Source organism: Coenobita brevimanus, chromosome 8, assembly GCF_032717465.1.
Source record: "Coenobita brevimanus isolate Jiangsu-jjx chromosome 8, ASM3271746v2, whole genome shotgun sequence".
In the NCBI taxonomy this organism is placed as follows: Eukaryota; Metazoa; Arthropoda; class Malacostraca; order Decapoda; family Coenobitidae; genus Coenobita; species Coenobita brevimanus.
Genome location: NC_136961.1, coordinates 23,838,084 through 23,910,172, shown reverse-complemented (window position 1 = coordinate 23,910,172; position 72,089 = coordinate 23,838,084). Strand labels below are relative to the sequence as shown.

The following is a 72,089-nucleotide window of genomic DNA, read 5'->3' as shown; positions in this document are numbered from 1 at the left end:
TGTCCTTACATTGTGTGTATATATATATATATATATATATATATATATATATATATATATATATATATATATATATATATATATATATATATATATATATATATATATATATATATATACACCAGGTGGATAGATATAGCTGGCTTGTGTTAGGCTGTGGTGAACATTATTCACTCATTCAATATAGTGCTGCCTGCTCCTTCCTTCATAATTATGATTCGACTTCTGTGTCTGCCATCCTCTTTTCCTACTTTTCCATATCTCTCCTCTCATTTTTTTTTTTTTTACTCATCTTTTAACTTCATGTGGCTCTACACTGAATGGCAGGTCTGAAATTTTCCTGAAATGCAGGAAACCACTTGCAACGCTGGGTGGTAACCACATAGCCAGATCACGGGGTGAAATAGTGTCTATTATGGTGACCCTGACAGCTTGGTGGAGACGCAGATGCGGTATTTACTCAGGAACTAAATCTCCACTCTTGTGCCCATGCTTCATCAACAGCGAGGTGCTGTCACCCCATTCACTGCACAGAATGACTCTGCAGAGGCAGTTGCCTGCCTGTGCTTGATATGTCTGCTTGGCCAGACGAGCTAGGAGTGATTAACAGCACAAGCAACCAGTACTGTACACTGAATAGCCATATGGGCATTACACTTTCTGACTCGAGCACACAACTTATTCAGCGCCCACCTATCCCTGCACAAGCTTCACGACCACCATAAAACGTTTTTAGAAGCATTATCATGACCCGTAAATGTTATACTTACCTTGGAGTTCTTTTCACAAGCTTTCACCACCGTCTGTATCATTACAAACGTTCTATTCACATATCCCGTACCATTCCTAAAGCCACTGTGTTCTCATTAAATATTCCGATGCCCTCCTTACCTTCTCAAGGATTGTTCTTCCCTATGTCTTTCCTGCAACTCCCTGCAGCCTTACAGTGTGATACCGTCTCCACTGACTTTGATCACCTTTGTTTCTCTGCCAAACATAATCAGCCTTCTTCCACCCTCCTGGTACAAAAACATTCATCCAATCTTTCATCAATATTTCCAGATAACACATCACTGCACTATCTTTACACTTAATCATCTGTCTTTACATATACATGCTCAGCACATGATGCCTTCCCGTTTATCAGTCGCTACACAGTATTCCTTCTTTCAGTGTCACATTTTCGGCAGCAAATAAAATAACTAGTTTAATATAATTGAACTGACTGAGAATTATTGATTGCTTTATGTTTTCAATACTGTAATACTTTATGAATAAGACTATTTTTTTTTTTTTTCTAGAGTGCATTCACCTTCTAATATTTTAATTGAGTAAAATTTTGTAAATGAAATAATACTTTAATTTAAGTAGCGAAGTTGAGCATTTTTAACCATAGGCAATGAAGCTGGTGCTCAGCCCTTTTTAATTGAGTAATTTCAATAGCAAGGTGTTCATTTAGTCATTTCTTTTTATTGTTTTTTAATTGTCGCTGGAGCAAGAGCAGCAAGCGGAGATGTTCATGTACTTTTTTGGTCTGTTTTCTACTGTACATATATATATATATATATATATATATATATATATATATATATATATATATATATATATATATATATATATAAAATGTAGCAGCCGTGGCTCAGTGGGTTAGAGCGCTCCGCTCTGACCGAAGGGTCGGAGGATCGAATCCACCCAAGGGTCATTGGTAGACATCAGGATGGGCATCCGGTCATAAAATGCTACACGCTCCAGTCCAAAAGTCCTCTACCCAGGGGCATCGCCTTAGCCCTTCGGGGATACATGGCGTTAAAAAATATATATATATATATATATATATATATATATATATATATATATATATATATATATATATATATATATATATATATATATATATATATCACTTTATTTGTTCACTGTTTCGTATGAGCTAATTATTCAGTAACGAAGCTGCAAATTATTTAAAAATCATTGGTAAAAGTCAGATAAAAGCATTTTTTATGGACAAATTTTGCTCAAATTTTAACTGGAGATTCCTCTGAGCTTGGCACATATTGGGCCACTTGGTGGCGCGATATGCATATCTATTTTGAAAATTGGCAAAAATTCCTACAAAAATCACCAACAGACTGGGAAAAGTCCTTCCTGGTCACCGGAGTGAGAGAAGAGAGCGAAGGTGGCCACTTTCTTTTTTGCTCTGTATTCTACTATACATCAACTGAAGGCGTCAGTGCAGCGGAAGGCTGGTCACCTGGGCGTGGTGGCCACCATCTTAACAACTTCAGCTCATATAATATTCAAGACAAGATGGTGGTCACTTGGCTTCAGTGACCAACGTTCCACTCCTTGGATGCCTTTACTTGATGTTTTCATATACATTTTAATGATTGTCTCTTTGGTTACTCTCTTTACCATTTGGCACCAGACACATTTTCATTAATCTCAAAACCAGATTGATACTATTGTAATATTTTCAAAGCAGCAGTGTTTCAAAAATAATAACCAAAACTCAGCCTCCACCCTCATTGATAAATCCTTTCCCTGCCCTTGCTTTTACCAACTCTGATAGTCGAGTAGTTATTGTAATCAGAAATTTTACAGTTGGTGGGAAACTGACAACTACTCGAGTGGGACTCACTTCCTATCATTGCCTGAGTGAGGTACCAGTTTTATTAAGTCCTAAACTGAGCGTGGTGTGTTGCATTTGATATATTTAATCTTGCCTTCTCTTCCTATAGCCACTGTCGGACTTGCTAACGTCATGGTAAATGAATCAGAAAGTGCATGGATCTTGTTCACAGAAGCCACTGTTCCTTTGTTTTGGGGCTTAGCCGTGGGGGTGGGAATGGGATAATATATGGCCTAATATCCTGTAATTATTAAGGTGACGTAACGCCGTTTTCACTAGAAGCTTTGCGGTGCATTATTTAAACTTTTGCTCATATGAGGTAAGCAGCAGCACCCAGAGCTGACTCATATGAGGCAAGTCACACACCACAGTTTAAATGATATTACGTTTATAAGATTCTTATAAGTCTCCGAGAGAAATGAAGTCAGTGAATGTACAGTGAGGTTGGGTGATGAGAAAATTGAAAGTGTGAGTATGTTTAAATACGTGGGTAGTGTGCTGAGTAAGGATGGAAGTTGGGAGGGTGAAATGTTTGAAAGAGTACAACAAGGAAGAAAGGTTGCTGGTTTCTTGAAAGCAGTGATATGAAACAGGGAAGTGAGCATGGAAATGAAAAAGTTACTACATGACAGTATTGTGATACCAGCTCTAACATATGGAAGTGAAGCTTGGACGTTGTTGGAGGGACACAAGTCAAGAGTGAGAGCAGTGGAAATGAGTTATTTGAGAGGATCCTGTGGAGTGACATGGAGAGACAAACTGACAAATGGGGATATAAAGGAGCCTTGTGGTGTGGATGTGGATTTGATAGGAAGCGTTAGGAGAAACACACTGAGGTGATTTGGCCATGTAGAGAGGATGGAGAGTGAGAGACTGATGAGGAGAGTGTATGTGAGAGAGGTGGAGGGGGGAAGAGGGAGGGGGAGGCCGAGGATGAGATGGAGGGATGGAATGGAGAGGGTATATGAGAGGGGGGGGGAGTTGGGAGCAGGGCAGTGAAATGGCTGGGGACAGGGCGACGTGGAGGCGATTTGTTTGTGGCCACCCCGTATGGGATTGCGGTGTCTAGCAATAGATAGATAGATAAATAATTATATTCGTGTGTGTGTGTGTGTGTGTGTGTGTGTGTGTGTGTGTGTGTGTGTGTGTGTGTGTGTGTGTGTGTGTGTGTGTGTGTGTGTGTGTGTGTGTACTTAAAACAATAGGCTGATACAGAGAATGGAACTGATCCAGGTACTGACCCTCATCAGGAGCAGTAAAAAGAGCACCTGAGGTGGGCAATGTAGTAGACTGTAGCACCAGTCGAACAGGGAAGTACTCCCAAGGTAGATGGAAAGCTGATGACAGGGAGAGCTGGAGCTTCCATATCATCAGCCCTCAGGACTAGCTTCTGACCATCGCCCTTTGCTGAACTTTTTCAGTATTTCACTAACAGAGTGTAGGCCAGCATGCTCTCCAATACAATTTCTTTCAACTATCAACACCAGACCACATACAAAAATTACACGCCGCACTTTACTTACTAATTTTTTTTATATAAATGGCATCTCAACACGCAGCCTCATAGTCGGCAGAGGGGGAGGGGGGTGGACCATAAAACCCCCCACCATCTGCCCCTCTCCCTGTGACTGCCAAGAGAGATGCTTGGAACCACTGTCTTGACATTTCATTATGCAACATTCATGGCCTTTCCTCAATTTTTTTCTCTGTTGAACGCCATCCGTTTTCCTTTAAACCTCATTTTCTCCTCCTTACTATGACCCATCTATCTGAGGCGACTGATAGTAAGCCCATCTCTGTATCCTCCTACTTTCTCTATACTCAGATCAAAGCAGAAGTGGCTTCTGTGTTTATGTACGCAACAACGTAACTTGCTTTCATGTTCTTAACATTAATTTTCTGAATTCTCTATTCTCTGGCTTAGGCCATGAATAAATATATCACTGCTGTGCACTTATCCCCAAATTCTGTGACTATGAAAAATTCTTTGACTACCTTACTTCCAAGATGGAACACATCCTATCAATTTCTCCTTTCTCTGAAATCTCCATTCTAGGTGATTGCAATGTTCACCACCACCTTTGGATCTTCTCTCCATTCACTGGTCCACCAGGTGAAGAAGCCTATATCTTTTCTATCCTTAGTGACCTAGAGCAGCTTGTACAGCATCCGACCTGTATCCCTGACCGTCTTGGAGAGAATGCCAGCATACTTGACCTCTTCCTTACAACTAGTCCTTCTGTTCATGCTGTTAATCTTTATTCTTCATTGGGCTCCTCTAATCATAACCTTATCACCCTAACCTGTCTTAACTCTCCAGTAAGGCCTGTAGACCCTCCCACGAAGTGATGGCATCGAGACTTTGGAGCTACTGATAATTAACCCGTCGCGTCCCGAGGTTTTCCACACCTATGACATCCCCCAGTCCCGAGCCTTTTTGGAAAAATTTATTTTTTGCTAAAACTTCCGCTTAGGTCGAGAAACGAAGGAAAATCACAAAGAGAGTGGTTCCCGCGGTCTATAAGTGGTCCGTACAGGTGCGGTTCCCCCCCGCAGGTACGGTGTTCTCTAATGGGCTGGATATGCGTTTATGTTTTCTATGGTAAGGAATAATGGGAGAAACAACACACAACACCTCTATATTTATTGAATTTGAACTAATAAACAATAACAGTAACAATATAATGGATTTCAGACACATATACATGAAAAATAAGCATTGTACCATCGCGCGAGCATAGCGAGTTTGGTCCGAGTCGTAACATGCTATATGCTAAGTTTCAGGTATGAGTCAACCTATCATTTTTTCTACTTGTATACTTCTGTTTCAATGACATTTTACCAATTACAAGTGTTTGTAAGTGTTTTCAGATGTTTTCATTCATTATGATGACATGCAGCATAAGTATAGCGCACATCAGCTTAGTAAGCGCACTCGCTATGACTCGTATTTCAACATACCAAATTGTTTTATCACTTTCCAATTATTTTCCCCTTTACATAGAACCTTTCCTCCACCACTGTAAAGGTTTTCAATTATTTTCATTCATTACGAGGGCATTTAGCGATATGCTAGCGCATATTCACGTAGCAACCACGATCTCAAACACTCGTGTTTCATCATCTACTTTATTTATTCACTCCAATTATAATTTCCCACTTACATTACACACGTTTACACCCCCATAATGCACTGTACATACTTACTGCCATTATTTATTCAAGTGAGCGTGAGAATATCGCCTGAAAATACCCTCGCAAGGAATGTTTCGACAAACATAATACTCACACACTTATATACTAATTCACTCACACACTTATATACTAATTATTCACTTTATCATTTGCTGACTTTTATTTTGACTAATACGTGCCTTATTCATTCAACTGAGCGTCAGGAAATCTTATCTTTATACACACGCTATGAATATTTGACTTAGAATATATATCATCACATACAATAATTTGAACTTATATCATACCCGTAAGAATGTCCCATAATAATAATTATATAATTACGGGCCGTATTTATTGCACTGAGCGACAGAATATCGCATCATACAACCCTCTCTATGTAAGTTTCAACTTAGGGCAGATTTATATACTTACACACAATGTTTTCACTTATGTTCTACCCGTATGCACTTTATACTAATATTTGGAGATCAACTTGACTGATAATTTCACTGAGCGTCTGTCTGTCGTATTTACCTCATAATTTCAGCGTCCTTTCGCATTCACACCATACTAAAATTGCATCAACGTGTGATATTCACTAAAACATGGGTGAATACAGAGACCCACGTCACACTGCACGCACTCATAGCGGGTGTCCTTCCTCTGTGTCGTGAGTCTCACCTGGGAATTACTGCACACGTGACACCTCCGTTGGGGCCTAGGTCTGTTTGGCTGGGGAGGGATAGGAGTGGGGAAATGGCGGCCGGATATTCTCTGGGGAGTTTGGGCAATAGGGGCAGTGCGGGTGCGATGTTGGGGCCTTTCAAAAGCATACTTTGCAAAGATTTCTCTTGTGAGCTCCCTCACAAACCCTTCAAATGTTTCCTGAACTCCTGTGGTCATGGCGTGAAGGTGGGGGCAATTCAGAGCAGTGATATCTAGTAAGTGAAAGAACAGTTTTTTATACCACTTCATCGTTGTCCTGGCACACTCTACCGTCGATATCATGGAGTCTGACTGGTCCACGAGGCGCATGTTTATATTGTAATCCATAACACACTCAGGTTTCCAAACACGATGCCTGCTCTCGCTACGGTAATCTAATGAATCAGTACGGTGCATCAAGGGACGGTGAACCGTGGACAAGAGGCTTACTTCTCTGTTGTGGTTCCACATTGTGGCAAGGATGTTGTTGGCTTTGAAGAAGACAACCTCACTCCTTGCAAGTTTCCGCCCTACCTTGGCCATGTGACGCCGGTTCACCTTTACGGTTCCACAGACTCCCGTTTCATGTGTGTGAAGATAACGAGCGAGAAGAGGGCTAGTGTACCAATTGTCGAGGTAGAGAACGTGACCGCGATGAAGGTAATCTTGTATCATCGTCTTTACCACTGCTCCCGACAGTCCAATACTTCGATCTTCTATTATGTCTGTCTGTGCACCGGTGTACAAGACTATGTCTTCCACGTATCCAGTCCTACAGTCACACATAACAAAGATCTTGAACCCAAAACGGTGCCTTTTGCTGGGTATATACTGTCTGAATGAAATATTGCCTCTCCACAACACGAGACTCTCGTCTATGACGAGATCTCTATAGGGATAGAATGAGGAACGAAAGGTTTGCCTGAGGTGATCAAAGACCAACCGAATTCGCCTCATTTTGTCAGTGTTGTTTGCATTTGCAGGGTCATGAGCATCATAAAAATGGAGGCGACTTAGAACTTGTTGAAACCGATTATGGCTCATCACTTGACCAAATATGGGGGTAAACATAACTGGGTCCAGTAAGCAGGAATTCTATTCTTACTTATAATACCCATCAAAAGGACCAGGGCAAAAAATAAGAACATTTCTGGAAGGGAGACAGGGTAATCATAGATCATAGAATGCCTACTCCTTGTTCCCAATCTTTCACTCTCTAGGCGCTGGGCGCTTGCAAACAGGTTTGTTTGGTGTATAATCTGCTCAACAAATGCCTCACTGAAAAACAGGTGGAAAAAATCCAACCTGGTGGAATTACTGTGAATTCCTGGTGCAATGCAGCCAGATCGCCCTTGCTCAGTGAAGGGGTGAATGAGGGGAGAAAAATCACTCCCATCCTCCTAATCCCACGACACAAATCCCTCGTCCCCATCAGCCCCATCACCGCCTTCGTCTGGGTGGGGAGGAGATCCTGGTTGGGGAGGTGGGGGAGAAGGAGTACGGAGGGCTTCCCCACTGTCACTCCTCTTCCCTCTACCTTTACCCTTTCCCTTTCCCTTACCCTTACGGCCTTGAGGAACATTAGGGGGCTGTGGGGATGAAATAGGAGAATATTGGGGAGCAGAAGACGTGCTGGGGAGTGGTTCCTCCCCACCTTCCCCCACCATTACCACACCACGTGCTCTCTCACGCAACCTAGCTCGACCACGTGTTAGGGGATATTGGGGAGCATAAGACGTGCTTTGGAGTGGTTCCTCCCCACCTTCCCCCTCCCTCACAACCCCACGTGATAAGGAACGCACCCGCACTGGCCCACGTGATCCACTATGCCGCCTCACACTACGTAGGGAGAGCAATGACTCACTCACGTCACTCTCACTTTCCCTAATCCCTGGACTTTCCCTTTCACTCCCCACTCCCTCCACTTGACTTCCTAGCTCCCCAAACAGAATGCTAGGCCCATACCTGCTCATACGACATGGTGTGCGCTCTGGGCCACAATGTGTAATGACCTCCCGTCCATACCACGTGGCAGCACGTCCCACGGCTCCGTCCTCGTCCTCGTCCTCGAATTCTGGTTCCAAATCACGCTGGGGATAGGGATAGGATATACCACGTGCCTTCTTTGCCTCCTGCCCCTCTCTAGCAGCACGGTAAGTCACGTACTGCCGCTTCCTGGGTGACGGAACTTCCTCATCACTGCTGGTGGTTTCTTCCTCCTCTGGCTGCACATAATCTTTGTCCATCTCCTCGTCGTCCAGTGGGGAATCACTGTCACCGGTAAAGGTGTCCAGGGCGACTTGAATTTCGCTGTCTGAGAGACCTCTCTTAGCCATGTCTGAGCAGGACCGTGGCTACCAGGTGAGTGGACGAGTGGTGGGCTAGCGCGGGTCGCGCGGGGTCACCGAATGTCCCTGCCTGGTGGCAGGTAGGGGAAGGTCAGGCAAGGGTACGTACCGCAAATCAAGCGCGAAATTTGAAAATTGTCGAAATTATGCACATTGCAATTGCACGACGTACTGGTACGTCGCCGGGACTGGCAAATGCAAATCGTTGCAACGTACCCATACGTCGACGGGACGGGGCAGGTTAAACCCTAAAGCAGTACTTCTTTGTTTTTCCCTGGAATGATTGTTGCTTCCATGGCTGAGAGCTATGTGTGTGTGCCTCGCGCAATCTGGAGATTATTGTCTCAGGCATGGAAGCTTACATTCTTTCTCTCATCTTGTGACTAATGCAAAAGGAAAAAGAAAAAAACTTGGTTTTATCACGCTTGTTCTTAAGCTGTGCACAGCAACAGAAAGGCCTACAAAAGGCCAACCCACCCCTGAACCTCAACTCTCTTATGTTTCTGTCTGAAATAATGCTAAGTCTGTCCTTCGCTCATTAAAAATACATTCATTCTTACTAAATTAATGATCTCTCCGACTCATATTCTTCCGGCTTCTTCTACCATCTTGCCAAAAGCCTTCCTAACAACTTTACTTCACCATCCTTCCCTCCTCTTTTTCATTCTGATGACTCTGTAGATGTTTCTTCTACTGATAAAACAGAACTTTTCACTCAAACTTTCTCCTCCAATTCCACTTTAGACTATTTCGGTTCTGTTTCTCCATCATTTCCCCCTCTGACTTCCTCATGGCTGAAAATATATATATTTTTTTTTGAGTTGTATTTTCTGCCATCACTAGCATCAATACTAACAAGGCATATTGGCCTGATGGGGTTCCTCCTGTTGTCCTCAAGAACTGTGCTTCTGTGCTTACACCCTGCCTGGGTAAACTCTTTTGTCTTTCTCTCTCGACTTGTACCTTTCCTTCTTGCTGGAAGTTTGCTCTCATTCAGCCTGTCCTAAAGAAGGATGGTCATTCCCAACCCTCTGTCTATGACCCAATTGCATTAACATCCTCCATTTCTAAAGTTTTTGAATCTATTCTTTAACCCGTCACGTCCCGAGGTTTTCCGCACCCATGACATCCCCCAGTCCCGAGCCTTTTTGGAAAAATTTTTTTTTGCTAAAACTTCTGCTTAGGTCGAGAAACGAAGGAAAATCATAAAGAAAGTGGTTCCTGCGGTCTATAAGTGGTCCGTACAGGTGCGGTTCCCCCCTGCAGGTATCGTTTTCTGTAATGGGCTGGATATGCGTTTACGTTTTCTATGGTAAGGAATAATGGGAGAAACAACACACAACACCTCTACATTTATTGAATTTGATCTAATAAACAATAACAGTAACAATATAATGGATTTCAGACACATATATATGAAAAATAAGCATTGTACCATCCCGCGAGCATAGCGAGTTTGGTCTGAGTCGTAGCATGCTATATGCTAAGTTTCTGGTATGAGTCAACCTATCATTTTTTCTACTTGTATACTTCTGTTTCAATGACAGTTTACCAATTACAACTGTTTGTAAGTGTTTTCAGATGTTTTCATTCATTATGATGACATGCAGCATAAGTATAGCGCACATCAACTTAGTAAGCGCACTCGCTATGACTCGTATTTCAACATACCAAATTGTTTTATCACTTTCCAATTATTTTCCCCTTTACATAGAACCTTTCCTCCACCACTGCAAAGGTTTTCAATTATTTTCATTCATTACGAGGGCATTTAGCGATATGCCCTCGTATATATTTACGTGGCAACCACGATCTCAAACACTCGTGTTTCATCATCTACTTTATTTATTCACTCCAATTATAATTTCCCACTTACATTACACACGTTTACACCCCCATGATGCACTGTACATACTTACTGCCATTATTTATTCAAGTGAGCGTGAGAATATCGCCTGAAAATACCCTCGCAAGGAATGTCTCGTCATACATAATACTCACACACTTATATACTAATTCACTCACACACTAATATACTAATTATTCACTTTATCACTTGCTGACTTTTATTTTGACTAATACATGCCTTATTCATTCAACTGAGCGTCAGGAAATCTTATCTTTATACACACGCTATGAATATTTGACTTAGAATATATATCATCACATACAATAATTTGAACTTATATTATACCCGTAAGAATGTCCCATAATAATAATTATATAATTACGGGCCGTATTTATTGCACTGAGCGACAGAATATTGCATCATACAACCCTCTCTATGTAAGTTTCAACTTAGGGCAGATTTATATACTTACACACAATGTTTTCACTTATGTTCTACCCGTAGGCACTTTATACTAATATTTGGAGATCCACATGACTGATAATTTCACTGAGCGTCTGTCTGTCGCATTTACCTCATAATTTCAGCGTCCTTTCGCATTCACACCATGCTAAAATTGCATCAACGTGTGATATTCACTAAAACATGGGTGAATACAGAGACCCACGTCACACTGCACGCACTCATAGCGGGTGTCCTTCCTCTGTGTCGTGAGTCTCACCTGGGAATTACTGCACACGTGACACCTGCGCTGGGGCCTAGGTCTGTTGGGCTGGGGAGGGATAGGAGTGGGGAAATGGCGGCCGGATATTCTCTGGGGAGTTTGGGCAATAGGGGCAGTGCGGGTGCGATGTTGGGGCCTTTCAACAGCATACTTTGCAAAGATTTCTCTTGTGGGCTCCCTCACAAACCCTTCAAATGTTTCCTGAACTCCTGTGGTCATGGCGTGAAGGTGGTGGCAATTCAGAGCAGTGATATCTAGTAAGTGAAAGAACAGTTTTTTATACCACTTCATCGTTGTCCTGGCACACTCTACCGTCGATATCATGGAGTCTGACTGGTCCACGAGGCGCATGTTTATATTGTAATCCATAACACACTCAGGTTTCCAAACACGACGCCTGCTCTCGCTACGGTAATCTACAGAATCAGTACGGTGCATCAAGGGACGGTGAACCGTGGACAAGAGGCTTACTTCTCTGTTGTGGTTCCACATTGTTGCAAGGATGTTGTTGGCTTTGAAGAAGACAACCTCACTCCTTGCAAGTTTCCGCCCTACCTTGGCCATGTGACGCCGGTTCACCTTTACGGTTCCACAGACTCCCGTTTCATGTGTGTGAAGATAATGAGCGAGAAGAGGGCTAGTGTACCAGTTGTCGAGGTAGAGAACGTGACCACGATGAAGGTAGTCTTGTATCATCGTCTTTACCACTGCTCCCGACAGTCCAATACTTCGATCTTCTATTATGTCTGTCTGTGCACCGGTGTACAAGACTATGTCTTGCACATATCCAGTCCTACAGTCACACATAACAAAGATCTTGAACCCAAAACGGTGCCTTTTGCTGGGTATATACTGTCTGAATGAAATATTGCCTCTCCACAACACGAGACTCTCGTCTATGACGAGATCTCTATAGGGATAGAATGAGGAACGAAAGGTTTGCCTGAGGTGATCAAAGACCAACCGAATTCGCCTCATTTTGTCAGTGTTGTTTGCATTTGCAGGGTCATGAGCATCATAAAAATGGAGGCGACTTAGAATTTGTTGAAACCGATTACGGCTCATCACTTGACCAAATATGGGGGTAAACATAACAGGGTCCCTAGTCCAGTAAGCAGGAATTCTATTCTTTCTTATAATACCCATCAGAAGGATCAGGGCAAAAAATAAGAACATTTCTGGAAAGGAGACAGGGTAATCATAGATCATAGAATGCCTACTCCTTGTTCCCAATCTTTCACTTTCTAGGCACTGGGCGCTTGCAAACAGGTTTGTTTGATAAACGATCTGATCCACGAATGCCTCACTGAAAAACAGGTGGAAAAAATCCAACCTGGTGGAATTACTGTGAATACCTGGTGCAATGCAGCCAGATCGCCCTTGCTCAGTGAAGGGGTGAATGAGGGGAGAAAAATCACTCCCATCCTCCCAATCCCACGACACAAATCCCTCGTCCCCATCAGCCCCATCACCGCCTTCGTCTGGGTGGGGAGGAGATCCTGGTTGGGTAGGTGGGGCAGAAGGAGTACGGAGGACTTCCCCACTGTCACTCCTCTTCCCCCTGCCTTTACCCTTTCCCTTTCCCTTACCCTTACGGCCTTGAGGAACATTAGGGGGCTGTGGGGATGAAATAGTAGAATATTGGGGAGCAGAAGACGTGCTGGGGAGTGGTTCCTCCCCACCTTCCCCCTCCATTACCACACCACGTGCTCTCTCAAGCAACCTAGCTCGACCACGTGTTAGGGGATATTGGGGAGCATAAGACGTGCTTTGGAGTGGTTCCTCCCCACCTTCCCCCTCCCTCACAACCCCACGTGATAAGGAACGCACCCGCACTGGCCTACGTGATCCACTATGCCGCCTCACACTACGTAGGGAGAGCAATGACTCACTCACGTCACTCTCACTTTCCCTAATCCCAGGACTTTCCATTTCACTCCCCACTCCCTCCACTTGACTTCCTAGCTCCCCAAAAAGAATGCTAGGCCCATACCTGCTCATACGACGTGGTGTGCGCTCTGGGCCACGATGTGTAATGACCTCCCGTCCATACCACGTGGCAGCACGTCCCACGGCTCCGTCCTCGTCCTCGTCCTCGACCTCGAATTCTCCTTCCAAATCACGCTGGGGATAGGGATAGGGTATACCACGTGCCTTCTTTGCCTCCTGCCCCTCTCTAGCAGCACGGTAAGTCACGTACTGCCGCTTCCTGGGTGACGGAACTTCCTCATCACTGCTGGTGGTTTCTTCCTCCTCTGGCTGCACATAATCTTTGTCCATCTCCTCGTCGTCCAGTGGGGAATCACTGTCGCCGGTAAAGGTGTCCAGGGCGACTTGAATCTCGCTGTCTGAGAGACCTCTTGTTCTGGTGTCAACATCTTTTTCCATATGAAGTTGTAGTATCACACATTTTACATAATAATTTTTAAAGCTGTTTAGTCATAATTAACAGTGTGTAATGAAGTGTGAATGATGAACAACCAAATATCATTCGCTGTTAGCTGTGGTATAGGAAGAAGGTGGATGGCAGACCACAAGGGCCACCCTGTTTCAATTATAAAAAGAAGATTAGGAGAAGTGAAAAGATATCTGAATAGTGCGTAAGTGTAAAGTCCTGGGGAACCATTTATTGTGTTGGTATATGTGAATGTACTTAATACCATTTTATAGAGGTGTATAATGTGCTAGTAGAGCTGTCATTTATTTCTACTTTTTGCATAAGCCCAGAGTATATGTAATGCTCGGCACCTCACTTTTTAGCTGACCTCAGCACCGCGCCCTTGTCCGCTCGGTGACTGTACAGCGTCAGAGGCCGTTTTACAGTTATAAAGGGAGGTGGTGTCACTCCTACATATCTCTCGGGTCGCAGTTATATTATTCTGTACCCAATAAAGAGAGATTTAATCTGCTCATTTCTGTCACCTTACACTACCACTTAATAACAGACCAGCTTCCACCTTCTCGTGGCAGAGGACCTTTGGTGGGAAGTGTCGGGCAGTGACGGCGAGTAGCTGACGTGTACTACAGACAGTGTCGTCGATCCAACACGGTGGTCTAGTTATACTATACAGCAGAACACATTTATTGGTGCTAGCCGTGTACCGATACATTAAATTGGTGCTCAGTTCTGGGATACGATACGTACTAAAGGGCTTTATGGTGTGGACCAGTAACCCTTGCAATCGCTCGTTCCTGAAGGTGAAACAGAAAATCTTACTCTACTGTTGTAAGGGGACTAATTACTCGTGAGTTAAGTGGAGCAGATAAACTGGAGTGGTGCATATTAATTCCTCCCATTATTCTGCCAGTGCGAGATTCCTATCTCAAGCACAAACTGGCAGTTATCTCGCCCTGTGGTGTGCGAGATATCTCCATCTTCAAACGCAAACTGGCAAGAATCTCGCGCTCGTGTGTGAGAGGCGAGATAAGGGGAGTTCAAGCCAGTGCGGTGAGGAGTGGGTCAACTAGCGACTTCTAGCAACTCCACAGACGCGGACGGCCGAAGCGAGCTGAGAGGGGGAAAGCCGAGAGCGGCCGAGAGGTGCCACGATTGTGTGTGGTGCATTGTGGCATCTGCCTGGCGTGGTGTAGGGCGACCAGTCGCTTGCTAACTCCCACAGCGAGCGTGTGCTGCATGGTTCGAGGAGTCTGGTGGAGTGTGGAACGTGGAATGTGGAACATCATCCTGGAGTTTCATATCTAGGTAGCGTCCATGCATAGTAATCCACACACACACCCACTTGAATCAACACACGTTAGTTAGTTGATGAGTGGAAAGGTTTCTCAGAATTCCCTTGAAATAAATATACTTTCTGTAATTTAAATGTGTCCCATTCTCTGTCACTTACCATAACTATCCTTTTTATGTCGGTTTATCTTCTTGTAACTGGGAGGGGATTACTGACAAGGTTGGATGGATACAGTGAAAAAGTGGGGACGTAGAATTAGGGGAAACAGAGACCAGGAAATCCCACTAGACTCAGAATTTTATGAGTGGGTTAAAACATCAAATAAAAGTGCTCAGACATATAGAAGGAGTGAAGGACATATTGAGGATCAAGGTGATGAGGATATTTCTGAAGGACAGGATGAGGATTTGAACGTTTTGCATTTGCGTTCTGGTCATACTTATTCAACAGTCCCAGAGCAATCAGTTAGATCCAAAATGGCCACTAGTCTTGCTAATGAGGGTAATCCTAGTGAGGAGACTGTGAAAGCTGAGACTACAACAGTACCTTTGGTCACTCAGGATATGCAAAATCCAGTCATTAGTGATAGTACTACAACCACTCACATACCTGTGTATACTTCAGATGTTTTTAGTACACCACAAGGTTTTCGACAGAATTTATTTTCTGTTCCTTATTCAAATACATGGGGTATAAACACAGATGGTATTGGCATGCAAACCCAGAATCCTAATCAATGGGGCATGAATACTAATATTGGCATGCAAATCCAGGGCCCTTGTCCAAATACCTGGGGCATGACTAACAATATGGGCGTGCAAAGTCAGACTAACCCTCCTCCTATGTGGCAGATACCTGTACCTAATCTGGCTACTGATATAGTACAGCAGCATCCTAACTGTACTGAAAGTCAGGCTTTGGCGAAGGCAGGCATATGCTATGCAGAAGCTAGCAAAGCCTTGCAAACTTCAGGCTGGAGAGACACAGTTACTAGTTCTCCACAGCAAAGGACCAAGGCTGTTAAGCCAGAGGTGAAAAGATGGTATGTCATACATGGGCATTGTCCTCATGAAACTGACTGTTGCCCCTTTGTCATTGAAAAGAGGAAGAAACTAGGGAACCCAGCTAGTTCGGGGGAAGCTCAGGGCCGCGCGCAAACGTAATTAAAATAGTACAATCCACCGATGCGTGTGTGGCAGCTATTACTAAGGTGGACTTATTATCTATTCCTTGGATCATAGGGAAAGGTCAAGTGTCCCTGATCGTAGATACAGGGGCATGTACAAACATTATTTCTAGTAAAGCATTGGAAAGACTTAAAAGTGAAATGCCTCTAACAAACTGGACATTATCACCACCTGATGTAATGTTGACAGGTGTGACAGGGAGTAGAATGAAACCCAGGTGCTGTTGACATTGAGGGCAGATAAACGATCTCCTGTGTTACGTGCTACGTTTTATGTGGTTGAGGATTTTCCTCTGCCAGCTGATGGGCTGTTAGGCTTTGAAACCATGGAGGAGTATGATATAGTAATACACCCTCAAAGACATTCCATTTCCTTTAACGGGAAAGAGTTTGTAGGCCTTAATCCCTCAGCAACACGAACTGGAACTGGCATCCAATCAGGAGCTGTCCAACCAGTTGTGACCCCGACAAGTGAAGCGTCAAGGGAGTCCCCGGATGCACACGAAGCGGAGGGTATGGACTGGAAGAAAGTCAGGGCTATAGTGAGTGGTAATCACCACTTACCCAGTCAGACTGTCTGTAAAATTCCTGTCCAAGTACCTGACGTGTCGGTGGGAACTGATGTAGCATGCTTAACTGAGACTGTAAAACATAAGGCATTGTCGCTGGAATCGACTCTGACTAGCGTTGGCCAAGACCAGAAGACGCCCCTCTTCATCGCAAATATGAGTGGTGGCGAGGTTAAGCTCAGAGATGGTTGTTATATAGGCGACTTGATGTGCTATGGTGCCCCCATAAAGGAAGTCGATGACGTGCCGGTGATCTCTCCTGTAGTTACATCTCAAGCAAGGACTCAGTCGGAACCCGTACGTCTGGCTAAGGAAACAGCTGGAGCAATACGTGAAGGTCACGGATAATGTAGACCATAAAACACGACTCCTAGCCCTCCTTAGAGAATTTTCCGACGTAGTAGCACTTCCAGGAGAAGCGCTGGGTAGGACGGATAGGGTGAAGCATCATATTGGTTTGTGCCCCGGTACAAATCCAGTTTATGTGCCTGCATCCCGTCTACCGCACAGCCAAAGGGAAGCAGTGGAATGCACCACTCTTTCTAGTGCCTAAGAAGGACGGTGGTGTGAGACCTGTTGTGGATTTTCGGCAAGTGAACAAGGTAACAGTACCGGATCGTTACCCGATTCCGCATCTGCGAGACTTACTTCAATCTATTAGGTAAGGGAAATACTGTGTTTACTTGTCTGGATCTAGCGTCAGGGTTTGGCAGGTGGAGCTGACCGAAGAGTCGCGTCCCATTACTGCTTTTAGCACTCACCGTGGGCACTTTGAATTTCTCCGGATGCCTTTTGGACTGAGTAATGCTCCTTTAACATTTCAGCGGATGATAAACCAATTGTTTGGCGAGATGTTAGGGCAAGACGTCTTGGTGTATCTAGATGACCTAATAAATTTTCCTACACCACAGAACAAGGATCAGATAAGATTGTTCCTAGGCCTCACTGGCTTTTATAGGAGTTTTGTCCACAGGTATGCCATCATAGCATCACCTTTAACGACGCTACTTAAGAAGGACGCTGCATGGAAATGGGGACCCTCAGAAGAGAAAAGCTTCAACGAGCTCAAACAAGCCATGTCAGAAACACCCGTATTAGCGTTTCCTGATTATACTCAACCTTTCTATCTGTGCACGGACGCCTCAGGTCTGGGTCTGGGAGTGGTGTTACAGCAGAAGGATGAGCAAGGAAAGACACATACCATAGCGTATGCTAGTAGGGCATTAAGACCCCCAGAGAAGAACTATTCGATGACACATTTGGAGACATTAGCAGTCGTGTGGGCGCTAGGACATTTCCGGGATATTATCTTTGGCTACCGGATAATTGTTTTAACTGACCATGCACCCATACACGACTTGTTTAAAGGGAAAAAACTTGCACGGTAAGGTTGCGTGTTGGTTTGGCAAGGTAATGGAGTTTGATCCAGAGGTAAGATATTTACCAGGCCGTCAATGTAGCCGACGCGTTGAGTAGAAACATTGCTGCTACCAGCCGAGGATATTGCTCTTGCTGAGTATTCCTCAGACACGGTAAAAGCGGAACAACGTAATGATGCGATGTGGTCTCACAGGGTCTTTGTATAAGCAACCCCCAGGGAAGGACACTGCATATCAGTTGGTTGTTCCTGCTACCTTACAGCAAGCCGTGCTACCGTTAGTTCATGACGTACCTCAAGCGGGTCATCCCGGTCGCGATAGATGCATACGTGAGGCGAGAAAGAAATACTATTGGCCGACCATGAGGAAGGACATAGAAGCCCACGTCAGTCAATGTGTCAAATGCGCGGAAATACGAGGAACGACGGGACTTCCGACTCCCATCTTAGAGTATCCTCTACCGGAAAAACCCTGGGATACAGTCTCCATTGATCTCTTAGCGTTGCCAAGAAGTCGTCAATGTTCAAGTTATGTACGGGTGTCAGTGGACCATTTCTCACGATTCACTGTTTTAGCACCTTTACAGACGAAAACTTCAGAGGAGGTGGCGCACGCTTTTGTGACTTCAGTGATTTGTCCATACTCTACACCTAAGGCACTGCTCAGCATAATGGCAGTATTTCGTAACCAGGTGTTACAAGAAATCTGTCGTATGTATGGAGTAAAGCAAGTTTTTGTAATGCCTTACAGTCCTAAGAGCAATGGCCTGGTGGAGAGAACAAACAGGAAGATACTGGAAGTCTTGAGACCAGTAATAACCTCAAATCAAGAGGATAACTGGGAAGACTGGTTACCACATGTAGCGGCGACCATCAACTCCTCAGAAAATTCATCAACTGGGAAGTCTCCTCATTATATCCTTTATGGAGAAGAGAAAGTGTTACCCTACGATTTGTTGGCTGGACCTCCTACTCCAGTAGACAACGAAGAAGACTATGCAAAGGTACAGTTGTTGAAATTCCAATTTATACACAGTGAAGTATGGAAAAGATTAAAAGCCTTAAGAGCGGAGATGATGGCGAAACAACACAAAGGTAGTCAAGAAAACACGTTACAGGCAGGCCAGAAGATCATAATCCACAACCCTGAGAGAATTTCCAAGCTCAGACCTAAGTTCCGCGGACCATATACCGTTGTGGAACGAGTACATGGAAATACTTATAGAATAAAGGATGAAGCTAATGGAACTCAGGAGGCAGTACATACTGATAGGATCAAACTAGTAAGTCAAGAGCTAGGCCTATCGTCTGATGTGTTGTGCCCTCTGTCTTCATCGCAGTCTATGTCGTCATCCGTACCTGTCCCTAAACAAGAGTATCGCAGCAAGTTACGATCCCACAACAAGAGTGATTAAGGGAGTATCTACTCTTGCAGAAAAAAATGTGGCTGTGGCTCATACTCCTCGTGCGTTGCTTGGGGTGGACCTATGGAACGACATCGGACATGGACACGACTGCGTTAATGCCAGGAGCACTGAAGAGCCCACTTGGAGAAGTCGTGGTAGTGGAAGATGCAGTATGCGTCTACTATCCAATGGAAGGCTATCTCCAAATGCCAGATATTGTCAAGGAGGTCTCCAAAGGCTTGTCGAATCTCAGACAGCAACTATTGGAAGTGGGAAAGATGTTTAATCGAAACCCACGATTGACGAACTCTGACACTGAAGCTTTGTGAGCTTCAGACTAGGCATATAGACAGGCTCACCGACAGGCTCACTAATTTGCATGTAGCTTTACCTAACGTACACTCTGATCTTTCCAAGCATGTCCATGCACGTACTAAGAGAGGACTTGTGGATTTTCTAACTCTTTGGTACGGCATTAGATAAGGATGTAGTGCAATTGGGTAGACAGATGCATGACTTGACACTGGCCGCTAAAGCCAATAATAGATTAATCATGCATGTGTATAAACAGTTAGATGAGTTCACTAACAAAGCTAACGAGATAATTAGGACTACCAACCATCTAGTAGAGCTTGTTAACAATATCTAAATTAACCTACTAACCCTAGCTAACTTGGTGTTGTTCACTGAGTACTTACATGCTCTCGACGAGTCAACCACTGCTTTGGAGAAGCATGCAGCCAATATGGTGGACGGCTTAATCGATGCAAGTTTGAACAGGGTTAATGCTTTATTGCTGCCTACTAATATACTAACAAAGGCACTTGATATAGCTATGTGGAAGCATGGACTTATGCCACTCTTTGATCTGAGTCAACTGGAATATTATTACCCATTGTTAGAGGCCCAGTTGACCCATGAAGGCATCCTTATATTGGTACCTATGAGGAATGCTGTAATATACCAGGCATGGCGGTTCATTTCCTTCCCTTTTCCTACTGCTAATAATACACTTGTTGTTATTGAAGAGGGTCCAGAGGTGCTAGTTGTCTCAGATGACAAGTAATATGTAGCAGAAACGACTGTGGATGAATTTGAGAAGTGTAAGGCCTCATTTCTTGATCTCCATGTATGTCCTGCTTTCCATTTTGTCTTCGTACCATTACAGGTAGAGGAGTGTAAGAGGGCCTTGTTGGACACAAATACTTCCTCTGCTCTGCAACGTTGCACCTTCCAACCCATTCAGTTGAAGTCAGTTTTCCATGCTCATATTCATGCAAAACAGTACTTTTACTTTCCTGAGACAGAGGATGTAACTGTGATTTGTGCCTCACAGAATCAATTCCTTACAGTAAAGGGGTACTATGTTGCACCTGATTTTTGTGAGTTACACAGTAAAGAGATAGCAGTTCTGCCTAGTAAGCATCATCTAGCTTTGACAGTGAACTTCTCATCCCAGTTACGACCCTTTTTACCTTCATTCAATGTTACTTCCTTGAATGTGAACAGGCTGTCTCATGTATTAAAGGAGCTTACCTTCCTCTCCCACCTGAACAGGACTGATTTAGAGCCTTATGTACTGTCCTATCTTCCTTCATACCTTTCTCGTTCCTATTTTGATCCTGGCGTTGGTCTTCTACTTATTGTGGTCTTGTCCTGTGTTTGTGTTTTAGGCTACTATTTAAGGCGCCAATTAAGGAACCCACTGAGACCACGTGTCCGTACTCGAGGATTGCAAGTGGATGTTCCTGAATAGTTAGCTACCCTACACTCTGGTTAGGCTACACGGTAGTTAGGACAACAATGTCGACGAGGACGTCAATGGTGTGGCCGAGCGATGTTCTGGTGTCAACACCTTTTTCCATATGAAGTTGTAGTATCACACATTTTACATAATAATTTTGAAAGCTGTTTAGTCATAATTAACAGTGTGTAATGAAGTGTGAATGATGAACAACCAAATATCATTCGCTGTTAGCTGTGGTATAGGAAGAAGGTGGATGGCAGACCACAAGTGCCACCCTGTTTCAATTATAAAAAGAAGGTTAGGAGAAGTGAAAAGATATCTGAATAGTGCGTAAGTGTAAAGTCCTGGGGAACCATTTATTGTGTTGGTATATGTGAATGTACTTAATACCATTTTATAGAGGTGTATAATGTGCTAGTAGAGCTGTCATTTATTTCTACTTTTTGCATAAGCCCAGAGTATATGTAATGCTCTGCACCTCACTTTTTAGCTGACCTCAGCACCGCGCCCTTGTCCGCTCGGTGACTGTACAGTGTCAGAGGCCGTTTTACAGTTATAAAGGGAGGTGGTGTCGCTCCTACATATCTCTCGGGTCGCAGTTATATTATTCTGTACCCAATAAAGAGAGATTTAATCTGCTTATTTCTGTCACCTTACGCTACCACTTAATAACAGACCAGCTTCCATCTTCTCGTGGCAGAGGACCTTTGGTGGGAAGTGTCGGGCAGTGACGGCGAGTAGCTGACGTGTACTACAGACAGTGTCATCGATCCAACACGGTGGTCTAGTTATACTATACAGCAGAACACATTTATTGGTGCTAGCCGTGTACCGATACACTCTCTTAGCCATGTCTGAGCAGGACCATGGCTACCAGGTGAGTGGACGAGTGGCGGGCTAGCGCGGGTCGCGCAGGGTCGCCGAGTGTCCCCGCCTGGTGGCAGGTAGGGGAAGGTCAGGCAAGGGTACGTACCGCAAATCAAGTGCGAAATTTGAAAATTGTCGAAATTATGCACATTGCAATTGCACGACGTACTGGTACGTCGCCAGGACTGGCAAATGCAAATCGTTGCAACGTACCCATACGTCGACGGGACGGGGCGGGTTAAAAAAATTATAATTCAGCTTTCCTATCATAACCTATTTTCTGGTCATCCATATGGATTCCACCAGAGACACTCCACACCCAATCTTCTGACCAACTTTTCACGCTCCTGGCCATCCTCCTTTTGGGACTCTGGCGAAAACTTTGCCATTGAAGTTGACATCTCAAAGGAATTCGATCTACATTCCCCTCTTACAGTTTCCATCCTTCTAGGTATGCCTTCATCTCTAGCTTCCTTTCTGCTCGTTCTATAGCTGCTGTTGTAGACGGCCACCGTCTTTCTCGTAGGTCTATCGATAGAGGTCTGCCTCAGCGCTCTGTCCTATCACCCACTCTCTTCCTTCTTTTCATGAATGACCTGAGCTGTACATCTAACCCTATTCACGCATACGCTGGTGACTCCAACCTTCACCTTTCCATTTGCTTTCCACAGGATTCGTCTCAGCAGTTACTTCAACAAACAAGGGATGGGGCTATGGCACAGTTAATATCCGACCTGACTCATATCTCAGATAGGGATAAAGGTAATCATGTTCTTAATGCATTAGAAACTCAGTTCTTACATCTTCTGAGCTATAAAAATCTACCACAGGAGTACCCTCAATTTTTGTTACAAAACCAAATTAAGTCCTGCATCATCTTTTAATATACTGTACTTCGGGCCTCTTTCTCTCTAGATTTCTCTTGGAAAGATAATTTTACCTCTCTTGTAAAATCTCCTTCCAAGAGATTATGTTTGCTACGCTGCGTCTGTGCCTTTATTTTACCCCCACACAGTTGTTAACTCTACTGTATACACGGGTTTTATTCAACCCTGAGTAAAGCACAAGTATCATGTGTAGGAAAGCACCCCACATACAGCTCTTCTCAACAAGATGGAGTCAATGGCTTTTCGTCTAATTAACTTTCCTCCTCTTACTGGCTTCCTTCAACTTCTGTCTCCTCACCACACTGTTTCAATCTCTTTTTTCTATCACAGCATCAATTGTCACTGCTCCTCTGAACTGTCTGCTTGCATCCCTCCACCACTACGGCTGGTGAGCAACACCCATCCAAGGCATATGGGCCTGATGGGGTCCCTCCTGTTGTTCTCAAAAACTGTGCTTCTGTGCTTACACCCTGCCTAGGCAAACTATTTCGCCTTTGTCTGTCAACTTGTACCTTTCCTTCTTGCTGGAAGTTTGCTCTCATTCAGCCAGTCCCAAAGAAGGGTGACCACTCCCAACCCTCCAACTATCGTCCAATTGCTTTAACGTCCTGTATTTCAAAAGTTTTCGAGTCAATTCTTAATAAAAAATTTTTAAGGCATCTTTCCTATCACAACCTTCTTTCCGATCGTCAGTATGGGTTCCGTCAGGGACGCTCCACTGGCGATCTTCTCACCTACCTTTCAGACTCCTGGTCATCCTCCTTTCGGGACTTTGGCGAAAGCTTTGCCATTGCACTTGACATCTCAAAGGGTTTCGATCGAGTCTGGCACAAATCTTTAATTTCCAAACTGCCCTCCTACGGTTTCTATCCTTCTATCTGTACCTTCATCGCTAGCTTCCTTTCTGGTCGTTCTATAGCTGCTGTCGTAGACGGCCATCGTTCTTCTCCTAGATCTATCAACAGTGGTGTTCCTCAGGGCTCTGTCCTATCACCAACTCTCTTCCTTTTATTCATCAATGATCTTCTAAGCTGTACATCTAACCCTATCCACTCATATGCTGATGACTCCACCCTTCACCTTTCCATTCGTTTCCCGCAACGCCCATCTCAGCAGTTACTTCAAGAAACAAGGGATGAGGCAATGGCACACCTAATGTCTGACTTGGCTCATATCTCTGACTGGGGTAAAAATAATATGGTTGTCTTTAATGCTTCTAAGACTCAGTTCTTACACCTATCAACCCGACAAAATCTTCCACAGGTATACCCACTAATGTTTAATAATATTCAGATTAATCCTGCATCATCCTTGAACATGCTTGGGGTTTCATTTACTCGGGACTTATCTTGGAAAGATCATATTACATCTCTTGTAAAATCTGCTTCCAAGAGATTGGGTGTGCTAAGCCGACTCCGCTCTTTCTTTACCCCTGCACAATTGTTGACTCTATACAGGGGTTTTATCCGCCCCTGTGTGGAGTACAACTCTCATGTGTGGGGAGGCTCCCCACATACAGCTCTTCCCAATAGGGTGGAGTCAAAGGCTTTTCGTCTCATTAACTCTCCTCCTCTTACTGACTCCCTTCAACCTCTGTCTCTTCGCCGCACTGTTGCATCTTTATCTCTTTTCTATCGCTACTTTAATGGTCACTGCTCCTCTGAACTGTCTGCTTGCATTCCTCCACCTCTACGACGGGCGCGTAGCACCCGTCTGGCAGCAAACTCTCATCCCTTTTCTGTCCAACTCTCTAATGCAAGAGTTAACCGTTACTCCCAGTCTTTCATTCATGCAACAGGTCAGCTCTGGAACTGTCTCCCTCTGTCTGTATTTCCTCCTGCCTATGATCTCCAGTCTTTCAAACGCAGTGTGTCCAGGCATCTCAAAATGATCGGATCTTGAATTTGGCTCTCTATTGTATTTTGTTTTTCTCTTGGAGGGAACTGTTACTGCGGGCTCATGGCCTTTGGTTCCTTCTTCCTCGCATAAAAAAAAAAAAAACTCTCATCACTTTTGTATCCAATTTTTTAATGCTCTTACTGTTTACTCCCAGTCCTTCACGTATGTAGCAGGTCAACTTTGGAACTGTCTTCCTTTGTCTGTATTTCCTACCACCAGTGAATTCCAGTGTTTTAAACGCAGCGTGTCCAGGCATCTCGAAATGAACGCATCTTGAATTTGGCTCTCTATTATCTTGTTTTAATTCTTTCGTGGAGGGAACATTTTGCAGGCTTCTAGTCTGGTTCCTTCTTCCTTGCATTTGAAAAAAAAAAAAAATGAGTCCACGATGAGAAGTTGAAGAACACTCAGACACATATTCTTGCACCTTATCTTCTTGTTGGAAATTTGCTTTTATTCTGCATGTGTTTTGACGGAAGGTGATGCTTCCAGTTCCCTATTCCCAAACTACTTTAATCTTCTGTTTTTAAAGACTGAATTTATTCTCACCCGAAAGAATTTGAGGCATCTCTAATCTCATGGCCTAATTTCTGACCGCATATAGAGGTGACTCTGAGATACTCCGCTGGTGATAATCTTTCATTCCTCAGGGTTTCGTAGCCACCCACTTATTTTTTATTTATTTCAGTGAATCCCTTGCTTTTGCGGAGCCATCCTGAAAATCCCTCCCTCCCTCCCTCGTTTCCAGCAAGAGTTTATTGCGACATGTTGGTGGGTCTAGTAGAAGATCTGTAAGGTACAGTTTTAATAAATGAGAGACATAATCGTTTTTTTCCCGAATGAGAGATGAAAATCGTGGGTTTTAATACTAGTGAAGCACACGCCCACTATTAGCAGAGAGCCAGGGAATAATGGAGGTCACCCATATAGCCATGTGGAGAGGATGGAGGGTGAAAGACTGACGAAGAGAGTGTATGTGAGTGAGGTGGAGGGGGGAAGAGGGAGGGGGAGGCCGAGGATGAGATGGAGGGATGGGGTGGAGAGGTATATGAGAGAGGGGGATGTGAGTTGGGAGCAGGGCAGTGAAATGGCGGGGGACAGGGCGACTTGGAGGCGATTTGTTTGTGGCCACCCCAAACGGGATTGAGGCGTCTGGCAATAGATAGATAGATAGACCCATATAGCTATACCGTCTGTCCGTGAACTTTAGATATAACACATCTTGAATTTTTTTGTGAACATTTGAAGGGCTCGGTCTTTAGATTCTTTCTTCTGACTTTGACTAAACTGATTTATGATAAATCATTTGCAACGAAAATTGCTAAATGTGTATTCATCATTCCTTTCAGTAACTGTTTTCTTCGGCCATCTCATGGACTAGTGAACTTGTAATAAAGATATTGTATTATATGTGAATGAATATTAAAGTACATTATTTTAATCAGAATTCCAAGTACAATCTTGAGCAAAAAGTCGCTGACACTATACTTACACCAGTATTGTCTTCTCTGCCATATTTTTCTTTTACAAAGTTTCTTTCCTTCTCATAATCTTGTGCTGATTGCTACATACTGTTATCACATAAGAATAGTTCTTGTAATGATTTCCTTTGCCACAAACAACAGAGAATTGTTGTCAAACTTTTCTTCGTGGTTTTAGCTCTCACTAACATCTTTGGTATAGTCAAGGCATAAAGTAAATTCTCACAATCAAACAGTGAAAATCCAGCATCAAAACTAAGGTAACACAATTTATCTCTCGTATAGTTTTTCTGTGGTTTAGGATAAAATATACAGTATATGTAGATTCTCTTAGTGACATTCTATTTCAGATACACATACGTAAGACCTCCAGATCGGAAATGGGGCGATTTGCTGCAGAATGGGTCCTGGACTGGCATGATGCGTCTAATTGTAGAGGAGGTGCGGTCTGCTTTGTTTACACACACACACACACACACACTGAAAAATACTTGGGAGCGTTTTTTTTTTTTTTTTTCTGTCTAGGGGCGAAACTAGCTTCCAAAAGTTAGGAGGGACGATAACGATATTAGGTTTGCTAGATGTGGCAAGCCATGCGATATTGCAAAGCCCACCCCTCCCCCGAGAAAGTTATGAGGTTTGACTAATTTTAGAGACGTTTTTGAGGCCATATGGGATAGGTATTTGGTCATATACTAAGGTTAGTGTTAAATACTTAAACTCATTGGCTACTCTAACTTATCAATGAATTGTTCAAAGTAGCCTGACTTTCACCATAAGCACATGCAAAGAAAAAAGAACATCAGTATTAATATTTATCAAAGGTAAAACGGAAATCAAATTAACATTTTGCGCAGCTACATTATTTACATTAGTAACATGAAAAAATTGGTAGCTGCTATCACGTTAATCTACCAACATCACTCAGTATAAGTATTTACTAAATGTAATATGAAAATTAACTGAACATTTGCACAGGTAATATATTTACAAAAGTGGCGTGACAAAAAAAAAAAAAAAAGCTTGCTGCAATCAGGTTAAATTTCCAACATCACACAATATCAGTATTTACGAAATGTAAAATGAAAATTAGCTGAACATTTGTATAGCTAAATTATTTACAAAAGTAACGTGAAAAAGGTCACAAAGGTAACACCTCATTCCAACAAAAAATAAAAAAGACACGAGAACATGCAGTGTTCCTCTAACCCCTTTAGAATACAGAAAAGCCATGAGCCTACAACATTCGCACCACGGTCTAAGGGGAGAGGCCAGACAGGTTATATTCTGATGCACCGACGACACTGAGTCTAGTCTACTGACGACCCGACGAGACCCACGCTGGGCGGCGGGGTTAGTTACTGTAGTTAGACATGTGCAGCACCTGTCCAGTACAGTGCTTATACACTTAGTAAACACGATGGGTGAACAAGATTGCCAGTTGTCGATGGTTACGACATTTAATATCCTTTTCCCTGTAAGTCCTGATATTTTTGTGTAAAAATGCACATCTTCCTGGTTCAAAAATTGGAGGAGACAAAAACTATGATGTCCCCCCAGTTCAGAAGCTGAGGGGGACGTGTCACCCCCCCAGTTCAGAAGTTGAGGGGGACGTGTCACCCCCCCCCCCGAGTTACGCCCATGTTCTTGTCCATAGATGTTAGTCTTGTTTAGCTAGTGAAAGTGAGCTGGACAGTGGAAACCTGAACGAAACACTGAATATCATCCACCACAAACTTTGCAAAAAGAGGAGCCAGATCCAGAGCAAGTGAACTGTGGTTTGGTTAAAAAAATATGCTGAAGGTTGCTCGGAATTTGACCAGGGCTGACAGAACGGGATCATGGACCCTGCACCTCCAGACTGTGACTGTCTCCCGATTTTTGCAAATGCTGACCATTACATTTATTTGAAGTCAGCGTACCTTTATCTGCAGTCCATGAAAGAACATGATGTGAAACAACCAATTGTCCATGAAAAGTTTATGCAAGGAATGCATGTTGTTCGAAGGAAAAATCAGTACTGGGAAGACTTTGAGTCAGACTTAGTTATAGAGCAAACACTCATGAGATCACTTAACCCGGCCCGTCCCGACCACTTTCTCACCAATGGTACCTCCCAATCCCGACCATTTTTGGACCCAAATTTTTTTTTGCTAAAACTTTCGCTTTTGGTCAGAAACAATGGTCAGTCACGAAGAAATTGTTCCCCGGGGTCCATAATTGCACTAAACAGGTATGCCTTGGTCACACCTGGCACCGTGTTCTCTGTAGCTGGTCTGAGCCTCTAACGTTTTCTATGGTATTATAAGTCTGGGAAACCAATGAAAGTAAGTAGACATGTATTTATTACAAACATAAAAACATGTGATAAAAGAGTAAATTGGATTTTATACAAAAATAGAGCTGAAATAAGCATTATACCATCGTGCGAAACGAGCAAAATCGGGCAGACTGGTCACGATGAATCGCTAACATTCCAGAATCATGATACATATCATTTTTTCTACATACATAATACTTCTACAATAACATTATACCATTTTACATTTTATTGAACTGTGTTTACGTATTCACAGGCCTTTCGATAACATTTAGCGTAATGTTAGCGCTTATTTACGTAGTGAGTGAACTCGCTGTGACTGTTGTTTCAACTCATATTGTGTTTTTTCTACTCACATAATACTTTCCTAATAACATTATACACTTTTCAACTTTAGAGAACTGTTTTGAGATAGTTTCAGGCCTTACGTAAATATTTAGCGTAATAATAGCGCATAATAACACACGGTGAAGTCGCTATGACTACTATTTCAACTTACAACCTATTTTTGTACTTATATAATAATTCTCCACAAACATTGCACATGTTTACACTTGATATAATTGATATCACATAATTTCAGACCTTACGATTCAACTGAGCGTCATATTATCGCGTACTTACACAGTGAGTGTTATTGCAATATCATTGTTTCATCTTACACTAGTATTCAACTTATAAATTACCTTACTACTAACATTACAACCTTTTCCACTTTATATAATTCCTATCACATACTTACTGACCAGAATGTTCTACTGAGCGTATTATTTTCGCAGATTTACACAGTGGGTGTACTCATGACATCAATTATTACAACTTACACTATTTTTCAACTTATACGTTTTATTCATGCTAACATTACACCCGTTTCCACTTTATATTCTTGCTATCACATATTTACTGACCAGAGTGTTATACTGAGCGTCATATTTTCGCAGATTTACACAGTGGGTGTAGTTTTGATATCACTTCTTTCAACTTACACTAATTCTCAACTTATACATTACTTTCCTGCAAACATTACACCCCGTTTCAACTTTATATATGACTCAGCACCTACTGACTGGCCTTACCATTATAATGAGCGTCATATCGCCATCCCACACAGTTTCAGTAGTGTAGGAAATTATGGTACTCTTTGAAACAAGGTTGAAGGCACAACGCAACATTGCACTCGACACACTCGTACCTTATGTCTTTTCTCTGAGTGGATGGTCTGACTGTCGAGTGCTTACATACATGGCAGCGGCGCTGGGGTTTACGACGGTTTGGGTCGGAAGGGATTGTGCTAGGATAGTGGCATCCTGCGAGGCGTAGGGGAGTCTGGGCAGCCATGGGGGTGCGGGTGCGTTGTGTGGGTCTGTCCTGGGCATGCTTGGCGATTATTTCACGTGCCAGCTCCCTCACAAACCCCTCAAAGGTCTCGGATTCTCCGGTGGTCATGGCGTGCAGGTAGTGGGCGTTCAGGACCGTGATGTCGAGCAAGTGGAAAAAGAGTTTCCTGTACCACTTCATCGTGGTCCTGGCACAGTCAACGCTGGAAATCATCGAGTCTGACTGATCCACTTGCCTCATGTTCAGATTATAGTCCAGTACAGACTCGGGTTTCCAGACGTTGCGCCTCCTCTCGCTACGGTGATCCACGGAGTCTGTGCGGTGCATCAGGGGGCTGTGAACAGTTGATAGGAGGCAAACTTCCCTGTTGTGGTTCCACAGGGTGGCAAGGATGTTATTGGCCTGGAAGAAAACCACCTCGTTCTTGTCAAGTTTCCTCCCTATCTTGACCATATGGCGACGGTTTCTCTTGACTGTACCACAGACTCCGGTGTCGTGTTGGTGGAGGAACCGAGCGAGAAGAGGGCTAGTGTACCAGTTGTCCAGGTACAACACATGACCACGATGAAGGTACTCATCTATCATTGTCTTCACCACGGCCCCAGAGAGTCCTATACTCCGATCTTCTGTTATATCTGTCTGTGCGCCCATGTACAAGACTATGTCTTGCACATAACAAGCCTTACAGTCACACATAACAAAGATCTTGAACCTGAAACGGTGTCTCTTGATGGGTATGTACTGCCTAAAGGAAATATTGCCTCTCCACAACACAAGACTCTCGTCTATGACGAGGTCTCTGTAAGGATAAAATGAGGAGCGGAACCTTTTCTGTAAATGATCAAATACCAGCCTAATTCTCTTCATTTTATCTGTGTTATTTGCATTGGCTGGATCTTCTGCATCAAGAAAGTGGAGGCGGCTGAGAATATACTAAAATCTGTTACGACTCATCACCTTTCCAAAGAAAGGTGTGAGGATCATTGGGTCAGTTGTCCAGTAGGCAGGAATTTGGTTTTTCCTTACCACACCCATCAAGAGAACCAGGGCAAAAAATAAGAACATCTCTGAAATTGTAACGGGATAGTCATATTGTTGGGAATGCCTGCTCGTGGTTCCCAAACGTTCACTTTCACGGCGCTGTGTTCGTGAAAATATATTCATCTGTTTCACTATGCGCCCCACAAATGCCTCCCCAAAGAACAAGTGGAAAAAATCCACCCTAGACGAACCCGCATGCACACCTGGAGCCGTGCAACCAGACCGCCACTCCTCAGTGAAAGGGTGAATGATGGGAGTAAAATTACTCCCATCTTCCCAGTTGCACGAGACACCACCGTCTCCAGCCACGTCCCCATCGTCCCCTTCGTCAGGGTGGGGAGGTGAGGGTGGTGGGGGAGGTTGGGGAGGTGGAGAGCAGTGCCTCTCATGACTCGCACTTCTCTTCCCTCTCCCTTTTCCTTTACCCTTTCCTTTCCCTTTCCTTCCATTCCCCACATCCTGGGGCTGTGGGGAGGAAGTTTGGGAATATTGTGGGGCGAAAGATGTGCTGGGGAGTGGCTCCACCTCCTCTCCCCTAGGCCTACGTGCACCACGTGCTCGTGCTGCCTCCCTCACACCACTTTCCCCTTCACCCCGCACTCCTGCCACACCACTTTCCCTTTCACCCCGTGCTGCCACCACATCACTTTCCCTTTCACCCAGCACTCCCACCACACCATTTTCCACTTCCCCAGACAAAAGACTTTCACCATACCTGATATGTCTTCTCGTCCCACCTTCTGATCCTCGGGGTGGTATTTTTTCTTTTCCCAACCACGAGGCGATATCACGTCCTAAGCCGCCGTCATCCTCATCGTCCTCATCCTCGTCCTCATCAGATTCGGGATGGAGAGATAGCCGTGCACGTGGTTGGGGAGCAGGCTGGCCTTCCCTTGCCTTATGGTATGTCACATACCGCTTTTTCCAGGGCGAAGGGACCTCTTCATCACTGCTTGTTATTTCTTCCTCTGGCTGGACGTAATCGCGATCCACCACATCATCGTCAAGTGGAGAATCACTATCTCCAGTGAAGGCTTCCAGGGCAGATGCAATTTCGTCGTCTGAGAGACCTTTCCGCGCCGTGTCTGACCTGGGTCACTGCTAACAGGTGAGTGACCGAGACAAGGGCGAGCGCGGGTCACGCGGGGTCTGGGACGCTGCCCGCCTAGCAGCAGGTAGGGGAGGCTTGGGTACGTGGGCGAATCGAAAATCTCGCGCGAATTTTGAAAATTGTGGAAATTATGAACCTTGTAATTGCAGGACGTTGAAGTACGTCAACGGGATTGGCAGTGACATAACATGAGGACGTGGAAGTACATCGACGGGACGCCGCGGGTTAAGAATGCAAAAGGTCTAACACGTGGTGGTAGAATGACGGAGGAGCAGTGGACTCTACGGACTCTGTCATGGCCTGATATTTCCCAGTACAATGAAGCCATGCAAGACTTCATCAGCCAACAGTACACCACAAGTGAACAGCTCAAAGAGTCATCTGAATCCCGGGTAAAAAGGGACTTAAATGATTTGAGTAAGCACAATTCAGTGAGGTGCCGTCCCATATAAACATAATAACCAGAGTAGTTGCAAATGACGATGTAAGTGTTCATCAGTATAAGATGGTAGGCAAGGAAATCTTGAACAAAATGCATGGGGAAATGGTTTTTACCTATGTTTTTAACCCCTACACCGCGGGCTTGTTTACCAATGACTTGCGTGTGCCGCGGGGTTATTTGGGCTCCGACAGACTCTCAAAAAATATTTGCCAAAAATCAGTTATTAGTCCTAGAATAATAAAATTACATATGCTTATGGCACATACCTTCAGCTTTCTCCTGGAATGATTGTTGAGCCTTCATTGGTTACCGTAGGACTTGTGGAGACCTCTGAAGTAGGGTAACGAAGTCTCCACTTTACACTTCCCGACAACCCGTCATATGATTACCACAGCCAGATACAAACACTATAAACACTATTCTACAATTTTCAAGTAGTTTGGGATCCATACTCAAAAAGAAAAAACACTGTGAAAGCAATGGAAATTACGAGCACGTTTGATCGTCGCACTGGCACTAGTTCGCTTTTGTTACTCATTTATTATTCATAAAACCCCTCACACTTTATATTTCTATTACTATATAACACTTATATATATCTACAGTCTTTATCCATAAGTTTCCTTCAGTAGTATTAGTTTATTGTCACTGTAGGGATTCAATTTCTTTCAGTAAAATACGTAGCATTCACTTTCTCGTCCTGTATACTGGCATTGAGAGTGAATGTCACTTTCATCTTCACTCTCATAACTCATAGCATTCAGACATGCTAGAGTGAAACTTTCACTTTCATTACTCCTAGGGTATATACTCGTATTCTTATAATACTACTCATTTACATTTCTATTTACGTTCTCTATTTTATTTACGTTATTTACATTTCTATTTTATTTACACTGTGTTGTGCACTGTCACTTGAAATAACTTATAAAACTAATTTCCATTGTTCACATATATTTACATTCATTACTTTCACTTGCTGTTTACACATTATTTACAATTCCACTTGCACTGTTTTACTCAATAGAAAGATCGTAGTCACTCTTTTATCAATTGTCAGCCCTTTACCTCTTTCCACACGAGGTTTAGTAGAGGGTAAAGGTCACAGGGCCATTTGCATGGGGGTGAAAAAAGGCCTTGAAGTCAGCAAGAAGAAACATACGTACTCTCGCTTCGGAAGATGAGAGTAAACTGATAACGGAGGGCCAGCGTGGAGGCCTGCTTTAGGGGTTATTCAGAGTTACCAATATTGGTTCTTGAAACAGCTAAGTCTAGCACTGATATGATTGGCAGGAAATCTAGATAATACATTATAAATTTGGTAGTTCCAGGTGAATGTAAATATCACTTAGGCTTCTCCCTTCCCTCCTTACATGTATATTTATTACGAAAATAGATTAGAGGCCTACTTAGGAGATATATATTCAGAGCTACCAATGTTATATCTTGAAACAGCTTCGTCTAGCACTGATATGATTGGCAGGAAATCTAGACAATACATTATAAATTTGGTAGTTCCAGGTGAATGTAAATATCACTTAGGCTTCTCCCTTCCCTCCTTACATGTATATTTATTACGAAAATAGATTATACGGCATATTTCAAGGGGAAAAAAACAGCGAAAAATAGCGAACGAGTGCACGTGAGGTGTTGTCAGGTGATGATTAGCCAATTCCAGGTGTATGGCACTCTCACTTACCTTATTTCTTTCTTGTATATATTATTTGGTATAAGAATAGGACATAGGGCTTATTTCAATGGATGAAATCAGTGAAAAATTCCAGGGAAGATTTACTTAGCGTTGCAAGGCCGGGCAGGTGGGAGGATAGGGTAATGGAGGAGGGGTAGGGAGGGGAGTCAAGAACGGGGAGAAATGGCTGAATTGTCAACAATGGATGGGAGTACAGATGAGATTAGGAGTGCTGACTAGTGTTGGACATTGGCAGTACTGATAGATGATACAAGCCCCCGCTTGGAAGCCCGGGTGAATTCAAAATAACACAGAATCACAAAAGCGATGCCCCGCGGTATGATCCCTTGCTCCCAAGCGTCATGAAAGTGACGCCCCGCGGTTAAGGGGTTAAACGGAAGTACTCTGTAAAAACACTGGAAAGTGCGTCAGCAGTAAAAGTATCTGGAGATCATTCCATTGGTCCAGCCCTACTGTTTCAGAGACTACTCATAGTGGCACAGTCAGAAGTGTCTCTAGAGCATAACATGGAATATGAACTGTGTTCTTTTCCCCCAACCCTGTATAAATAAAAAGATACCCTACGAAAGGCTCACAAGCCATCCCTTGCTGACGCAGTTTATAGTCTTGACACACGAGATGTTGACAGCAATGTCAATGATATCCCAGTTGCAGAGCACTGTGTCCTTGATGGTGGATCTCTTTTGTATCGGCTGAGCTTAAAGAACGGTGACACCTATGGGTCCATCGTAGTTAATTATGCAACATTCACTGTACGACATTATGGCGTGACAACAGTGGTATTTCATGGCTTGAGTGGAAAACCTTCCATAAAAGACTATATATCTATTGCCAGACGCCTCAATCCCGTTCGGGGTGGCCACAAACAAATCGCCTCCACGTCGCCCTGTTCCCCGCCATTTCACCGCCCCGCTCCCAACTCACACACCCCTCTCTCATATACCTGTCCACCCCATCCCTCCATCTCATCCTCAGCCTCCCCCTCCCTCTTCCCCTCTCCACCTCACTCACATACACTGTTTTCGTCAGTCTTTCACCCTCCATCCTCTCCACATGGCCAAATCACCTCAGTGTATTCCTCCTAACGTTTCCTAGCACATCCACATCCACACCACAACGCTCCTTTATATTCTCATTTATCAGCCTGTCTCTCCATGTGACTCCACAGACTTCTCTTAAATATCTCATTTCCACTGCTCTCATTCTTGACTTGTGTCCTTCCAGCAACGTCCAAGCTTCAATTCCATACGTTAGAGTTGGTATCACAATACTGTCATGTAGTAACTTTTTCACTTCCATGCTCACTTCCCTGCTTCTTATCACTGCTTTCAAGGAACCAGCAACCTTTCTTCCCTGCTGTGCCCTTTCAAGCACTTCACCCTCCAAACTTCCATCCTTACTCATCACACTACCCAAGTTCTTAAACGTACTCAGATTTTCCAATTCCTCACCCTCCAACCTCGCTGTACATTCACTGACTTCACCTCTCTCAAAGACCATCACTTTACTCTTCCCTACATTCACCTTTAGATTCCGTTTCTTACACACTCTCCCAAACTCATCCACCAAGCCTTGCAGCTCTCCATCGTCTTTACTCAACAACACAGTATCATCTGCAAACAACAGTACAGGGAGTTTCCAAACACTACCCTCTCTCACCAGGGGCACTCCAACATCCACTTCCCTACCTTGTATCTCTTTTATTACCCCATCCATGTACAGATTGAACAACCATGGAGACATGACACATCCCTGTTTCAAGTTCAACCCAACCTTCAAAGAGAAAAATTCACTCAGTTCACCATCCACACGCACTGCAGCCTTAGCACCATCATACATACACTTCACAGCATTCAACAACTTCCCCTCTACTCCGTATAATCTTAATACTTTTCACAATCCTTGTCTATCCACCCTGTCATATGCTTTCTCCAAATCCATGAAAGCCGCATACAACTTCTTCCCCTTCTCTAGAAACTTTTTCACTAAAGATCTAAGAATGAATATCTGATCTACACAACCTCTTCCCTTCCTAAAGCCTCCCTGTTCTTCTCCAACTAATTCCTCTGTTCTTTCTCTAACTCTGTCAATAAGTATCCTACCATACACTTTTCCTGTTATACTAAGAAGACAGGTGCCCCTATGATTCTCTAGAAACTTTTTCACTAAAGATCTAAGAATGAATATCTGATCTACACAACCTCTTCCCTTCCTAAAGCCTCCCTGTTCTTCTCCAACTAATTCCTCTGTTCTTTCTCTAACTCTGTCAATAAGTATCCTACCATACACTTTTCCTGTTATACTAAGAAGACAGATGCCCCTATGATTACCACACACTTCTTTTTCACCTTTTCCTTTGTACAAGGGACTAATTATACTTGCCTTGCAATCCCCCGGGACTCTACCTTCCTCCCAGGCCAATCTGCACATTTTCCATATCCATTCTACTACTATCTCTCCACCATACTTCAGCATTTCACCACACACTCCATCAATTCCTGGGGCTTTCCCCGATTTAACTTTCTTCATTGCTTCCACAACTTCTATTCTACTGATTTCTTCCTGTATTCTCACCTCCCTCCTCCTCCCAGCCATTCCCCAGCCACTTAGAATCGCATTACTTCCATCCTCTGTGTTCAACAATTCCTTAAAGTGTTCTCTCCATAAAAGACAATACCCACAAAAGACGAGGAAACAACAGACCAGAGGTGAATTTTTCGTCATCTTCTATTGTCGTGGGAAAGAAGGAGTTCCTAGCACAAGACAGCAATAAACAAGGTATTGTTGATCTTAATGCTGAAAAGCTGGAAGAAAAAGAATGTGAAGAAATGAAGTCAAAAGATCCCGATGTGAATAACGCAAAGGCAGCTGTCAGACCGTAACAGCAGAAATGTACTACTTTAACTGCAGAGGACACGGACCTCCTTGTGCTGCTCTTCTGTTATGAGGAGTTGCATAGTAAGTCTTTTCTTCCTATCAGGTAAAATGAGCACCGAAAGCAGAAAAGTTTATGATATTTATATACTGGTTGTGACAGCACATCTCGCATCCAGGATACAGGAAAGAAATCTGTTTTCCAGTAACTGACGAAAACGAATGTGATCCTTCAAAACTGTGCCCGAGTTTTTAGTTCTGAGAGAAGAACAAAGGAAGAGGTGCAAAATTTGGGATGTGAAGTAATGGTTGAATTGTTTGGTGGGAGAGCAGATATATTTCTCTCATCCTTGCAACATAAAATTCATACGAAAAGGGTAGCCACATCAAAAAACATTTGTTTCTCCAGAAAAACTGCCTCCAACCCTCTCTGCTTGTGAGTATAATTCACTTCGGACTTACTATCAAACAATGGTTTGGATGGGTAAGGATGATGGGATGGACCCAACTAAGTGGGGATGGAGGCTTGACGACAACTGCCTTGTACCTATTAAAATGCAAATGGATCCTGCACCTGAAAAATTACTAGTAATGATACACTGTAACTGCACGACGGGTTGTCAAACAGCACGGTGTAGCTGCAAGAGATATGGACTCCCGTGCACTGCCGCCTGTGGACCTTGTCAGACTAACACAGTGTGCCACAATACTGCTCCTATATTAGAGGACTCCATTGATGACGGTGATGATGATGATGATCGGTCAAATAAGATCAATTAGGTAAGATGTTCTGTTCGTGGATCTCATTGGAAAGAACCAGATTCTCATTTACAAGTAACATATTAGCAGGGTTCTAAATGACACGAAAAAAAGTTCCTTACTCATCAGTTCCCAATAAAATGCTGATGGAGACATCCTACCAACTTGAAAACTTGTCTGTTTGATTTATAATGGCCAAATATCTGTTGGTAATATATTTATAGGGTCCACAATGAAGCAGAAAAAAGTTTGTTGTACACTGAAATATAACATGGCGGCCATGCTGTATTTATGCAAATTAACCACTGTCTCCACTGAGTGTCAACTTTTAGTATGGTAAAGAGTATGATTTAATGAAGCAGAAAACATTAAAAAAAAAAAAAAAAAACTTTTGGAGCAATTTGTTCAAGGTCCAGCCACATCTGGTCTCGACTACCATAAGAGTGAGAGAGTGGAAGAGTAGTGTCCATGAGAGTCAGAAAGAGGAAGAACATTGTTCATGAGAATGAGGGAAAGGAAGAGTAGTATTCATGACGAGAGAGAGAGAGAGAGAGAGAGAGAGAGAGAGAGAGAGAGAGAGAGAGCAGTGTCAATGAGAATGAAAAAGAAGAAGAGTAGTGTCCGAGAGTGAAAGAGTAAAGAACATTAGTCTCCACGAAAGCGTGAGAGAGGAAGAGAAGTGTGCGAGTGAGTGACAGACGATAAATAGTGTCCACGAGAGTGAAACGGGGGGAGAGAAGACTCCATGAAAATGCGAGAAAGGATGAGTAGTGTCCTAGAGTGAGAAAGAAGAAGAATAGTTTAAGAGTTAGAGAGGGGGAGGGGGAGATGCGTCCAAGACAGTGAGAGAGTTATGTGAGCACAAAATAATTTTGGGGCAGATCTGTCATGGCCATCCTTTCATAGGGGTCACCAGGAGGGAGGGAGGTGTCGCAAAATGGATGACGATACTATAGTCGCGAGGCGCGACTCTGAACTTGTTATTATCGTGCACTGGCAACCTACCATTCAAAAGTACGTCTGATTTCGTGTGTAATATGAGATGCATGTGATTAGTGTATAATATGATCGTGTAAAATAATATTCGTGTATAATATATTTGTGCATAATAATATGATTCGTGAATAATATGATACGAAATCGGACGCACTTTTGAATGATAGGTTGCCAGGGTACGATAATGGCAACCTCAGAGTCGTGCGCCGTGACTATAATATCTTAGAAGAAATATTAAAAGCACGCTTCAGTTAAGAGACAGTCCGAGTATAGATTATGGATTAGTTCAGGCAATGCTAAATAAAGCTGATCCTTCAAAGGGACAGAATGTCCACCTCCCGTTTCAGTTAATTCTCTTATGCTTCGCCACAGACCAGTACAAACAAGCAAGACTCCACTGAAATGAGAAATTGTTCACGACCTTAAAGCTGCCTTGGTCATCACTCATCCTCTGAAATCATTATAAAAGGACAGCCAATTGGAAGGATTGAGACACAGTGACTATGGAAGAAGCATACCTCTCTTAGTCAGCCTCTGTAGTGACCCTGTGCAAACATTCCAGAATACCCCTCAGAAAGAACTGTGATGGATACATCTGTCGGACAACACAAGTACACACTGTGATCTATGTGGTATTTTACTTTGTATGCCAGTAACCCCAAAGCCCTTTTATTGTCGGCCCCTTATTTCAGCTCCGTCTCAATGACCTATTCTGTATCCAAGTCACAATCTGACCCTGATATTAGCCTGAACATTTCTTCATCCACTCACACCAATCTACTGTGCTTACACAACGTCCCCTCATCATGCCACTGTCTCCAACACTGCCCCAGTTACTCCATCCTGGTTTCGACACCTAAGCTAATAAAGAATAACCTACTCCAAACTCTCATGTGACGATTGACATCCGTATGCATCAGTCTTCCAGTAGGCCACCAAAATGACACTCCATATGCCATATTGGCTGGGTCAACTGCTGGGAAGTATGAGTATCACTAGATTGCCTGGTTGGCTCACAGACAGACTACCACAAGCACTATGTACTCACCATCTCCCAGCCTCCGATACTGAAGACCATGCAATTTTGAGGTACAATGGTGTTGTGGCCTCGCGCTCATCTGGATGTGAAGCCTGTGTACTACAGGAGGCTGTTCACTCCAGCCTGGTACTTCCAGTTATCTTTTAATGAGGCTCTGCTAAAAGTTTGTTTGCATTATCAAAGTGAGGTTAACGAGGAGAGTATTATCATGATATGGAAGACTGCATTACAGTGAAGGTATAGTGACATGATTCTGAGTTGTATTTTGTGTCGAAATTGAAGCAGGTAAGTGTAAGGGCCACATCATAGTCAGGGTAGGTGAACTCATGTCTCTGAGAATGGCAGTTATGGAGGAATAAATGTCTGGTGGGGAATTACAAAGGATTTCGTTTGTCTGGAGGTTTTGAATCGCTATTGTGACTGTGCATTATGTTTGTGGAGGAGGATGGATGATGATGAGGCATTCTGGTGTGTTGGATAATTATTCTTTTTACCTCGCCCTGGTGGAGTTGGACGAGGTATTGTCTTTGGTCAGGTTTGTTTGTTTGTTTATTTGTTAGCAACATTACGGAAAAACAACTGAATGAAATTACATGAAAATTTCAGGATACGTGTACACTGGTCCTTAAAGAAAGTTATTAAATTTTGAAGGTAATTGAATGACCCTGAAATGTCAAAATCAAAGTCACGGATTTTCAGGAGGCTATAACTTGAAAACGGTTGAAGATATTTACTCTTAGAAACGTACAGAAACTCATAATAAAGGCTTTCATTTGGCACCAAGACCTTTGACCTTGAATGATTATCTTGAAAGGTCAAACTCAAGGTCACGGATATTCAGTGGGCTATCATTCGAAACCCGCTGAAGATAGAGGAATATTTACTAAAATCGACATATTGAAAATCTCATATGGGTTTTTAATAGATACCTTGACCTTTGAACGTAAGTGACCTTGAAAGTCAACCTCAAGGTCACGGATATTCAGGGGGCTATAACTCGAAACTCGTTGAAGATAGAGATATTTACTATTAACCAGATATAGGAAGTCTCATATGAGCCTTCATTTGGCAGCATGGCCTTTGACCCTGAGTCACCTTGAAAGGTCAAATTCAAAATCACGGATTTTTAGAGGCCATAAATTGAAAACATTTGTGCCATTTCCTTAAACTATAAGCCATTAACTCCCAAGGTTCCTGTGTGAGAGCTTTTCTGGGAGGGTGCTAAGTGTAGCCTACTGCCAATCTGCCTATCGACTCATAGTCGCCAGTCTCATAGGCCCCTACTCCGGGGTTCCCTCCTTTATTAACTTAGAAAATGACCAGTTCAGTCCTATGTTGAGGATGCTGGGCACAGATCGGTTAATTGTGCTCTGACGCTAAATGGCAGAATGTATTAAACAGCAATAAAATAACTGTTGTCGAGGGAGGTTTGTTGTGCCTGGCACTTTTTTTTATTTTTATGTGGTGGGATATTACGTGCTTGTGATTTTTTAGTAAGACAATACTGCCCTTACCAGCGGTTGCTCAACTATCTGTAGTCCACCACGTATGTTAACATCTCCAAACCAGCCTCTCACACGCAGTGTGGAAATGTCTGCAGCATGTAGTATCTCATTCTCTGTTGAACCTTCTTAATAGCAATGACTTTTACTCTGTTCATTGACTTTAGTATTTTTGTGTGTGTAAACAGCAGTCAGTTACAGTCACGTCATTGATATCTTTTGGGCCAGTCACACCTGCATCATTAATGCTATAGCATCCACTCATGGCAGCACTGTTATCATCGTTCTATAACGTTCCTCAGAGAGTGGATTTGGACTGGTTTCATAATTCTCTCTCTCTCTCTCTCTCTCTCTCTCTCTCTCTCTCTCTCCACACACACACACACACAAGGAGATGTATGTTTGGCTTGCATTGTCACTCGATTTTAGCACAACTGTGCCACTAGAAGTCTTGGTATTACAACAGCTACAACATATACTACGACTGCTATTGCTACTACAACTACAACTACTACAATTATTACTACTGCTACTACTACTACTACCATTACCACTACTACTTCTACTACTACTACAACTACCACTACTACTACTACTACTACTACTACTACTACTACTACAACCACCTCTACTACTACTACTACTACATAAAACCTAAAATAAATGTTATAAGTAAAATAGTTATTCATGTACTGTTCATAATCGAAAATATTTTCCACTTTAACCTGAGATGTCCCGTCGATGTATGGGTACGTTGCAACATTTTGCATTTGCCAGTCCCAACAACGTAATGGTACGTTGTGCAATTGCAAGGTCCCTAATTTGCACAATTTTCTATTTTCGCGCTTGATTTTTCGTACGTATACACGGGACACCTTCCTCTATTCCTCTACAAGATGCCAAGCAGGGACAATGCCTTACACCGCATAACCTCTCCCCCCCCATTGTCTCAGCAATTCACCTGTTACCAGTGACCTGGCCAATAAAGACATTCAGGGGCAGAATGATTCCCCAATCAAGGACAATGTGGAGGACAAAGTTTACATAGCATTAGAAGAAGAAACAGTCAGAAATGATGATCAGGTAATGTGGCAAAAGAAGGTCAGGAATGGTGATGAGTTAGTGAATGAAACAATGCTTATAATGCCTATATTACTGTTTGAAAACCAATATACTCTCGTACTACATATAAATTTGTACCAAATAAATACATAAATACTGTTTATGAGTGGTGTGAAATAGTTATCCTCCCATAGAACTCGTTTTCTTTGTGGCTAGCCTGATAGAAAACCCTGTAAGGTAAGGTGGTACTCCTACCTGTATCGAGTATTTTATTTTAAACCTCAGGTGAGCGATTTCTCTGAATTTTCGATGTTTCTCATCAAAAGCGGAGGTTTTAGCCAAAAATTTTTTTTTTTTCAAAAATGGTCGGGACTGGGGGGTGTCGAAGGTGCGAAAGTGCTCGGGACGTGATGGGTTAATGGAATTTTTTCCTGTGACTTAGACTTTACCATTATAATAAATATACTGTACATACATGAAAACTTTCAGTAAAATACAAGGCACTGATTTCATCATGAAACAAACTTTCTGCTTCCAGTATTCACATAAACAGACACAGCTGTGGCATGAGGCAATGCATTTCCCCCCCCATCCTCTCTCCATCTTCCCACTATAACAGAATTTTTTTCCTGTGATTTATACTCTTTCATCAAAACAAACGAACGCAGGAAAACTTTCAATAAAAAATAAGGTGCTGATCTCATCATGAAACAAACTTTCTGCTTCCATTATTCATGTAACTAGACATAGCGGTGGTGCAAGGCTTAACGCACTGCTTTTTCTCCTCCTTCCTCCCTCCCTCCTCCACCTCCTCCCTTTCTCCACTCCCTACCTCCTCATCCATGCCAATATCCCCCTTTCATGAGTTGTCAATACCCTATGAACCATTCCCATCATCAGAAATAGCAGATGAACATACAGGTGGAAACGATGGACGCACAGTGGAGGACGCACTTCCTCCACCCTCCTCATGCGACATAAATATCGATACCCATTATGGCAGTCACTTTCCTGAGAGGAAGTCACTTTCTCCACTCACAATTGGTGATAATGTCATCTCGAGTTCTCTCCCTATCGCACTATCACCAAGGCCTTTTCTTTTCTGGCTTTCATTGGTGTTGAAGTCGGCTGTTGCAAGTGCTCAGCTGAAGATCCGGACACAGAGAAAATTTTTGTGTAGGTTTATTCATTACAGAGGCATGCAGGTAACTGAAGCATGACTCAAATGCATGAAGGAGGGTTGCCAGTGGGTGTGCATGGTGGAAATAACCCATGGAATGTTCAATGCTGCAAAACAATAGGTTACGTATGCATGTCACCCGGACGTCCCTGGGTCGTCATGTATACATGTCACCCAGATGGGATAGGTTAATATACGTCCAACTGAACGATTCGAACTTCACTGAGACATGCATTTATTATGCATGGGCGATGCAGTGGTTGAATCATTAGAGAATTAGCATTCAGTCCTAATGGACCCAAGTTCGAATCCTGGCTGGGGCATGGAACAGTTCATGGACTCGAATAACATGAAATTAATTTTACTGATCTACCAGAAGATTCACCGACATGCAAAAATGTCCCGGCTGGGGCAAGGAACAGTTCAAGGACTTGAATATCATGAAATTAGACTTTAATGATCATCTACAAGATTCACCGACTTGCAAAAGTATCCCTGCTAGTACAAATACATCAGATTTTACTCACCTTTCAGAGGACACACTGGCATATAATAATACCCCAGCTAATACCAATACACCAGTCCTGTTTGTAACAGGTCTAGTACATATTCATTATTGACAGTGGGTGTTAGAGCCAAAGTATTTTCATGTTGAGGTGTATAGTAGGCAGGAGAACAGCTGGACCTCAGAAAACATGCTGTGAAACCTACAGTATGGCCAGAAGTCAGACACATAAAAATTTTGCATTTTGAAGTTTAATGAAAGGATCATATTTGGAGATCCTGCAAACAACAATGTAAGAAATAGATATGCTAACACTTGTGGGTGTAGCAAGTATACTGTGAGAATGAGATATGTATAGCAGAGGCAAATCTACATTTAACTTATTATATCTGACTGATGTAGTTGATGCCTTGTTGTCTGCTAATAACAAAGAGGATATTTGGTAACTGGTTCAGAGTCTTTGAAGGTCAGTGAGTAACAAATGCTGGAAAATAATTTAGATAGCTAAGAGATGTTTGTTCAGGGGAAATCTCTTACAATGTGGTTTGCTGGTAATTGGAGAGAAAATTGATAATGAGGAAGATTTAATGCATGCTGACGCAGTGATTGAAGAAAACAAAAAATGCATAAAGCAAGTGGAGAAGACAGTGGTTCAAGGAATTTAATTGGTTTCTGATGTGAAGACCCCAGCAGGCAGTAGTGAATACAGAAATTTGAATAGAAACCACTGTACCTGAACTGAAGGTAATGCCTGTCTTATTACTTGTGCATGATAATATAGTAAGTCATGAGTATTAATATTCAGAAGTAAGGGAGGCAAAAGTGAATCTGTTAAGGAATCCATGTGGGTATTATAAACTAGGTAGAAAAAGAAAGCTTTAACGATATGTGAACTGATGTTTGGCTCAATTCTCTGTTTTTTTTAATGATAATACTTTTACTTTGTGCTTTTCTGTACATTTTTTTTTTTTTTTAGCCAACTTGCCTTCAGATTTACTACATGAAACTTGTGTGATTATGAATTGTCTACAAAATTTGTGTATATACAAATATTTATTGACATTTCAGGAAGCCGAGTACATCCCCGGTCCAATCGCTATTACATATGAAAGACATAAAAGTGCAGATTTCACTGCTGGCGGCATAATGACCAAGTACCTAGTTTTTGGTGCCCGAGGTCATCCTGAAGTCGACCCATGGGGCTTCCTGCTGCCTCTTTCACCTCTGGTGTGGGTGGCTGTGGTGGCATCGCTGCTGGCAATGATCATTGTTATGCTGATCCTGCCTTCATGCCTTCCCACACACACGTCACACACAGCCAGACGAGACACTAACATATTCATCTGCATTCGCGTTCTACTCCAGGAAGGTATTTAGGTACTTTAATATATTTATGTATCCATTATGTTACAATGAATGGTTTTGTAAACTTTGGCCATTAGATAAGTGTGCATTTTTACGTGATATATGTTCCCCGACAGACCTGAGGAGAGAGACTGATTGGTGGTTGTGGGAACAATTGTTGCTGGGGGTGTGGATGTTGATGATTCTGGTGCTGACACAGAGTTACAATAGCAACCTCATGTCCCTCCTGGCCGTCAGACACATCAACCATCCCTACCAGACCCTAAGAGACGTCCTGGATGACAGTGGTGTTGGAATAGTTCACGTTTCAGGCTCAGCAAATATCCCTTATTATCGAGCAAGTACTGTCAGTACTCCTTTTTAATGGAAACAGGGCCTAAGTGCCATAAGGAAAGCATACATAACCTTTTTGTTCTGTTGGGTGAACTATAAATACCGTAAGGTATCGGTCCCTGGGCCAGGCCTTCCTGGTATTGACACCGAAATTGTTATATGAATGGGCTACTTGATAATCTAACTATTTCCTTATGGAGAGGAACTAAGAATATATAAATGTGTTTTAGTTGGATCACATCATTTAAGAAAGAAATATTTTATTCTATACAGTATATACTAAAGTGCCACTATAAAACGAAACTAAATTTTAAGTTGTTTATAACTCAGGGACGTTTATCTGTATAAATTTACATTACAATATGCTGTATTTATGAGGAGAGTGTTTTGTTGTTGTTGTTGTTGTTGATGTTGTTATAATTGTTCCAACCTGTGAACTTTCAGACTGTAAAGACAGGAATATTTCGAGAGTTTGGTGATCTGCTGGACACTGAGCGAATGAAATGGATCACATACTCCACTTTATGGCAAAGTATTGACACAGTGGCCAGAGCTGGAACTCACGTCGTATTCGATCTTGATTTCAATTTTTGGAACATGATGGCCACAGACTTCTCTAACAAAGGTTATTGCATATCAGCAATTCACATAAGTTTGATCGCATAATCAGTTTCGAGGTTGTGCCATATGTATCATAAAAATTAGCCCAACGTGAAAGCAGTAACAACATCGCTTGGATGAATCCTTCTTGAGTAAAAATACAGTAAAGAGTAAATAAAAAATTAAAGCAAAAGTTTCCTCATTATGTCAGACTATTTTGAAGTATTTGAGTGTTTCCTGCCTATGAATGAGATAAAGTTTATATAATCTGAGGCAAACAACACCTCAGCCTAAGTAAAACACAAAAAAATCTTGACAGTTTAAATCCTTCTCATAATCTTCTTCACTGAGCTGTAAGAACAGAATAACACTAGAATATGATGGCAGTCATGAAAAAGTGAAATGGAGAAGATGTAGCCTACTGTAGAGTCGTAGCATTATCTTTTTCTACTTCCAGCAACGTGAAAAATACTAAAATACTAAAATACTAAAATTCTGTCATGTTAAGGTGAAAGAACTATGGGAATAATTAAAACTGAATAGGTTAATTCGATCTCTCCCCAAACAGGCAGATGCGACTTCTACATGGGCCAAAGCAGCTACCTTGCACTTTTAGCGTCATCCGTTGTTCAGAAGAACAGTCCTCTCCTCCCTGGTTTGAATAAGGGGTAAGTGTGAGGAACATGCGTGTTTTTTTTTTTTCTTTTTTTTTTAAGGGACTCTTGGAAAGGGTGGCCATAAACGAATCACTTGCATATCACCCTGTCTTCCCCCATCAGGCCACCCTGTCTCCTGCTCACCCCCCCCCTTCTCTCATATGCATCTCCATCCCATCCGTTCATCTCATCCTCAGCCTTCCCCTCCCAATTTGACCTCCACCTCACTTACACTCTTCTATTCAGTCTTCCATTTTCCGTCCTCCCCACATGGCCACACCATCTCAGAGTATTTCTCTTAAATCTTTCAATCACATCCACATCATCACATAATTATACTGATAATAAATGTATTCATGGCACAGCATGTTAGCGCTGGGTGAATCCGGGTTGCTAAACAAGTGGCTGTATCACACCCTACCCAACACCACCTCCTGCATCAACTCGCCAAAAATCATCACCGTCACCACTGTCCTCTCCATCACTAACTTATGGGTATGTAACTCTCTCTCTCTCTCTCTCTCTCTCTCTCTCTCTCTCTCTGAGGATGTCAAAGAATATTGGAGAATCATCGTTTACAAGAGAAAAGCATTGTTAATATAATGACCTACTGATAAGCACGATGACAGTACCAAACATAATGAGTTACAGCTGCAGTGTACGAAAATTATCTGAAAAATCAAGAATATAAGGTATTTTTCATGAAGGTAAATCAAATCCTACAAGATTTTTTCATTATATAAGGAGTAAGAAAATGTAAAGTATATAGTATAGGTCCTCTTTTAAACCAGGAAGGTGGTCTCATCCATGATAACCACACAACAGCAACAGTACTGAACTATTTTGAGAGTCTTTTTAAAAAGTATTTAGGGAACAGGCTGTAGCACCAACCGATCACGGATTTACCCTCCCAGGAGGATGGGATTGCTGGTGATAGAGAGAATTGGAGCTCTCGTTTCACCCACTCTCAGGATACCCTGACCATTCCCCCTTTGTTGCCTTTTTTCAGTGTGACACTAACATGGGGAGTAGGCCAGCATGCTCTCCCAAAAACCTTCCTCTATCTTATGCACTACTATACATGTGCTTTACCTACCACACAACGTACCCTACTACGTCACAGGGGTTGGCATCATCAAGGATATGTGGTCAGAAAATATTGCCCCCGCTGCTTAATGGTGGACTTGCTGGCAGAAATGGCGTGGGATCTATCAGTGCAGTTTTGGGACAGGGATGGGATGGGGCTTGCATTTGACCCAAGGGGTACATGGCACTGTGGTTCCCAGACTGACATTTCGATTCTTTAGTGAGGGACCTGACCCTGGGAGTAGTGCCTCAGAAGGGTGCTCTATCACTGGATGTATAATGGTGGGGCGGTTTCAGTGCTAAGGAATGCTTGGGGGGTATCCCTGTAGCTCTCCTGGCAAGATGCCCCAAGGCCACTGCCACAGCCATTGGTGGGTTATGGGTCCCTGATCCCTTGCCTGGACTTGGGACTGTGTGGGCAGGTGGGGCCAGTGGTTCATCTCCTCTTTTATTGATCTGACATGACAAATACGAAAATCAAGAAGCAAAAGCAAGGCTATGGAAACCAAATTACTTAAGAGGTCCAGAGTGACATCGTGTAATACTGTAAGTTGAAAGGTAGATGGGAGGAAGTGGTAGAGACTCTGAGTAGGAGACAGGTGAATGTTTGATTCCTATAAGAGGTCAGGTTCACGGCAGGGTCAGCTAGAATGAATGTTTAGAAGGACTATAAATATTAACTATTTTAGCAGGGAAGTCCAGGCAGATACAGTGGTGTGGGTATGCTGGTAAAAAAAAAAAATGGGTGATATGTATCATGAATGTAATAAAATCAAACTAGAGAAACACCCAAGAGGAAAATCACGCCAGCTGCGAGCCGATACATAGCTAGCGCAGCTCGGAGTATGATTCTGACCTTGAGATACTTTCACCAGCTTTGAACTCGTAGTAGATTTTTATCCCTATTATGCACCTGTAAAATTCTGTGATGATATCTTGATCATTATTTTTTTATTCAAGAAAGAAGGAACCAAAGGCCAGGAGCCCGCAAACCGTTCCTTCCAAAAAAAAAAAAAAACAATACAAAAGACAGCCAAAATCAAGATCGTTCATTTCGAGATGCCTGGACACACCGCATTTGAAAGACTGGAGATCATAGGAAGTAGGAAATACAGACAGAGAGAGACAGCTCCAGAGTTGACCTTTTGCATAAATGAAGGACTGGGAGTAACGGTTAACTCTTGCAGATGTAATGGTGCTAACAGACACGAAGAACTTGACCTACTTCCACCAATTTTGAACTCGTTGGACATTTTCATTCCTACTACACACCTGCAAATCTTTGTGATGATATCTTGAGCAGCTGCGAAGTTATCGTGGTAACAGACACACAGAGCTTGACCTACTTTCACCATTTTCGAAATTGTGATCGATTTTTTTCCCTACTTCACATATGTAAAATTTTGTGATGATATCTTGAGCTGTTCCGAAGTTATTGTGCTAACAGACACGCAGACACACAGACAAATTGAAAACAATACCAGCCTCGCTCTTGTGGCTGGTAATGAAAGGATGAAAGAAGTGAAAATATTGTTTGGTACACTCATTGATTTCAGCTATATTGGTGTATGCTCCACAGGTTGGCCTTTTTGGTTAAAAAAAAAAAAAAAAAAAAAAAGATTCTGGGATGATGATATACAGTATATATTTTGTGGCATGGGGAATAATGAGATTGTAGTTTTGAGTGGGAATTTAAATGGTCATGTTGGTGAAGTAACTCAAGGATATTGAGGGGTGCATTGGGGATGCACAGATGGTACACGGAATGCAGATGGAGAAAGGATACCCGAATTTGAGGAGGCAATGAACATGACTGTGTGCAACATGCATTTTAGGAAAAGAGAAAGTAGGCTGACTACATATGAGTCTGGTGGTAATAGCATCCAGACTGACAACATTCTGGTTAGAAGGGCTAATAGGAGATTGTGGGCAGATATTAAAGTTATAAGGTGTGAAGAACGTGTGCAGTATCATATATCACTGGTATGTGACATGGTGCTGAAGAAGTGAGAAGAGTAGAATAGTGGCTGAATAGGAAATAAATGTTAATGAGTAGTACAGAGCTCTCAAGAACAATCTCTTGAGAGTTACTGATTCATTGTGTGGATGGACAAGGGGCTCTCTACGACATAAGGTAATATAGTGATGGGATGAGAGTGTAGAAGCTGCAAATATGAAGAAAAGAAGGCTTTTTCAGGAATGGAAAGGGGATAGTATCAGAGAGGAATACTTGGCTGCCAAGCGTTTAATCAGAAAGGAGGTATACAGGGCAAAATCTGAGTCACAGAGACTCTTACTGGATAACGTAAATAGTGCCAAAAGCAAGAATGTCGCATTTAGTGTGGCAAATCAGATGAAGAAGGAGAGCATGGGTACTACAGGTGAGCTGTGTGCGAATAATGATAAAGGAAAGATAAGGTAGTGGTGGACAGTGAGGATGTAAAAAATGCTTGGAGAGAGTGTTTTAACCGGCTGCTGAATGAAGAGTTTGACTGGAACAAGGAAGGTTTGGAGTCAGGGGATCTATTTTTTGATCCTTGGCCTTTGATTAATGCTGCTACTATAAGCAAGGCAATAGACAGGAAGCAGTTAGGGAAGTTAACAGGCGTGTTTGGGCTGCCTGCTGAAATGCTGAAGGCCTCAGGAGATGTAGGAGTAGGTGTAGTTACTGATTTGATAAATTTTAAGATTTATAAGTGTGTTGTCCCAGATGACTGGCTGAAGAGTGTGATCGTAAAAATGTATTAGGGGAAGGGTGATGCCCTGAAATGAAGAACTTAAAGAGGCATAAAACCTTGGGACCAGATAATGAATGTAATGGAGAAAGTCCTAGATAATATGATTTATTTTGTAATAACAACAGATGAAGGAAAAACGAATGAATAAATAAATGATCCATACACCGTATTACTAGTGTCCTCCATACAAAATCTATAACAGTTGGACTTGAACAGCTGTAGGTTGAATTTTTCGGGAAAACAACTCTTGGGAAGCGAGTTCCAAAGAGATACAGTTCGGGGAATAAAGATTTCTGATAGGTGGAAGTTCTGAAATATGTCAGTGTTACATTCCAGTCATTGATGACATTTCAGTCACTGATGAGATGCAGTTTGGGTTTATGCCAGGCAAAGGGACCACTGATGCCATACTGATTGTCTAAGCTTCAGGAAAAATATATAGCATAGAACAGCGAGTTGTACTTTTATTTTTTTGGTGATTTGCAAAAAAAAAACTTTGACAGAGCCCATAGGAAGGTGGTGAAGTAAGCAGTGAGAAAGCTTGGGATCGGGGAATGGCTGGTTAGAGTGGATATGGCTATGTATATGATTGCTCGTACGCAGGTGAGATTAGAGTGATGAGTTTTCGGTGAATGTTAGCATATGTTAAAGGTCAGTCTTGAGCCCCTTATTGTTTTTCATTGTGCATGAGGATTTCTCATGTGACTTCAGAAATGGAGTTCCATGGGAGATGTTGTATGCTGATGGCTTTGATGTTGACTCCAGAGAATGAAAGGGAGACAAAGGAAATTTAGGAAATTGAGAGACAGAATGGAGCACGAGGGTTTGAGAGTAAATGGAGATAAAGCAAAAGTGATGATATGTAGGGCTGCTGGCTGTGCTGTCAAAGGAAGGGGAGCGTTGCCACAAGGTTGTGGAAAGTAACTCCATCTTGTGTAGTGTTTGTGATTAGTGGATGCATAACAGATGTAGCGGTATTGGTGGAAGGTTGTGAAATAACGCTGACTTCATGTATGAGGTATGTCGGGGAGAGCATGTAGAGATTGGCAGGCATCAAAGGATTGATATTGCTGGACAGTCACTTGAGTTTTGGAATAGTTTTGTTACTTGAGGGACATGTTATGAGCTAGAGGTGGAGCTGGAGTAGGGTAAGGAGTGGTTAGATGAAGTTCAGGGAGTTCTTGCCTCTCCAAACATGAGAGAACTCTTCCTTCGTGCTAAGGGATCCTTGTATGCGGCATGTTCAAGGAATGTAGTGCTTTATGGTAGTAAGACCTGGGCAGTAAAGGAAGAGGATATTTTTAGGCTCAAAAGTCCTGAAAGGACGATTATTAGATGGATATGTTGTGTGTCCTTGAATGCAAGGTCTAGGGGGGGGGGGCAAGGATTTCGACTGAACAGCTGAGAGGAAATATGGAACTTAAATGTATTGGAGTTGTGATGAGGAGCGGTAGACCGAGATGGTTGATAGGGTGGAGGATGACAGTTTTAGGCAAAGGTGACAAGTGTGAACATCGTTTGTATGGTTGTAAGAGGCAGACCAAAAAAGACCTGGGACAGGGTCATAGTGTGACCTTAGACATAAGGAGCTGAACAGCCAGGCTGCCAGAGATCGAGCAGCGTGGAGAGCCACCATTAGGTGACCAAGCCCACAGCATACAAGCAGGACGAAACCGTTATATACGATGCAGTTAAACGATACGATTCTTATCCCACAATCAATTTTCTTCAGACTATCATAACTTACCAAAAAATGAAACAACAGGACGTAATATTTCAAATTATATTAAGAAAATCGACCCAAATGAATCAATTGGTCTAGACCAAACATCTTGTGTGTTCCACCAATGCTTAAATTAGTTAATATTTCCTATAAATATATTTAAAAATCTGAATGTTTAGTACCAGCTCAACGGAGGCTCGCTCAAATATCATCTGTTGCTAATAAGGCGGTAAAAACGTTGAAGACATTACCTCTCAGCTGGACTAACAACAGTACTAGGCAAATTATGGGAAACATTGATTAGAGATTATTTCATTTTCTTCCTTAACAAGCTTAGTCTTACTGAAAGGTAGCCAGCATAGACTCCAAAATAAGACATCATACGTTACAAATCGGCTAATTATAAATATATATATATATATATATATATATATATATATATATATATATATACGATATTTGGGAAGCAAAACTACTATGGGACGGCATCTAACTAGATGTCCAGAAAGTCTATATGACAAATTATGTTCGTGAATTGCTGATTGGCTAACCAATCGCAAGCAACGTGTGGTAATAAACAGGGAGTCATCAGACTGGGTAGATGTAACTAGCGAAGTTCGTAAAGGGTCAGCTCTAGAACCTGTTCTTTTCACTCTAAAAAATGAGTTCGTTTTGAAAAGTAGCGAAATTTGCAGATGACACGAAGATTGGAGGCAGAGTAATTAAGAATGCGGACCGTGAATCTATAAAAAATAACCTGGATAAGTTAAGAAATTGGAGTGAGAAATGGAAGATGAAAATTTATGTAGATAAATGCAAGGTCTTTGCCGACAAAACCATTAAATAATGACCATTGTATGTTCGATACGCCACTGACGGAAGAAAATGGCGAGAAGTATTAAGCAGTTCTTATCACTAACGACCTCAAGATCTCTAAAACACTGTACACCGGTTAGAAACAAAAGAAACAGAATGGTCGGCATTATCGCAAGAAACTTCGATCATAAAATGCCCGATGTAATTTCGAAACTATATTCGTCTCTTATTATTACCGTAGACTTCACGTAGAATACTGTATGTGGTACTGGTCCCCAAAGCTTGTAATCGAGATATACAAACTTCAGAGAGTGCAGAGCTATACAAACTTGAGATAGTGCAGAGCTGAGCCACAAAAATTATTTCATCGCTGCAAAACTTACCTCCCATCCCCGAATTGCGACTGAAGAAACTAAGTATGTTTTCTTTAAAAAGATAATAAAACACGACCCAAAGGAGATCTGTTTCTTGTACTGAAAATTCTTAAACTCAGATAAGTTAAATATGATAATCTGTTCGAAATACAGAATGATACTATGACTAGATACTCATATAATGGAATCAATCTCAAAAACAAGAGATAAGTAAGTGATATGAGCATAGGGAAAAAGTACTTTAATATTAGCTAAGTGCAACAATGGCATAAACTACCAGCAACAGTAGTTAGTGCAAAAAGTAACGACACTTTTAAAATTCAGCTAGACAAATACTTCGACACGGCTATAACTGAGTGTTGTTTGTTTCCAGGTTGAAGCGTATGCTGACGAGGGTGAGTTTGCTAAATAATAAGAACATTCGGTGATTGTGTACGCTCTTACTTTTGCAGATCTGTAGATTAGAGATTACACTGTGGATAATTGTGGCTCTTCTGGCCGTTCTATAAAACCTTCTCTTTGTGTTTTTTTAAACATCGCTTTTTTTTTTTTTTTCTTGCAACCAATTTTGTTGGATGATGTGGTGGGTGGGGTAGATCCTTCCTCTTTCCTATTCATTTTATCCTCTTCTCTGCGCGTAGCGCAGATCTTAGCAGAATTAACTTCTTCTCCAAAGGAAAACCTCGTCATGGGCCATTAAGTCTTCTTCTATCTGTACTTCCTATTTACAGTATTCTTTTTATATTATCCGTATCAGCGTTTAGAGTAGTTTCAAACCTTTCTGCTCACAAACATATAATACTCAGAAGCAGCGCACAACATTACTACTGTAAGTACCAACGCCAAGCAACAGAGGATCATCAGCATACATCATATCTGAAATACTCCATGCCTATCGGTTTATCAGCAGCATCAGAAAGGAGAAAACAGAAGATTCGCATATACAAGAACTGGAAGCTTTTATATTATAATTCAGCCATTTCATCATTAGTATTAGTTGCACGAAAATATAGAATATTTGCAGAATCTGCAACAAGAATTATCTCCACATCAGTGTCATCCAGGACGTCCCAAAGAGTCTGGTAGGGAGGATCGATGTGCCTAACTACCAGGAGGGATGTGAGGTTGCCGGTATTACTGTGTTAGCACCACCATCATCATCATCCACATCCCCAGCACCATTCACTCCAAACACTGCCACCCAGTGGTTTTCGTCACGTCTGTTTCAAGAGACTAATGTACAGTTTTTATCGTCATTTTAGAAATCTTCATCATCCTATTATCACTTTAGAAATGAGGTGGGTTATGACGAAAACAAAAGGGACAACACAACACACCTTTCATTAACTATACAGGCTATTTCAAAATATTGTACTTGATAAATTGTACTGTTTAGAAGTCTGTGCCTCGTTCTGTGTGTGTGTGTGTGTGTGTGTGTGTGTGTGTGTGTGTGTGTGTGTGTGTGTGTGTGTGTGTGTGTGTGTGTGTGTGTGTGTGTGTGTGTGTGTGTGTGTGTGTGTGTGTGTGTGTGTGTGTGTGTGTGTGTGTGTGTGTGTGTGTGTGTGTGTGTGTAGGGGGAGGGGCGAGTTTGTAAGTCCTTATCCTACTCCTGAGAGAGACTACACTGAGTCAAGCTTGGGTATGTGGGTGGGTGGGTAGTAGAAAAATAGGTTCGTGATGTAAATAGGCCCATGGTGAGAAGAAGTCCCTGTGGGAAGATAGGTCTAGGGGAATATATATCCTTGAGGAACTGGGCCAAGTAGGAATGTAACTCCAATGGACTAAACAGGTTCATAAAGGAAAGATGTGCATGGGAGATAATAAGTCCATGTGGGGATTTGGTGTTTCTTCTTGAGGAGAAAATAGGTCTATCGGGTTATTAGACTCAACGGAGAAAATAGGCCGAAGGGAGTCAAATCCAACCAAGTTAGAAAATTAATCAATGAGTACAATACGGCTAAGGAGGAAAACAGACCCATGGAAGGATAATATATTGATGGAGAAAATCGTTCCATGGTGGAAAATAACCCCAATGTGAACAGTATGTCCGTGAGGGAAAACAGGATCATGGGGAAAAAGACTAAGGCCTTGGGGGAAAATTGGTCCATATGGATAATATGAGCATGAGCAAAATGGTCCCAAGGGAACAACAGATCCATAGGGTAAAGCACACCCACAGGGAAAAGAGATCGATGTGGAAATAGACACTACTTTGGATACTTGTCTCTAGCAAAAAAAATATAAATAAAAATAAAAATAAATAAAAAAAAAGAGGTGGATGGGTGGGTTTGTGGCTGACACCTCGGGGTGTAGTTGGTGACGGGTTTATGTACAGTATAAGTATCTACTGAAATACAGTGCACGTAGATGCCTGGCCTGCAACCGTGTGCGATCACTTCTTTGGAAATATATCATCAAACATCACATTAACCTTTACAATTTTATGCTTAATCCCACAAAAGAAAAAATATCACATTCAATATTGTATGTTTCAACTTTCAAGTACAACGGTAACATATGTATTTAATGTTACTACTAGTGCATCCAGATAATGCTGTCAAGATTTAACGAGGTTTTAACTTAAAGTATTGATACGTAAATAAAAAATCCGAAGAAAAGTACAGTTCATTTGACTCCATGCCTGTATTTGTATCAGTGCTGCCAGTGGCCAGATCCCCTGAGATGTGAACCTTGAACCACAGTGTATTAGCAGGATTCGAAACATTCACTTTTAGAGTTGGTGAGAGGAGGGTGGCAATTTACAGTTTGTTTGGGCAAAGGATGAGTGTGTGTGTAGAGATGAATCAATGATGTGGTTTTGGACCTGAGAGAGAGAGCAAAGTAAGATGCAGTCACGTAAGTGCTGAGGGAGTAATTTGAGTATAGCATTATAGCAATGAGAAAACGAGAGATTTTCTACAAGCAGCAAAATTAAGGTATTAATTGCATATATCAGTGCTATTATATATATTGATGGTATTCCACAATTGTGCTTAAGAGGTAGAGCATTTTTTTTTCTTTTTTCCTCATTTGTTTTTCAAATTCCAAAACTTAAATTATTTCCCTGCCGGTTTTTGCAGGATTGCATGGTGGTCGGGGGAGAAACATCCACTTTTCTCTCTTTTCCTCACAAACGTTTTGATCCTAGTAGAATTAGTTGTTTTTAATTTGTAAACAGTTAACTTTGTTATGGGCCAATGGGCTTCCTGTAATCTCTACTTCCATTGCACTCCTATCCTACTTCTCTCTCTCTCTCTCTCTCTCTCTCTCTCTCTCTCTCTCTCTCTCTCGCTTCATCCTCACTTCGCATCCCTACCCTCGCACATTCTTTTCTCCAACACCTAATCCCGCTGTTTCCTTTCCATCCTTCCTTCTCCTCGCTTATTCTTACTAGTCCCACACTCTTTTTTCTAAAATTGCCATATACTAGTATAAAGGCATATTTTGTTCCCTCCATACTGATGCCTAAAAAGAGCTCAGGTCGGGTCGAAACTCCTGGTAATTTCTTACATCTCTAGCCATAACTTATGGGTAACTGTCTCTTCACCACGAAATTTTGGGTAACAACTCTCCACCATTAACTTACGGGTCACAGTTCTACATCACGAACTTATGGTTAACTCTCTATATCAATAACTTATAGATAAGTCTCATGATTAATGTATGGATAACTTTCACCATCGCTACCTCTCTCCATCATTAGGGTTTTGTAACTCTCTTCATCCCTAATTTATAAGTGACCCATTCTCCATCACATTCTTAGGATCTCTTCAAGAAAAACTTATGGGAAACTCACTAACATACGAGTGACTCTTAATTCATCACAAACTTAGGGTGGTATGGTCACAAATTCATGGATAAAACACCAACTTATAAGTGACTTTCTCCAACACAGACTCAAGATCTCTTCATAAATAACTTAAGAGTAACTCGCCAAGCTATAGGTGACTTTCTCCATCACAAGCTTAGGGTCTCGTCGTCACTAACTTATAGGAAACTGCAAATCATGTAGTCTCTCCATCACTACCTTAAGGGCAACTCTCCATTACTAACTTAGGGATAATTCTCTTAAGGGTAACACTCTGTCAATGGCTTACGGTTAGCCTGGACTCATTCAAGGCACCGGATTCACTAATAGTTATTCGACCAGGGTCACTTTCATTACACAGATTTTAGTGTGCAGAAGGAAAAAAACATATATGGAGTTTCTGCCACTGCCTTTACTGTCGTTGCAAATACAGGTCGTAGCTCATGGTATGTTAGTCCCTAACAGCACTACGACGCCGTATTATCTGTAGTACAAAAACAGCTGTTACTCTCTCTCTCTCTCTCTCTCTCTCTCTCTCTCTCTCTCTCTCTCTCTCTCTCCTGTATGTATGTGTGTGTGTGTGTGTGTGTGTGTGTGTGTGTGTGTATGTGTGTGTGTGTAAACCTGCCAGGCATCCTACTGGTGGAGGCTGGTGTCCTGGTGGGTAGGCTTGTGGGCCTATGAGTGAGATTGGTGGGTGGGTGGGATGGGCAGGTTGAGAGGGATGGATGGATAGTGAAGGGTGTCCAGGGTGGGTGGGCAGTTGTATGGAGTGCGTGGGGTGGGTTAGTAAGCAAGCAGGGTGAGTGAGGTGGGTGTGGAACATTTATTGAGTTGGTGATCGGGGCTGGTTGGGTGGGTGGGGTGGTTGTGCAGGGACTAGCATGGTATGGGTGGCTCTGCAGGGAATGGGCTGAACTGGGTGAGTGAGGAATCGCGTGGACTGTGTGGGTGGGTAGGTGTGTGGGCAGGGTGGGTTGGTGGGTACGTTAGTGGGTGTTTAGTGAGGAAACTAGCCCGGGTAAATTAAGTTACGGGGAAGTGAATAGGCCCATGATCCATATGGGAAAATAGGTCCATGGTGAATGTCCCTAGGGAAATGGGGAGGCGGTGGCTCAATCGGTAGAGAGGCGGCCTGCAGTCCTAATGGACCCAGGATCGAATCCTGGCTGGGGCAGGGAATAGTTTATGGATCTGAATCTCCTAAGAGCAGACTTTCCTGATCTGCCAGATGACCCGCCGACATGTAAAAATTCCCCTGCTAATACCAATACACCAGTCTTGTAAACACAGCCCTAGCATGTATTTAATATGGACGGTGGGTGTTAGCGCCGAAGTGGTGACATGTGGAGGTGTAGGAGGACTACTGGGCCTCGGGATAGGTCACTGTCCCCGAGAAATAGGCCCTGCAGCCTTTCCCCAGAGTCGGACACGTAAGAAAAAAAAAAAGTAAGATCATAGGTCCAACGGGCAGTTATCTCCACAGGGTAAATAGATCCATGAGAGTAAATTAGTTCATGTGGAGATTCAGTGAGTTTCCATGACAGAAAAAAGATCCAAGAGTTTAAAATTGGTCTGTGGGTAAAATAGGTTCTAGTGAGGTAGCTTGTCAATGGGAAGAATAGGTTCAAAGTTGGCCCAATGGGGAAAATAGTCCCACTGTAAAAGTAGGTCCAAGGTGGCAACTAGGTCCATAGTGAAAAATACGTCCATTGCAAAAAGAGACCATGGTAGACAATTAGTCCAAGGGGAAAACATATTCAAAGGAGGAATAGGTCCTTGTAGGAAAAATAGGATGACAAAAAATAATCCGAGTGAAAATAGGGTAAAGTAGGTCCATGTACTGAATCAGATTCAATGGGGAAAACATGTCCACGTAAAAAATGGGCTTAAGAGGAAAAATACCACCTTGGGGAAAGTGTCAAGGCAGGAACAGGTCTAAGGAGGAAAATAGGTGGTTAAGAGCTAACACCTAGAACGTGTACCCAGACAGGGGTTTTATGTGTTAATATACACAATTATTATTGTTACCACCACATCATTTTACACAGCTGTGAGTATACTGTATTTCCATTTGAAAGAGTTAGAAATAACCTTTGTTAACCTCTTGCGATGTGTCCTAATCTGGATAAACTTGTCCGGAGATAGCACGAACAGCATACAACAGAGTCCACCATCTTGAGGCGATTCTTTTTTTTTTTTTTTTTAATGGCTGTAGTCCAGTGCCAATTGATGCCTTTATTTCTTCTGTGGTCTCCCTGAGGATGGGATCTGTGTAGTCAGAAACGTCAGAGTAATAGCTAACTTACTACTTCAAACTTATGGGATATATTTTTCTATTTTCTTGTTATCAACCGACACATTTACTCAGCGTAAGAGAAACACTCTAAACAAGAGGGGTTACCAATAGGCTTCATTTACCTCTTCGCTCTCGAGATTCTCTCTTAAGCAGAATAATAATATCTCACTGCAGTGAGCCTGATTGTAATACGGTAGACGTCATCACATTCAAGGGAAATTCCCTCTTATGCCAATTCCAGTCATTTCTTTTATCCTTATAACAGTGTTCTCCAGACTATGGGGTGCGCCCTCCAGATGGGGCAAGTAGTATATGCAGCATGGGTGCAGCCTTATGGTAAAGGATTTGTGAAGTAACTAAAAACGTTTTAAGTTCTCCTGAGGACGATCTTGAGTATCACTTAAGTTTATCTTTTTCATTTTTTCATGAATGAGCTTAATCCTCTTTAGGTAATGTTTCAAATTTATGCAGTTCGCAAGTAAATCGACTGAGTCGGCACAAAAATACGATTCTTAAGGTAGCTAGAGGGGCATTCAGTGGAGAGCATCTCTCCGTCAAGGGCACCGTAATTTCCATAATACTGTTCCAATGGGTTAAGGATTTTCATCATGGAGCGGCCCTAATGAGAGAGAGCAGTGTTTGGGAACTCCCTGTACTGTTTTTTGCAGATGATACTGTGTTGTAAAGTGAAGACGAAGGGGAGCTGCAAGGCTTGGTGCATGAGTTTGGGAGAATGTGTAAGAAACGGAATCTAAAAGTGAATGTAGGGAAGAGTAAAGTTATGGTCTTCGAAAGAGGTGAAGTCAGTGAATGTACAATGAGGCTGGATGATGAGGAAATGGAAAATGTGAGTACGTTTAAGTACTTGGGTAGTGTGATGTGTAAGGATGGAAGTTTGGAGGGTGAAGTGCTTGAAAGGGTACAACAAGGAAGAAAGGTTGCTGGTTCCTTGAGAGCAGTGATAAGAAACAGGGAAGTGAGCACGGAAGTGAAAACGTTATTACATGACAGTATTGTGATACCAACTCTAACATATGGAAGTGAAGCTTGGACGTTGTTGGAGGGACAGAAGTCAAGAATGAGAGCAGTGGAAATGAGTTATTTGAGAGAAGCCTGTGGAGTCACATGGAGAGACAGACTGACAAATAAGGATGTGAAGGAGCGTTGTGGTGTAGATGTGGATGTGATAGGAAGCGTTAGGAGAAACACAATGAGGTGGTTTGGCCATGTGGAGAGGATGGAGAGTAAGAGACTGACGAAGAGAGTGTATGTGAGTGAGATGGAGGGGGAGAGAGGGAATGGAAAACCAAGGATGAGATGGAGGGATGGAGTGGAGAGGTATATGAGAGAAGGGGGTGTGAACTGGGAGCAGGGCAGTAAAATGGCATGGGACAGGGTGACGTGGAGGGGATTTGTTTGTGGCCACCCCGTATAAGGGATTAAGGCGTCTGGTAATAGATAGATAGATAGATAGATCATTGATTAGTGTTTCGGAAAAGGTGCTTTCCGGATCCAGAATCTGTAATATGATCCGGATTTGTCCCAAAGGTTAATTGATTGTTCCCTGGGACATGGGATATCTACCCACCAAATTTGATCCAAATCTCTCTTTTAGTTTTTGAGTAATCCTGCTAACAGACAAACAATCTAACAAACAAACAAACGGGTTAAAACATACTCTCCTTGTTGGAGAGAACAATATTACAGTGCATCCGAACATGTGTTGCCGTCAGCACACAGCGATCAAACGTTTTCAGTTCAATTATATCACGATCAGCTTATTGGGAGGTACTCATATTTTTTGTCCTCGCCGTTTTTTGTTCATTGTTTTGTTGAGGTTACTGATACAGATATTAAAAAAGTGCTATCACCCTATATTTTGCAGACAATAATTTTATGCAACACATTCACCAACTGAAACTGAGAAGTACGAGTATATAAACAATTCATTTCCAAAGAGACATTTAAAAAAATGAAAACTCATTATGTAATCACTCCTTTTATTATTATTACAGAAGTGATAAGTATAATAAAAAATTTAAAATAACGCACCGCTTCAGATTCCTTACGTAGATCTTGTAAACATTGTGATGGTGGTGGTGAGGGGGTGAGTGTTGTCAGAATATCTGGTAGTTAGGGCGTCTTCATGACTGAAAGAATGAAAACCAAACCCAAGTAAGTAATTGTTAAATTGGCCCGTCTTTGCACACACACACACACACACACACACACACACACACACACACACACACACACACACAAGCACAACACACACACACACACACACACACACACACACACACACACACACACACACACACACACAAGCACAACAGACACACACACACACACACACACACACACACACACACACACACACACACACACACTTCCGTCTAAGCCTACGGTTGTCATCAACACACACACACACACACACACACACACACACACACACACACACACACACACACACACACACACTCACACACACACACACACACACACACACACACACACACACACACACACACACACACACACACACACACACACACACACACACACACACACAAACACACGCGCGCGCACACACACACACACACACACACACACACACACACACACACACACACACACAAGCACAACAGACACATACACACACACACACACACACACACACACACACACACACACACACACTTCCGTCTAAGCCTACGGTTGTCATCAACACACACACACACACACACACACACACACACACACACACACACATACCTCTAAGCCTGGAGTTGTAATCCCCCCCCACACACACACACAGATGTACACACATGCGCCTGCATTCTTAACATATATAATTTAATGATTGTTCTTTATAATTTTAGGGAATGTTTGCAGTGTTTGGAATGGGATGTGCAGCTGGAGGCCTGATCTTTATACTGGAGTACATCGTGGCCCATATAAGGACGTTGTCTCAACAGCAGTGAACCAACAAGATTCTGCCAAAACCCCTCGACAGCCTATGGGAATCACAGCATTAATAAAGCTTTGAGCATGTTTCTTTTCAAATAATTGATTATGCTTTTGTGGACGCTACTTCTTTACATAATGTTCTAAAGTCTTAATTACTGGGACGGTAGAGTAAATGTAATCTAATTTTGATTTTCATAAAACATGTAATGGTGGAATATCTACATATACTGTAGAGTATGCATCACACTAGACATGTTCTATATAATTAGTTAGACATAATGTATGATATCGATTACAAACCAGCCATAACACAAACAAGAATGATTATCTCATCTCTCTCTCTCTCTCTCTCTCTCTCTCTCTCTCTCTCTCTCTCTCTCACACACACACACACACACACACACACACACACACACAGACAGACACACACACACACAATCTAGGCCACTGGTTCTTAAACTGGGAGCCACGGCCCCCCAGGGCGACACAGCAGGATATTAGGGGGGTCATGGCTGGCTGGTGTATTTAAGTAGTAAATTGGAGTGTGTCAGTGAAATAATACTTAGAGTCCTCTGGCCATTTCCCACAATATATATATGTGTGTTATCAGTGAGTCAACCTCGAATCTCTAAACTGACTGAAAGCAAACAGTTCTATCCATCCCAACGATAGGAAACAAAATATGTACTGTGACTGATAGCTGTAAGCATTAAAATAAATGGAGAATAGTACCGACACAGTTTTTTTTTCATCATTATTTACGAGAGGCTTGAAAGAAAACTGAAGGGGGGCCACGACAATGGTATCCCCACAAGTGGAAAATGAAATGAAAAAGTTTGAGAAGCACTGCTCAACGCTGACCTAAGCCCCCATGACTGAGCCTCAATTAACGTGAGGGATCTAAATCACTGTCAGGGAAGCTAGCATCATTTATTTACAAATATTTTCATCTAGGTGTCGTTACGCATGTTCACGTCTTTAGCCCTAAGTCGGATTTAGTGACGTATGCTAAGATTTTGTGACCCCCTTTCTATAACGATTTATTCTCCAAGTTTTAACTCAGTATCCTCAGATATGTTACTGCTTCCAACCATGTCAAAGCATACAAATCATACAAAAGGATACCGGCACAAAAGAAGGATTCTTTGCAATATGCTGACAAGTGGTGCCAGGCACAACAAACCTCGCCCGACAGCAGTTACTATATTTTCAACCGTTTTCAACTTCAAACCCTCTGAAAACCCGTAATTTTGTGTTTGACCTTTCAAGGTAACTCAAGGTCAATGGTCATGGTGCCAAATGAAAGCCCGTATGAACTTACATCTTGATTATTGTAAATATCTATATCTTCAACCAGTTACGAGTTACAGTTCCCATAATATCCGTGACCTTAAGTTTGACCTTTCAGTGTCACTGAAAGTCCAAGGTCATTGTATCAATTAATAACCCATATGGGACTTCATTTATACTGATAATAGTAAATATCTCCATCTTCAGCCAGCTTCTAGTTGCTCTCTGAATAACCATGACCTTGAATTTGACCTTTCAAGGTCACTTAAGGTCAAAGATCATGGTACCAATTAAAAGCCAATATCTGCAACAGGTTTCGAGCTATAGCTCCCTGAATATCCATGACCTTGAGTTTGACCTTTCAAGGTCTCTCAAGGCCGAAGGTCTTGGTGCCAAATGAAAGCCCATGTGGGAGTTCGTGTATGCTGATGATAGTAAATATATATTCAGCGAGTATGAAGTTAGAGTCCTCTGAAAAACCGTGAACTTGATTTTGACCTTCCAGGGTCACTCGATTACTTCCAATATTTAATCACTTTTGGGGGGACCAGTGTCCTCATATCCTGAAAGTTTTATGTAATTTCGTTCAGCCGTTTTTCCGTAATATTGCAAGCAAGCAAAGAAATTTGACAAAAAACATTACTTCACTGGATTGTGTCCAGACGAGATGAAAATATCTACGCCACCTGGCGTAGAGGTTTTACTCAGGTCAGTTCAGGTTCATCCAATGTAGGTCAGGTGCAGCTGTATCCATTCGTCAGTTCAGGCAACTTCAGGTACATAAACACACACAGGAACCATAACTCTCTCTCCCTCTCTCAGCTTCGCAACATCATCTGGTGTTAGTTGGAATGGAATACTAGTCTTGTTCCGACAGTGAGAGGGTTTACGTTACCAGTATTAACACAATCTGGCCTTTATTATGCCATTAATAAAAAAAAAAATGAACGAAAAAGAATAAAAAGAAAAAAATGTCGGGCGTTGGCTTATTTACAGTAGAATACTAGAAGTGTTTTGACCATTAGAGTATAAGGCAACGTTGGCTGATATGCAACAGACTACTAGAAGTGTTTTGGCCATTAGAGTATAAAGCAACTTCCCGATACAAAACATATCGGTACTTGTATTATATTGCGGGTAGGAATACATATTATTTGATTACGGTGTATGGTTAACTAGGCTCTAGTGCCTTGCGCAAAATCATAAAGTTTGTTTCATTGTACCGCTTTTTATGTACTGAATGCATTCTGGCGTAACAAAAGCTGTGCAGGTGATGCGACAGACAGGAACGGGTGGATCGAAATGAGGGGAAAGTTTCATGAAAAACCACACTTGCATTGCGAATGATATATCTGTTAGAATTACGAGCGCGCACGTGCGTATGTGTGTGTGTGTGTGTGTGTGTGTGTGTGTGTGTGTGTGTGTGTGTGTGTGTGTGTGTGTTTTATGTGAGGAAGAAGGAACCAAAGGCAATGAGCCCGCAAACTGTTCCTTCCAAGAGAAAAACAAAATACAAGAGAGAGCTAAATTCAAGATCCATTCATTTCGAGATGCCTGGACACACTGCGTTTAATAGACTGGAGATCATAGGAAGCAGGAAATACAGAGGGAGACAGTTCCACAGTTGACCTGTTGCATAGATGAAGGACTGGGAGTAACGGATAACTCTTACAATAGAGAGTTGGACAGAAAAGGGGTGAGAATTTCCTGCTAGATGGGTGCTAAGCACCAGTGGTAGAGGTGGAGGAATGCATGCAGACAGTTCAGAGGAACAGTGACCATTGAAGTAGCGATAGAAAAGAGATAAAGATGCAACAGTGCGGCGAAGAGACAGAGGTTGAAGGGAGTCAGTAAAAGGGGGAGAGTTAATGAGACGAAAAGCCTGTGACTCCACCCTATTGAGAAGAGCTGTATGTGGGGAGCCTCCCCACACATGAGAGTTGTACTTCACGCAGGGGTGGATAAAACCCCTGTATAGAGTCAACAATTGTGCAGGGGTAAAGAAGGAACGGAGTCGGCTTAGCACACCCAATCTCTTGGAAGCCGATTTTACAAGAGATGTAATATGATCTTTCCAAGATATGTCCCGAGTAAATGAAACCCCAAGCATGTTCAAGGATGATGCAGGAGTAAGCTGAATATTATTAAACATTAGTGGATATACCTGTTGAAGATTTTGTCGGGTTGATAGGTGCAAAAACTGAGTTTTTTTGCATTAAAAACAACCATATTATTTTTACCCGAGTCAGAGATACGAGCCAAGTCAGACATTAGGTGTGCCATAGCCTCATCCCTTGTTTGCTGAAGTAACTGCTGAGGTGGATGTTGTGGGAATCGAATGGAAAGGTGAAGGGTGGAGTCATCACCATATGAGTGGATAGGGTTAGATGTACAGCTTAGAAGGTCATTGATGAATAAAAGGAAGAGAGTTGGTGATAGGATAGAGCCCTGAGGAACACCACTGGTAATAGATCTAGGAGAAGAACTATGGCCGTCTACAACAGCGGCTATAGAACGACCAGAAAGGAAGCTAGAGATAAAGGCACAGATAGAAGGATAGAAACAGTAAGAGGGCAGTTTGGAAATTAAAGCTTTATGCCACACTCGATCGAAAGCCTTTATTATGTCAAGTGCAATGGCAAAGCTTTCGCCAAAGTCCTGAAAGGAGGATGACCAGGAGTCTGAAATGTAGGTGAGAAGATCGCCAGCGGAGCGTCCCTGACGGAACCCATACTGACGATCAGAAAGAAGATTGTGATAGGAAAGATGCTTTAAAATTTTTCTATTAAGAAGAGACTCGAGAACTTTTGAGATACAAGATGTTAAAGCAATTGGACGATAGTTAGAGGGCTTGGAATGGTCACCTTTCTTTGGGACTGGCTGAATGAGAGCAAACTTCCAGCAAGAAAGAAAGGTACATGTTGATAGACAAAGGCGAAAGAGTTTGCCTAGGCAGGGTGTAAGCACAGAAGCACAGTTCTTGAGAACAACAGGAGGGACTCCATCAGGCCCATATGCCTTATTAGTATTGAGGCCTGTGTTGGCAGAAAATACATCAGCTGAAGAAATTTTAATGTTAGCCATGGGGAAGTCAGAGGGGGGAAGTGTGTGTGTGTATGTGTGTGTGTGTGTGTGTGTGTGTGTGTGTGTGTGTGTGTGTGTGTGTGTGTGTATGTGTGTGTGTGTGTGTGTGTGTGTGTGGGTGGGTGGGTGGGTGTGTGTGGGTGGGTGTGGGTGTGTGTGTGGGTGGGTTTGTGGGTGTGGGTGTGTGTGGGTGGGTGTGTGTGTGTAAATAACTGGACCTGAATGACCAGATTTGAGTCTACGTAAGCTTAACCTGACTAAAGTGAACCTGAACGGATTTGAATGAGCCAAACTGAATGAATAGTTTTCAGTGAAATGTCTTCGATTCCAGAAGAGCCTAACCTCCACTAAGTGTATCTGCAATAAACACGCTTCTCCCATATCTACCCAATCCTCTAATTTAAAGGATACCTGGTATGCTCAGCCCTGCTTGAACGCCTTTAGCTACCTTTGGATATGTCTTTTTCGATCAGTCTTCTCTTCGCCTTATGGCCTCCAGTCATTCAAGCGCAATGTGACAAAATATTTCGTAATGAATGGATCTTAATTTTGCAACTCCTAGTATTAAATCTTTATTAGAATTAAATTCTCGTAGGCTGTCATCCTTTCGCTTATTTCTTTTGCATCTTGAAATCCAATGAATATAAACCGTATTTGCTCTACAATTAGAGAAACTAATTAGTTGAATGAAAGGAGACAGAAACAGTGTAATTAATGAAATCTGGTAGGAACCCAAATATGGACAACACTTGGACTTTGTGAATACAGTCATGGTGGTAGGTAGTGGATACCATCATCCACTCATTTAATGTAGGGCTACCTACTTGTTTCGACATCTTTATCATAATATTTCTTTTCTGTATCTTTACACCTCTTCTCTTACATCTCCCATCCTTGCTGCTATTTTTCATTATTCCTCTTTCCATTTCAGGTGGCTTTTCACCGAGTGTCTAGCCTAATGGTTTCCTGTAACCCTGGAAGATAATTACAATGCTGAGTGATAAACATTTGAGAAAATGGCAAGGTAATGTGGAACCTATCATGGTGCCCCTGATAACTGGGTGGAGAGACACAAATGCGACTTGCATCCAGGAACTCTGCTGAGAGAACATCGGTTCTCTGCAAGAAGAACCTTAAAGCTCGGGGTTTGCTTACCTGAGGTTGATGGATCAGCAACATCGACTAAAATGGTCATCCCAGTCGGGTGAATAAAAACAAAGAAACATGGGGATGGATTAGTTTAACCCCTTAACTGCGGGGAGTCACTTTCATGACGCTTGGGAGCAAGGGATCATACCGCGGGGAGTCACTTTTGTGATTCTGTGTTATTTTGAATTCGCCTGGGCTTTCAAGTGGTGGCTTGTATCAACTATCAGTACTGCCAATGTCCAACACTAGTCAGCACTCCTAATCTCATCTGTACTCCCATCCATTGTTGACAATTTAGCCAATTCTCCCCGTTCTTGACTCCCCTCCCTACCTCCCTGCCATTACCCTATCCTCTCGCCTGCCCGGCCATGCAACGCTAAGTATATGTTCCCCGGAATTTTCCACTGATTTCATCCATTGAAATCAGCCCTATGCCCTATTCTTATACCAACTAATATATACAAAAAAGAAATAAGGTAAGTGATAGTGCCATACACCTGGAACTGGCTAATTATCACCTGACAACACCTCATGTGCACTCGTTTGCTAATTTTTGCCGTTTATTTCCCCTTGAAATATGCCGTATAATCTATTCTCGTAATAAAAATATATATAAGAAAGGAAGGGAGAAGCCTGAGTGATATTTACATTCACCTGGAACTGCCTAATTTATTATGTATTGTCGAGATTTTCTGCCAATCATTTCATAGCCTATATATTAGCAGCTGTCACCACGCTGGCATTGGCAGCATTGCACTCCCCCTAGGAGGCTAGGCCACCACACTGTATTCAGTTTACTGTCTTCTTTCAAGGTGAAACCATGTCGGATTCGTGCCTGTCCGATTCCGCCGCTTTTTAACCCCGTGCAAAGGGCCCTGTGACCTCTACCCCCTACTAAACCTCGTGTGGAAAGTGGTAAAGGGCTAAGTAACTGCTATGGAACGTCAACTGGCTATTTTATCAATGAAAATGATAGACAGTGACTACGATCTTTCTGGTGAGTAAAACAGTATAAGTGGAAATGTAAATAATGTGTAAATAATGTGTAAACAGCAAGTGAAAGCAATGAAGTAAATATAAAGGAACAGTGGAAAATAGTTTTATAAGTTACTGCAGGTGACAGTGCGTAACACAGTGTAAATAAAATAGAAATGTAAATAATGTAAATAAAATAGAGAATGTAAATAGAAATGTAAATGAGTAGTAATATAAGAATATGAGTATGTATACTAGGAGTAATGAAAGTGTAAGCTTCACTCTAGCATGTATGAATACTATGAGTTATGAAAGTGGAAGTGAAAGTGACAGATTCACTCTCAACGCTAGTATACAGGACGAGAAAGTGAATGCTACGTATTTTACTGAAAGAGAAATTGAATGCCTACAGTGACAATAAACTACTATTACTGAAAGAAACTTATGGATAAAGACTGTGGATATATATAAGTGCTATATAGTAATATAAATATAAAGTGTGAGTGTTTTTATGAATAATAAATGACAGAACACCAGCGGCAAACCAGCGCAAGTGGGATGGCCATATGCGCTCGTAATTTTCATTGCTTTCACAGTTTTTTTTTTTTTTTTTTTTGAGTATGGATTCCAATCTATTTGAGAATCATAGAATAGTGTTTCTAGTGATAGTATCAGGTTGTGGTAATCATAATATGGGTTGTCGGGAAGTGTAAACTGGAGATTTCATTACCCAACTTCGGAGGTCTCCACAAGTCCTACGGTACTCGACGAAGGCTCAACAAATATTCCTGGAGAAAGCTGAAGGTATGTGCCATATGCATATGTAATATCTAGGACTAATAACTGATTTTTGGCAAATATTTGTAGAGAGTCTGTAGGAGCGCGAATATGCCACCAAGACACGCAAGTCAAGCAAAACCAATCCCGTGGTTGTATCTCTGAAAACGTGTGTGTGTGTGTGTGTGTGTGTGTGTGTGTGTGTGTGTGTGTGTGTGTGTGTCACAAAACTCTCTGCTATCATTTGAGCTTGTATGGTCAGCGTAGGGACTCCTATAACGCCCGAGTGGGGCAGAAAATAACATGCATGGAAGATGTAAAGCACTGACTGTGTAATGGCAAACAAAATACTAGATAACTGGTAGAAACTCGGAAGGGAAAGATCGAGTGTGGTTTGGGACAAATTTATCTAATATCTCAGATTCTGCAGTACGTCTGCATGCACCACTACATTAATACCCACTGTCGCAGCTTTAAATACATTTCATGACAGATAAAGCGAAATTATACAGTAAAGAAGATGCAAAGCAACGTGAAATGTAACGTACCTCAAGCCTACTAGCTTTGAAGATCAGGATGATGCATAAATACATACATATATATACATACAGAGAGAGAGAGAGAGAGAGACGCAGCCTCTGTGGTACAGTGGTAAAGTGTGCTTTTTCATACACTGAAGAACGAGGGTTCGCGCCCCACCAGGGTAATAAGCTTTGGGAGCGTTCTTCAGGCCATGTACTGCATTGGCAGACACAAGAGGTGCTGTGGTTGAACCAGTGACACATACTGTAAAGTATGCTTGCACCCAAACGGCTTGCGCGGGCCGATTACACTTGGTTCACAGACTACACACACATCCAAAGCCAGACCAACACTACAATTTCAATTACAAGCACTTCTCACTCTACATACAATCTCTAGTAGACAGCCTAAGCTGCTTGATAGAGATACATTGGCTGTATCGTCCCGACTTTGGTCGGGATAGGCCAGTCCTGCAGTGGATACTCAAACGGCTGATGATTATTCTTTAATATATATATATATATATATATATATATATATATATATATATATATATATATATATATATGTTTGAATGTTAGTCAGTTTGTGAAAACAGTGATTTTATGAAATCCCAAGCGAATTCGTGAAATGAATTTAAAATGAGATGGGTTAATTTATGGTAGGTTAGTTTAGGCTGCGGTTCGATTAGGCTGGGATAATCTAGGTTAAGTTTAGGTTATGTTGACTAACCCAGCCTAACCTAACGTAAACTTAACCTAGATTATCCCAGCCTAACTTAACAGCAGCCTACATTAAACTAACCTTAATTATCACATCACAGTTTAAATTCATTTCATGAATGCACTTCGGATCTCATGAAATCACTGGTTATAAAACTCCGTTCCTTGACAGCAAGCAAGGTGTGGCAGAAATAATGATGCGTGGACCCAGAGGGTGTTTCACAAAGTATTTTTCTTATTGCCTTAGCAGCCAATATCGTGTTAAAATGTCTTTCATGTGTGATCATCAGTTAGTAGAGAATTATTGCTATTCTTGGTAGTGTTTGGATTAAATGAGGATACAGAGACAATCGTTAGGGACTGGATTTTACATTCTTTTAA

The 72,089-nt window shown here is 42.3% G+C and overlaps 1 protein-coding gene across 1 annotated transcript; it reads left to right on the top strand.

Annotated features, from left to right (window-relative positions):
- The first annotated feature begins 32,611 nt into the window (after positions 1-32,611).
- LOC145407066 (uncharacterized) lies at positions 32,612-63,222 on the top strand. The gene is made up of 8 exons (XM_080278091.1): positions 32,612-32,768; positions 35,102-35,283; positions 45,490-45,790; positions 45,903-46,132; positions 46,564-46,744; positions 47,288-47,387; positions 47,741-47,870; positions 63,102-63,222. The coding sequence occupies exons 1-8, from the start codon at positions 32,612-32,614 to the stop codon at positions 63,201-63,203; spliced, it is 1,383 nt and encodes a 460-aa protein (XP_080134217.1). The 3' UTR covers positions 63,204-63,222.
- Positions 63,223-72,089: the final 8,867 nt, after the last annotated feature.

Excerpts from the sequence above, each read along its gene's own strand:
- LOC145407066 (XM_080278091.1), top strand. The coding sequence starts at position 32,612 with ATGACGGAGGAGCAGTGGACTCTACGGACTCTGTCATGGCCTGATATT. Across the intron at positions 32,769-35,101 it reads AAGGGACTTAAATGATTTGA|TTTATAGTCTTGACACACGA; the intron begins GTAAGCACAATT and ends TTGCTGACGCAG. Across the intron at positions 47,871-63,101 it reads TCTCCATCACTAACTTATGG|GGAATGTTTGCAGTGTTTGG; the intron begins GTATGTAACTCT and ends TTATAATTTTAG.